Source organism: Homo sapiens, chromosome X (assembly GCF_000001405.40).
Source record: "Homo sapiens chromosome X, GRCh38.p14 Primary Assembly".
Taxonomy (NCBI): domain Eukaryota; kingdom Metazoa; phylum Chordata; class Mammalia; order Primates; family Hominidae; genus Homo; species Homo sapiens.
In genome coordinates this window covers 13,375,762-13,447,850 of record NC_000023.11, presented here as the reverse complement: position 1 = coordinate 13,447,850, position 72,089 = coordinate 13,375,762, and the positions used below count along the sequence as shown (strand labels likewise).

The window sequence follows — 72,089 nt, the reverse complement described above, 5'->3', positions numbered from 1 at the left end:
TCCCATCTGTATCAAAAACTAAAAAAAAATTAGCCAGGCATGGTGGTGTGTGCCTGTGTTCCCAGCTACTCTGGAGGCTGAGGCAGGAGAATCACTTGAGCCCGGGAGGTCAAGGATGCAGTGAACCTTGATCGTGCCACTGCACTCCAGCCTAGGTGAAAGAGTGAGACCCTGTCTCTAAATAAATAAATAAGTACTGGAACCATTATCATGACTCTAGCTTTAAAAATAAAAAAAATTCTAAAGGAGACAGAAAATGAAGGATAAACATGAGGCTGAATTTCATGGTCGGAATGCAGAAAAGGTGACTACCACTGTGGATGTGGGTGATTTTACATTACAGGCCAGGCTTTCTAGAGGCTGACTACACTCCTAATGAAAGATGAGGGACTGAGAGTCTTCCTCCTTATTTTTGAAGAAGGAGAAAATAAATTGGCTGAACCACTGCTATTAAATTCTGTTTCAATTAATTACAGTAATTGTTGATCAATATAGAACTTTGTAATGCATTCGATCCCCTTATTTTTATTTTTATTTTTTGAGGCCGAGTCTCACTGTGTCGCCCAGGCTAAAGTGCAGTGGCGCGATCTCGGCTCACTGCAACCTCTGCCTCCCAGGTTTAAGTGATTCTCCTGCCTCAGCCTCCCGAGTAGCTGGGATTACAGGTACCCACCACCATGCCCGGCTAATTTTTGTATTTTTAGCAGAGACAAGGTTTTGCCATGTTGGCCAGGCTCGTCTCGAACTCCTTACCTCAGGTGATCCACCTACCTCAGCATCCCAAAGTGCTGGGATTACAGGCGTGAGCCACTGCGCCCAGCCAGATCCCTTTGTTTTTAACAAGAGAAGCCATGCACTGCATTGCTAAGGCTATCACAATGGCATTGTCAAATATACGAACACATGATGAAATCTGTGAGTGGCTCTAGACTAATTTGGTTGGTGAAAGAGATGGTCTAAATATACACTTAACAGGCCCCCAATCAATACCTGTTCAAAGAATAATAGTAGGCTGGGCACGGTGGCTCACCCCTGTAATCCTAGCACATTGGGAGGCTGAGGTGGGCAGATCACCTGAGGTCAGGGGTTCAAGACCAGCCTGGCTAATGTGGAGAAATGCTGTCTCTACTAAAAATACTAAAATTAGCCAGGCGTGGTGGCACATGCCTGTAATCCCAGCTACTCGGGAGGCTGAGGCAGAAGAATTGCTTGAACCCGGGAGGTGGAGGTTGCAGTGAGCCAAGATTGTGCCACTGTACTTCAGCCTAGGTGACAGAATGAGACTCCATTTCAAAAATAAATAAATAAATAAATAAATAAATAAATAAATAAATAAGAATAGTAGTGGCTACAATGTACGAAGCACTTACTGTGTCTAGATACTATTCTAAGCACTGTCCATGTTGCAACTCATTTCATTCCATCAACTCTTCAAAGTAGACATTACTAAGATCCTATTTTACAGCCAGGAAGCATTCACAGAGAGTATGAATAATTTACCTGAGAAGGGGTAGTACAGGGATCAGAGCCAAGCAGTGGGTAGCAGAGTCCATGTAAGTAATTACCATGCTAAACTACCTCATGGATGAGCGATACCATCAGATCTTAGAAGTGAGATACAATCTAGCAAGGAAAATGAATTGGGTCTTGTAATCAGTAAGGTCAGAGATGGGGGCAGGATGCTTATACTTTTAGAGAGGAGATGAGTCTGTTTTTCCCTACTGTTTTCTTATTCATTTTTCCAACCAATTCTGGACACCTCCTATAGCTTCTGTCCTTCCCTCATTTTTGTATTTCCAAGGGCTTTATTTTCCAGTGCTTTTATTTTTGAAATAAAAAGAATTTAGGCCCACAATCCCAGTGTTTTGGGAGGCCAAGGTGAGAGGATCACTTGAACCCAGGAGTTTGAGGCTGCAGTGAGCTATATGGTCTTACTACTGCACTCCAGCCTGGGTGATGAAGCAAGACCCTGTCTCAGAGAAAAAAAAAAAAAAGAGAATTCAGACACACACAATTATTATTTGAGCTGGCATAGTGTTAACTTCCCCTGTGAATAGATTGTCTCCTGATCCATACCAGGGAATGGTCTTTAGTTCTGCTGTTTCTTGATTGGTAAGTTATTACAGCTGAGATGTTAATGGCCAGTAATGGCTTAAGACTTTGCTTCTCAAACTTTACTACCTATGGCAGACAGATTCTAGGGTGGCCCTCATGATTTCTACCTCCTGGGATTCACACCCTTGTACATTCCCCTCCCCTTGAGCATTGGCAGGACATGTCTTGTTTCTAAGCAATAGAATACAGCAAGCGTGACAGATGTATGTGATTTCACATATGTGATTATGTTACATAAGCAAGATTTTAATGTGTTTTGCTAGAAGACTCTCTCTCCCTTGCTGGCTTTGAAGAAGCAAGCTGCCATTTTGTATGCTGTCATGTGGAGAGGACCACACAGTGAGGAGCTGAGAGTCTGCAAGAAACTGAGGCCCTCAGTCCAGCAATCCACCAGGAACTGAATGCTGCTGACAATGATGTGAGCTTGGAAACAGATCCATCTCCAGTTGAACCTTCAGATGAGAACCCAGGCCCAGCTGACACCTTGATTGCATTCTTGTAGAGGATCCAGCTAAGCCATGCCTGGACTCCTTACCCACAGAAACTACAAGATAACAAATGTACGTTGTTGTAAATTGCCCAGTTTGTGGTCATTTGTTATATAGCAATAGAAAACTAATACAGATTCCAAGCAGATCTAACAGCTGAGGGGCATGAGGTATATGTCTGGAAGGCTAGAGACTACCAGAAATGGTTTCTCACAGCAATAAATTGCTTTTATTTTGAAAATATGTGCAACATTTGCATTTTACCAATAACTTATGTTTTTGATTGCTTATCACTTAAATACCTTTAATTTTTCACCAATGGTTCAAATAAAATTGCTCTAGTAAGTTCCTTTTTGTTTATTCTGGGGATTCAAATTTCCTACCTTGTTTCTTGGGGAATGAAAATTCCAATTGGTTATACCTCTCTGAGTTGCATTTTCATGAGTCCCATGACCATATTTCAGAAGGTTTGGCTGAATACGATGTTCAGAGAGAAGTATCACAGGCCCAGGGGAAGAGAAAGAAACTGGAAGGGCTTAAGGCTAGAATTACATGAATCGATAGGGCTGAAGAGCTGGTCCTCAAAGTGGATAGTCAGTAGTCCAAAATATACTTCGCCAGGGTGAATCAAACCCGGACTTTTTTCAGACTTTTGGTAAAATTATTGGCTATCCTGTTCAGGGTGTAGGGCAGAGCAAGACAAATATCTCCATTCAAATGGGAGTGTAGACAGGGCAGGGTCATGGTTGTTCAGGAGACTCCATCACTGTCAGTGTTAAGTGGTGTAGGACAGGAATAAAGACCCTGGCTTACTGGGGTTTAGAGATGAACTTTATTTCCGGTAGAGAAAACTGGAGGGTCAATTAGGAAAACAAAACCCAGAACATTGCAGCCGGACTGATCTGACACAACTGGTGTTGGAGAATGGCTATAGCTTAATGAACATAAAAACCATAGCAGAGTTTACCCTGGGCACACCCACAGGACCAAACTCAGGCTTTAACAGCCTTGATTACTATGGCTCAAGAATCATGCAAGATTAAACTTGCAGGCGATAGGGCCCAGGGGCAAGTGAGACTGCAAAGGATAAGTAACTGGAGGTTTAGGAACCAAGAAAGAGCCTGGGAGAAAGATATCTGGGCACTTGGAGGACTTTGTGAATTAACCTCAAATCACACTACGTGTTCATCTGTGAAGATGGCCCTGTGAGTAATTCCTAAATGACAACTCTTTTTTTTTTTTCTTTTTTTGAGACAGGGTCTTGCTCTGTCACCCAGGCTGGAGTGCAATAGCATGATCACGGCTCACTGTAGTCTCAACCTCCCAGGCTCAATCAATCCTTCCTCCTCAGCCTCCTGAGTAGCTGAGACTACAGTCATGTGCCAACATGCCTGGCTAATTTTTGTATTTTTTGTAGAAACGGGGTTTTACCATGTTACCAAGGCTGGTCTCGAATTCCTGGGCTCAAGCAATTCACCCACCTCGGCCTCCCAAAGTGCTGGAATTACAGGCGTGAGCCACTGTGCCTGGCCCCTAAGTAACAACCTTTATCACTCCTTGAAGCTTAAGCCCACTACTCTTGATTGCAGCCCCCTTAAATAGACCTTTATCTATTTAGAGAAGCTGGAGATGAGAAAAACACGGGAGAACATGAATACTGTCTTCAAACACTCTACAACTTTTCCCACATCAAAAAGAAAGAGAGTGTGTGCATGTGTGTGTGTGTCTATTTGTGTGGCTATATGTGTGTGTTTGTATATTGTGTGTCTGTGTATATGTGTATACATATATATATCTCTGTGTGTGTGTGTATAAAATCTCATGACTAGTGAATGGCAGAAAAGAAAGTAGGTGGATAAGATGTGTTGTCTAGAGTTACTGGAAATGCAAATATCTGCCTAGCTTCTAAAGGTCACCTTTTTCCAGTGAACTTAGAAAAAAGACAGGATTTATCCCTTGTTCACTCTGGGGCAGGCCAGGATCTCCATGGCAGCATGGACTTCTAGCCACACTTTAGGCTTCTGTTTGGTCTGCATTGACCACCAACTGGAACCCCGGTACTACCATTCTCTCTAGACACAATGCTTAATGCCACACTGGGTTCCAAGGACTGATGATACAGAGAAGCTTGTCATTCTTCTTATGTCTTGTATTATTGGCTGTTGAATGTTTTAGGATAATAAGATGGATTTACAACTTTGGAGGTAGAGGACTTGAAACCATGGTCACATTACGTAAAATTTATGGGAGGCCATTGTTTTGGATTGGGCTCCTGCACTAGGCTCCAAAAGACTAGACCAAACAAACATGGAGTCACTGTGCTAGGTGCTATATTATCAATCTGAACTTAGAAATGGTCCAGTTTTCCAAAAAAATTGGAGATTCATAGCAAGCAATCATAAGGGTCCCAGTCAATCTGAGCTGGCATGATAAGGAAGTCCCCTCTGCTTTAACCCTCTAAAGAAAGTAACTTTGAAATGGCCAGTCTGCTTTTTTTCACTGTGCTGTTTCCTTGTTCTAGCTCAAGCTACCTTACAAAAACAAACTGTTCTGCCATGCCTGGTGAAACACCCTTTTCTTTCATAGATGAGATACTGCCTGATTCATGAATCACTAATAAAAACCAATTAGACCATTAAACTCAATTTGTTGAAATTTTGTTTTTTGACAGTTAATACGACTCTTCTGAGAGTCCACTGAAAACCAAAATGTTAAACTCTTTATGGCAGATTTGTGCATCCCATTTGGGCATCCCAGTCCCCAGCCCAGTATCTCAATCTTTTCCTTCCATCTTCAGAGAGTTTCCTTTCCTTACTGTATGAATCTCAAACACCCCTATTCCAAGGTAACTCCTCTCTTACTTACTGTATGAATCTCGACCACCCGTATTCCAAGGTAACTCCTTTCTTAATTCATAAGGTTTGGTTTAATTTTACAATCCGTTGTTATTTCCCACCTGGGTAGCCCATAGATAAAATATGCTAAACCAAAATAGTTCCCCCAAGTCTGACCTTCTCAGTTTAAATAACACTAGAGGAGGGTACAGGGCTTTAGTAGAACAGTCCAGAATGGATGGACTTTAGCACTCATTTGACACTCTTCCCTAGGATGAGGTAAAAATACATTTCCACAGACTTACTTATGGCCCCCTGTGTATTGCTCTTGAACAAAACATGTTTCCCAAGGATAAACAAAGTATATCATAGACATTATACTTCAGATACATTTTAAGAAAGAAAAACATTTTCTCAGAGTCAATACAGTCCACAGGATTTTCCTTGCCCTCAATGGTGACAGACTGATATGGTTTGACTGTGTCCCCACCCAAATCTCATCTTGAATTGTAGTTCCCATAATCCCCACATGTGGTGGGAGGGACCCAGTGGGAGGTAACTGAATCATCGGGGCAGTCTCCCTTACGCTATTCTCATGATAGTAAGTTCTCATGGGATCTGATGGTTTTATAAGGGACTTCCCCCTTCGCTCGGCTCTCATTTTTCTTCTTCTTGCCGCTATGATTATAAGTTTCCTGAGGCCTCCCCAGCCATGCTGAACTGTGAGTCAATTAAGCCTCTTTCTTTTATAAATTACCCAGTCTTGGGTAAGTCTTTATTAGCAGCATGAGAACAGACTAGTACACAGACTTTTACTTTATTAATCAGAACAATTTTGTTTCTCACATGTAGGTTCTAGGGTTACACTTTGCATAGCCAGGTGTTGCTATAAATAAAATAGCCTCCAACACCAAGTGTTGACTCCCCAGCAGCAGAAAAAATCAGTAGAAGCTGTGAAATTAAAAAAATTTTAAACATGATCAAGAATTTTTAGCTAAGATTTCCTTCCTGACACATCTTTATAGGTAAAAGGGTGACATTACAAAGATTGATCCTCCCTAGTCCAGACCAAGTCACCAGGGAATGTGGATTTGTTCCTCTCCCACTTAGAGTTTTCACTAAACCATACCAAAGTCATGCTATGTATATAAAATGTTCATATTTCATCTTGTTATAATTACCTTTCAATCAGCAAAAGAAACTGCTATTGTCTGAATGTTAATGTTCCCCCCACCCCCTGCAAATTCAAATGTTGGAATCTAATACCCGATGTGATAGTATTAGGAGGTGGGGCCTTTGGGAGGTGATCAGGTCATCAGGGCTCTGCCCTTATGGATGGGATTAGTGCCCTTATAAGAGAGGCTAGAGGGAGCCCATTTGCCTCTGTAAGGTGCCCTTTAGGAGGAACAGGCCTCCACCAGATACTGAATCTGCTGGCACCTTGATCTTGAACTTCTCAGCCTCCAGAACTGTGAACAATAAATTTCTGTTGTTTATAAATTACCCAGTCTAAGGTATATTGTTATAACAACCTGAATGGACGAAAACAGAAACTATCTTAGTAAAGATGTTAATAATTTGTTTAATTTTCTTTCCCTTCCTTCATCAATAGGAAATCAGTATGGAGTCTCTATTTTGCTAGGGCCCATAATCTTACAGTATGCTAGGCCAATTTGAATCTTAAAAAGTGGTAAGTGGGTTTTAAGCTTTCTTCCTACTGAGCATTTCAAACATACCAGAATAAAACAGAGTACTTTCAGAGCAAGTTAGCCAATAATTGTCTAGAATCTTTTTTCACACAAGGAAGAAAGCAAATCTGTCATAATTACATAGAAAAAAATGCAGAGATGAATTTCTACTCTCTAGTAACTCTTCCTTCTGAAGCAAGCAGTGCCATTCAGTAATTGTATGAGTGTTGCAGTTGTACTACTTTTGTAGTGCATTTGAGCTTTCTCATTTATATTAATCCTTAGCATGATGGTAAGACTCAGCGACATCTGGCCCATATTTCCTTGTTGTTTTGCTCTATAGGTTCACACCACATTAACCGTTCAGTTCCTTAGTCATTCCTTTCTCCTGCCTGCTGCAGGGCCTAAGTACAGTCTTCCCACTGCTGGGAATTCCCTGGTCTAGGTCAGCTCCACAAAATAATTTTGCTTTCTTCTTGTTCAGTTTGCAATTATACACAGATTTGTGTATTTAATTAGTTAATGTTTAGATCCCTCATGATATTGTAAATTCCATGAGAGCAGGGACCAGGTTTATATTTTTATTCTTTTTATCAACACATTCATAGTAGGTGCTGAAGAAATACAGCATAAATGACTGATTGAATGAATGAATGACTGTTGATTTGGGGGATGGATTTTTGCATCGGACTACAAATTATGTACGATAAAACTAAATAACAGCAGAGAGGATATAATGAGGACAAAAGGAACAGAATAATGAGGACAAAAGGAACAGAAAAGTGTTAAAAATTCTTGCAAAGGAAAAGGAATAAAGGCACGGTAACAGCAAGAGATGGGCTAAAATGAATCAGAGAAAGAATGAAGGAGCATTGATAAGCAAGAGACCCTTGACTTTTTGAGCTATTTTATAAGTTGTTACCAGGTGAGATTAAACCAAGTCCAGAGAATTAGGGAGCTTCCAGCAAGGCAGTTTCAGCCTGGATTATGTGGTGTTGTCTATGACCCGCTAGAAAGAGACTAGAGTTTCTCGTCCTTAGGGATGAGGTGGAGTGAAATGAAGATGAGCCAGGTCAAGGCTGGCTTTGTAAGTCATTCAACGAACATTTATTGAGTGTCTTCAGGGCATTGTATGACATTCTCTAGTGAAAGATAAATGAATGAAGAAGTGGTCTCTGCCTTGGGAAATTTATATCCTAGTCCAGGAAAGGAAAAAACTATGGAACACACACACACACACACACACACACACATTAGTACACATATACACATATAAGCACATATAAAACACAAATATTTATAATGCACCTTAGTGTTGGAGTTAAATATGCTAAAAGTGCTTTTAAGCTCTAAGGAGAGAGGGTTCAGTCCTTTGGTGCAGTGGGGTGGAACTCTTAAAGTTTTCCCACACATTTGGTTCTGAAACAATGCTATTTGCATGAACAACCCTAGTGTCAACATGAGGAAGTCTGCTAATCTTTCAGCTTGCATCGTATGGTTGAAGTGAAAATGCCCACATAATTTTGGAAGCCCAGCATCCCTCCTTTCTGGTGCTTAGGCCTCTGCTGAATCCTTGACCTCCCTCTGTTATTCATCCCTGTTCATGACTACTCATTTCTGAATTCAGTGGTCCTGTTCCCTTCCCCATCCAAGTGCTCCCAAGTCAAGGATCTGTTTATAATAGATTTTACTGAATGCTATAGGCAATGGCTGTGTGTGTGTGTGTGTGTGTGTGTGTGTGTGTGTGTGTGTGTGTTGGTTACATCACAGACCAGTAGAGCAAACAACTTAAAATGTAATATTAGAACACCTCATCCTTAAAACTCCTATCCTCTACTTGGCACCAAGGAGCCATCACCAACCAGCACTTTACCCCACTTCTAGCCTCCTGCTATGTTTCTGGGCCCTCTCTCAAGAATTTCTAGATGACTTTCTTTTTCCTCTCAGCTTGTAGGCACCCCGAAGCTTTAAACATCCTGAGTAATTTATCTTATCATCTTATCCCAAACCATTTTGACTTTTATTCCCAGAGACTTTTGCTTAATAGCCAATTATGCCTACTTAGGGGTTAGCTTAAATTGCGCTGTCTCTGGAGTGAAATCTTACGGTCAGGCTTTAAAGTAACACTTGTTTTTTTAGTTCACACTTCGAATTGCTTGCCAAATGCTATACAACGTCAAGTACAGTTTTCAAAAAAGTTAAAAACATGGTCTCATATAAATATTTAACAAATATGTGTCAGAGATGTATTTAATTCCCTAGTGAGGGAACCAACAGGTTCAAGGACAAAAGGAAATGGTAAATGAATAAATGAATGACTACATATCTTCATCTAAAAGAGAACACTGGAATAAGATTGCAAATTAAAATACAAAATTGATTAACCACTTCCTACAGGGGAATAAAACTGTAGCCTTTGGGGTTATCATTTATACCCAATAGAAATCATATTTGCATTTTGTCTGTCTTCTAAAAATTAATATCTAACTTTACACAATCTTTGGGCCTGTTAAAGGATAATTTTTTAAGGGTAAAACCATGACTTTTGAACAAATACAAAATAAACTAATTAACTAGTGAGGGAATAAATTAGATGTCGTAAGAAGTTCAAAGGAGAATTTAAAGAACACAAAGATATACTGGTAACCAGGAATACTGAGATGAATATATAAACTGATGCAAAACATATCAATATCCATAAGGCAATGATCAATTAAATTGCCTGGACAGTTTTATTTGCATTTCCATGAACAAGCGTAATTTGGATTATTATCAGTTTTCTACAATGCGCAGAGTTGTAAAGTAGTTCAAAGACAATGAAAGGCACATATAGCCTGGAAGAATAAGCTAGACAGTACATCCAGAAATCTTTCTTTGTCCATTTCAAAGTCTTTCCCATTTTTCCTGACAGATTCTAATCAATAGTAAGTAGTATGTCAACCAAAAAGCTACCTCTCCCTAGAGCATCAGCTGATCCTGAGGGGGAACTTATCAGGCAATGCTCTAGTATGACTTTGTTAAGGCATGCAATAGCCAATCTGCTTTTTTTCCATTTGGGATAATTCTTCTTAACAACAGTTTGTACCATAAATCCTTTCCTTTTAATACAGCTGGTCATTACACCTTGCAAGGCTGGCAAAGAATATCCATAGTGTAGGAGGAAGGCTGCTGATAAGAAATTGGAGAGTGTAGTTGCTCTGCCAATGCCACTGCCAGAAAGGGGTGCCTATTTCCCAGGGCACTGACTGTAGAGGGGACCAGCCAGAGGGGACAGATTGCCCTCCCCGTGGGGGCAACCTGTTACTCTATTACACTTTTCACAGGACTACAGATACCCATTTGTTTTTTTCTTTTTAAAGAAAGCATGCTTAGATTTGCCTTTTATTTTATTTTTTATTTGTATAAATTTATGGGACACAAGGGCAACTTTGTTACATGCACAGATTGCATAGTGGCTATGTCAGATGGATGTTAGGGTATCCATCACTGGAATAATGTAGATTGTACCAATTAAGTAATTTCTCATCATCCACCAACTCCCATCCCCTCACCCTTCTGAGTCTCCAATGTCTACCATTCCACTCTCTATGTTCATGTGTACACATTTTTAAACTCCCACTTATGAGTGAGAATATGCAATATTTGTCTTTCTGTATCTGACTTGTTTCACTTAAGATAATGGCCTCCAATTCCATTTACGTTGCTTCAAAAGATATCATTTTACTCCTTTTTAAATGGCTGAATAGTATACCATTGTGTATATATATCACACTTTTTTTATCCAATCATCTGTTAATGGACACAGGTTGGTTCTGTATCTTTTGTAATGTGAATGACACTTGTTTTTTCTGACATGGGAATTTGGTTATGCACCTTAGAATATGCACATTTTCCCTGGCACCTGAAGCACCACCTAGGAGGAAGTAGAGAGAGCCAGAGGAGGCTCTGTAACTCTTTCCTCTTCATTAGGTCACTATTTCATACATGGTAGAACCGTCAAAGATGCCACTGGTGATCAGAAAGAGTTAATGTTTATAAATGCCTGATTTATCCCCTGGGAGAAGGTTAGTTAGACCCAGGCCCCACAAGGTAGCATCTGCTTTACAGGAGGCCTCAAGAGGTTATTTGGTTTCTTGAATGTCTAATTCTCTGCTATGGTAACCTGTGTAGTAAAAATGGTGTGTGTATTTGTATGTGTATGATAGAGATGCAACACACAAAGACAGAACTAAGGAAATCTAGGAAGACAAATAATGAGTCTTTGCTTTGTTTAAGAATAATTGTGCGCTTACACACTGTCCTTCAGAGTTTTGGCTGATGAAGACTAACATAACTGCATATTATTGCCTCCAAGACATTTTCTCTCTTTGACCTACTAGTCCCCCTGCCCTATTTTAACCACAAAGCAGCCCTAACAACCTGGGGACAGACCAAGGGCAGCTTTGGGCCTTCCAGTTTGGTGTTTGTGGGGGTAGACATTGGGTTTTGGGGAGTTTTGATTTTTGAAGGTTCACAGATTGCCGCAAGGCACCTCCCTCCAGCACAGCACAAAGAAAGAAGGGAGGACACCCAAGTTGAGAGCACACACAGTGTCCCACAGAGGACAGCTTGCCTTCAGAAATTCCTTCTGAACAAATCGTGGTACACTTTCCCTGTGGTGGGAGACAAATGGAGCCTCAGCTTTCAACACCATAGTCAGGGGCTGCTGCTGCCTCTCTTCTGTACCTCTATTTACAAACTTGGGAAGAAGCTGGACTTTCTTTTCCGGATTCCAAGCATCTCTTCTGAACATCTACTCTAGAGTCCTGAGGTGAGTTAGCTGTACCATGCTCTCTGCCTCCTTTGTTCCTGCTGCCATAGTCCACAATATTGTCATTTTTTTTTTTTTACATTTCTTCCTCATGTTCTCCATTCATGAACGTTTTAAGGATTGGAAACAGTGTTATTAGCAAATAGCTTTAATAGCAAACGCTCATTTAGTATTTCCTAAGTGAAAGCACTGTTTGGTTATGCACCTTAGAATATGCACGTTTTCCCTGGCATGGGGAGCAAGTATGTATATTTATATATACGATTGCCAAGGCCTCTGTTAGAAACCTTCAGGGCTGCATGTGCTCAGACAGCAGGATTTAGGGGATTTTTGAAAGATAATATGGTGCCTATGCCTATTACCAAACACCACTGGCAGGATCAGGTGCAACACCATAGAGTCAAACACATTAATATTTCTCTAGCTTCATGCATGAATTTTCACACTAAGTAAGAAAAATAAAAACAGTAAATATCCTCCCATCAGTTCACATCAGGTGTTGCCACCAAAGGAGTGATGAGAAAGCTTTTGGCTTGCATAACCTTTTGATTCCAGAAGGGCAGATAGAAGCAGTGAACCCATAACAGTAATTCCGTATCATGGCTGCATTAGAGTGCTCCCTAAGTCCTGAGAAACTTCATTGGGAACAACAGCCGGTAAATAGAGAAAGTCTTGAGAATAAAAAAAACCACATGATGTGACTTATTCCTTTACCTTTTCTCAGTTTAGAGTGTTAAGATGCATTTTTGTTGTTGTTCTATTGTAGGGTGCAAATTCAAATGTGTCCATGGCAAGAAAGTAGCATAAATGAGTGAAGCTCTACCTATTGTTGCTTTGATGGAGCATCTGCCCATTGTGACAGCTTCTGATTACTCAAAAGAATCCAGAAATCTGTATTTTTATTGAAAGACTTCTAATTTTTCAATGTTAGCTCTTTTTAAAATAATGACATTGTAATAAAGCACAACATTTAGCCATACTTTAATGGTCTACAGTTTGAGACCTAATGGACTGAGATCTGCTAGACTTGGGGACTGATGTCCTACAGTTTGGGACTTCTGGTTCTTGGTTCCTTTTTCAGCACCATCTGATTTTCAGGCTCTCTAATATGTGAATTTGAGGAAAATTAACCAAAGTTTAGAGATAGAGCCATCTGGTAAACATTTTACTGAGTTCATTGATGTGTGGTGAGGGAAGGGATGAGTTAAAAGAAAGCGACCTCCCCCCCATGCCAAACCACTCATTTAGAATAGTTTGTCTTAGAGCAGCTCTTTTCAAGTGACTGCTATTGGCAAACGTCAGTTAGCAAGCACAATCTGAAATTCATATGTGATTATCTAATCTAGCTCTCTTGTTGGAGAATAATAAAGTAATTGGAAAAAAATGGCTTGATTTGATATGAGACAATCAGAGATGATTGAAGTGATTTTATCTGAGGTATATATAGATGTTTTTCACATCCAGTATCCCCTTTCCTCTCCAGTTTCAATGATTTCCCCTTCATCAGTAAATTTAGTGCTTGATTGTTGTTCCATAAAAGAAAATGAAGTATATTATTCCACCTTTCCTTGAATGAAGGCGTTACTTGGTTTCTTGAATTTCTAGCTGTCTGCTATAGTAACTTAGGTAGTAAAAATCATGTGTGGTGTGTGTATTTGTGTATGTATGATGCACACACACAAAGACAGAAAAAGGGATAGAGAGAGACACCGAAACAACTGAAAGACAGGAGCATACAATTGTGTTGGAGCAGTGAAGGTGATTTCCATTTCTTCTGTAGGAGGGCTGGCTGCTGGCTTAGGTTTAAGTGGCTTGGGCCTTGCCTTGTCAGGTTAAAGAAGTAGCATCCTCATTTTCTTGCAATATGCAAACTGAAGATACCATGGATCTTTTCATTTAAAAAAAAAATCTGTTGGCCGGGCACGGTGGCTCTTGCCTGTAATCCCAGAGCTTTGGGAGGCCGAGGCGGGCGGATCACGAGGTCAGCAGTTCCAGACCAGCCTGGTCAACATGGTGAAACCCCATCTCTACTAAAAAAAAAATACAAAAATTAGCTGGGCATGGTGGCGGGCACCTGTAATCCCAACAACTCAGGAGGCTGAGGCGGGAGAATCGCTTGAAATCAGAAGGCAGAGGTTGCAGTGAGCCGAGATCGCACCACTGCACTCCAGCCTAGGTAACAAGAGAGAAACTCCATCTCAAAAAAAAAACCAAAAAATCTATCTACAGAATTCAGTTCTTGAACTCAGAGAACTTGTGTTTCTGCTCCTGTTTTGTAACATGCATCTGCTATGTTTTGAATGTGTCCCTCAAAGTTTGTGTATTGGAAACTTAATCCTCAGTGCAAGTGTTGTGAGGTGGGGCCTAATAAGAGATGATTAGGTCATGAGGGCTCTGCCCTTGTGAATGAATTAATGTCATTATCATGGGAGTGGTTTAGTTATCTTGAGAGTTGGTTTGTTATTAAAGTGAGTTTGGCCCCCTCTTGCTCTGTGGCTCTTGTTCTCCTTTGCTCTTCCACCTTCTCCCATGGGATGATGCAGCACGAAGTCCCTTGCCAAATGCTGATGCCATGCTCTTGGACTTCCCAGCTTCCTGAACCAAACCACGAGCCAAATAAATTTCTATTCATTATAAATTACCCTGTCTATGGTATTCTGTTATAGCAACACAAAACAGACTAAGCAAATGTCTTTTAATCCCCAAGTTTTCTCATTCTTGGAGGTATCTAGCAGTGTGCCATTAAATGTTTAGTAACTGGTACTCAAGAAATAAACAACGGAAACAACAAAACAAATAAACGGACTATGTAGCCTTTGCCAATTCTCATGGTATAAACGCTCACACTGTGGATGATTTCAAGCTACTAACATAATGTGACTGCTGAGCTGTGCAGAGATGCACAATTGGCTCTCATGAGTGGGTAGGATCTGGCTCCATCACACTGGGTGTAGCCAAAAGAACACTAAACAGAATTAAGAAGACTTGGGACAGTGTCTCATCTGTAAAATGTGCATAAAATAACAGCTCAGATTACCTCATGGGGATATGTAGTCACTTTCAAGTGGAAATACTAAAGAAAAACTGTAAAGAACTTTGAAAATATTTATACAAATATAAATATAATCATTACAATCCTTGGAGAGCCCCAAATTGCTCAATACCCAAAAGTTTTTTTAAAAAAATGACTTGGACTGCATTAGTTACTGCTTTTAAAAATGTGTTTTGCATCTTCTGGTCATAAAAGATTCAAACTATGTGAAAAGAGCCAACAGCCCATTTGACTTTAAGTTCAGAACAATGAACTCATCAGAGTTATTTTTACATGTACTGTAGTTTGGCCTAGAGCCACTGGTCACAAGAAAGCATGAGTGTGTTCTGGGCAGCATTTCTGCTTAAGCAGCTTCAAGACAACACCTCCAAGACAAGGAGATTCCCTTTGCAAATCTCCTTGAGGCCTTTTCACGGTTTACAGAATTTTAACTAATTAATGTTTAACTTGGTTTTGTAAACAATATTACACAAAGAGAAACCCTCTTAATAGAGACATACTCTCTAGAAGTGTCTTTTTAGAAGAGTGCTGTCCAATGAAATATACTGTGAGCCATACATGTAATTTTTTTTTTTTTAAGACAGTCTGGCTCTGTTGCCCAGGCTGGAGTGCGGTGGCACAATCTGGGCTCACTGCAACCTCTGCCCCCTGGGTTCAAGTGCTTCTCCTGCATCAGCCTCCCAAGTAGCTGGGATTACAGGTGTGTGCCAACACATTTTTGTATTTTTGGTAGAGACAGGGTTTCACCGTGTTGGCCAGGCTGGCCTCAAACTCCTGACCTCAGGTGATCCACCCGCCTTGGCCTCCCGAAGTGCGGGGATTACAGGCGTGAGCCAGTGTGCCCGGCCATGCATGTAATTTTATTTGTTTAATAGCCACATTAAAAGATGTAAAACAAATGGGTAAAATTAATTTTAATAATATCTTTCATTTAACCCAATATATCTAGAATATTTCATTTAACCCAATATATCTGGAATATTATTTCAACATGTAATCAGCAGCAGGCATCCCTTACCTGGCCACCCCCACCCTTTCCCTCAAACTGCCTTTGAAAAATCTCTACTAAAAATACAAAAAATTAGCCGGGCGTGGTGGCAGGCGCCTGTAGTCCCAGCTACTCGGGAGGCCGAGGCAGGAGAATGGCATGAACCCAGGAGGCGGAGCTTGCAGTGAGCTGAGATCGCGCCACGGCACTCCAGCCTGGGCGACAGAGCAAGACTCTGTCTCGAAAAAAAAAAAAAGAAGAAAAAAAGAAAAATCCCTAACCTACAAGCTTTGGAAAAGAATGATTTGAGTACTAACTCTGCATCCCACGTGGCGTGCCCAGCTTTGTGTCTATTAAACTCTCTACTACACGCCATGGTCTTTCTTATTGCAGTGGGTAAGAAGAACCCCTTGGGTAGTTCTTCTTCTACCCCTTGGGTAGAATAATCTCTTGATTCCAAGAAAACCCAATGTTTAAGGAAACTCTTTTATTCTGACTACAGGAGCTTTTGTTATGGGAATTGACTATGCAGGGAAAACTCTCTCTAACTTTTCCTTTTCCATTATCCATTAATTGGGTTGTCAGGGCAATCTAGATTGAGTGTGCCTATAATTTGTAGGATGACCAACCATTCTTATTTGCCCAGGACTGAGGGTTGTCCCAGTACATGGACTTCGGTGCTAAAACTGGGAGAGTCCCAAGCAACCTGGGACGAATTCATCACCGTAAATTTAGAGAAAATGTTTTAAGCACTCCTGGGAGCGCCTATGTGGTGTGTCCTTACAGCAAATATTTGGGTAACAATCTCAAGATTGCTTAAACTCTCCATGCCTCAGTTTCCTTCCTGGCCTCAGTTCCCATATTGGTAAATAAGGATCATAAATATAACCTATCTCATAGGGTTACTGTGAAGATTTGACGTATATTTAAGGTGTCTAGAGATATGTAAGTTGCTTTAAACAGACTTGGCAGATAGTGCTCAGTTGATGTTTATTATTAGATTTTTTATTTGTTTCTCGAGGTCAGGATGCACATCTGATATCTCGGCATCACCCCTTCCCCAAAATGCTTAATACGCTGCCATAAGTAGAATAAACACTCATCAAATATGGCTGAGCCCAGCAATCCCAGTTGTCCTGGCTCTGGTCTGGATGTGGAAGCCATTCTCTGAGGCCTCCCAAATATGGTCAATGTAGTGCCTCTCTGTTCAGAATAGGCACTGACTGCTTCAGGTCCTGGTTTCTGGCCTGTCTGGTATCCTGCTGTGAAATATGACATCATCGGATGGTGTCATCTCTGGCCAGAACCTGAGTATCATCTCGAATTATTTTCCCATGATTATCTTTGCAAAGCTGTTGGGTTCTGGCTTTTCCAAACAGCACAGCCAAGAAGAAGGCTTCAACGTGGGATTTAAGCTATATGGCATCAAGATTGGTTGCCTTCCCACTGCCAGTATCCTTCCGCTTTTTTGTTTCTAGCAGAACCTGCCTCCCATGCTGGAGACAGAGAATGCCAAAGACTCACTTTCCCAGCTTCCCCTGTGTCTAGAGCAGGTGACCCATTCGTGGCCAATGGGACCAAAGAGAATACCTGCTAAGGGATTCTGGGACAAAGTTCCTCCCTCCTTTTCTGATATTTGCTACTTGGAGCTGAGGGGGGCCATTGCAAGACCATGACAGAGGATCAAGAGAACTACAAAGAAGATGGAATTGGATGGAAAATAAAGAATGAATATGTGAGTCACTGCTGCTTTGAAGTCATTTAACTGCTGAATTAACCAAGTCTGGAACCTCCTGCCTCCAGACCTCTTATTATGTGAGATTTTTCAGTAGACCCCTGTTGTTTAAGTCATTTTTAGTTGGATATTTAGTTTCTGCCCTGGAAAATATTCTAACTGACACAAATGAGTTCTTTGATGGCCCTAGGAAGAATTAGTCCTTAATTAGTCATAATCCCATGTTCTTTCTTCAAGACCCCTGCTGCCAAAAGCCAAGGGTAATCTGTCACTTCTAGAACTTCTCTGGCCGGCCCCTGCAGACAGTATAGTTTGATGGTTATGAGCACAAATCCAGGAGTCAGATCTTGGCAAGTGTGAGCTTTGGCAAGTTACTTAAACTCTCAGTATCTTAATTTTCTTCATCTGTGATCTGGGAATGATGATAATAATGCATCTAACTTGTAGAGTTTTGTGTTAAATGAAGAAACACACAAAAAGTACTTGCCTGGCTCATAATATGCACCATAGGTGAGAGCTGTTTCGCTTATTTACTATTCATTTTATGTAACCTTGTGCTGTTATTGATTTACACACACACACACACACTTCTTCCATTGCTCTTTCATGTCTCAGTGGTTGTACTTATCATCCATAAAGAGAAATTCCATTTTCTAAAACAGCACATTTCTAGGAGCCAGGGAATATGCTTCTTCACTCACTAGCTGTGCCATGAGCACTTCACTTATTTTCTCAGTATTTAGGTTTCTTCATTTGATAAAGAAAGCTGGCCAGGTACAGCGGCTCATGCCTGTAATCCCACCACTTTGGGAGGCCGAGGTGGGTGGATTGCTGGAGTCCAAGGTGGAAGGATTGCTTGAGGTCAGGAGTTCAAAATCAGCCTGGGCAATGTAGTGATACCTCATCTCTACTAAAAATCAAAAAAATTAGCCAGGCATGGTGGCATGCACCTGTAGTCCCAGACACTCGGGAGGCTGAGGCTAGAGAATCACTAGATTTAGGGAGGCGAAGTGAGCTGTGCAGTGAGCTGTGATTGTACCACTGCACTCCAGCCTGGGTGACACAGTGAGACCCTATTAAAAAAAAAGAAGAAGAAGAAAGAAAAGGGAAGGTATTGTCTTTATTTCAGTTCCCCCCAAAAAAGACCCTGATAAAGTGCTAGTCATTTACTTGGGAGGTGATTGAAGGAAACTCCAATAATGGAGTGAGAAGGTGAGCCTGGAAAGGAAGGAAAGGCAGGGAAGCCCTTAAAAGATACACTATCAAGCTACTTCCTGCTATGGACAAAGGGACCACAGGGCTTCATCCCACGAAGAGCTCTCAGCATAGACCACCCCATGCCTCAGAGGTACACCCCCAAAGGAAGAGCTTGCTGGCTATTTAAACACCATCTCCCTTCAGGCATTGGTTGAGAGCTGCTGGGACGGTGGTGCATTCAATCTCAGGCTCTCCTCCCTCTGTGGGTGGGCTGAGCAGGCCCAGCCTCGAGAGGAAATTGGCAGTCAGCTGAAAGTGGGGCAGCACATACCACAATGGGAAGGTCTGAGGGGGGCCTCTCTAGGCTAAAGTGGTGATTGATTCAACTCAGTAAATATGTTTTTGCGGGGGAGAGAGGGAAGTGGCAGAAGCTATTCTGTCCAAAGAACTTTGCTAGCTAAGCAACAGGCTATGAAGATGAGTAAGAAATGGTTCCAGACTTTAAGGGTGTCACAATTCAGTGGCAGAGATAGGCATGTTAACAAATATTATATTAACAATCTTTACTGTGTAAGGAGTCCAAGACTAGAAGTTTGTTTATTTTTACCTAACAGACTGGTAAATAGTGAGGCTATGGGAAAACAGACAATCTCATGCATGGTTGCTAAAAGGAATGATTTGCCAATGTTTTTCAAAAATACAAATGTGTTTGTTTACTCTTTGACCCAGCAATCCATCTTCCGGGAATTTATCCTATAGATCTGCCTGTACATGAACAAAATGATGAATGTGCAAGGTGATTCATTGCAGCATCATTGTAATAACAAAAGACTAGAAATAATCCAAGCGAACATCAGGAGGGACTGGTTAAATGCAGTGGAGTAATTTGCAGCTGTATAAAAGAGTGAAGGAGTCTTCCCCAGAATATATTGTTAAGTTAAAAAAAATCAAAATGAAAAGGCAGAGTATATGTGGTGAGATAGAGGATTCAGAGCTGATCAAGGAAAGGACATGACCACGAAATGACAGTAGCACAAATGAACTTTGTTTGGGTGGTGCTTGGTTAGCATACGTGAGTGAAGTTCTTCACAGCAGGAGACCTTCCAGAAAGAGCAGCATGGAGCCACCACCCAGAAGAGGAAGAGAACAAGGGCATTCCCAGGGGAGAGGGAAATCGGAGAAGTGCCTCCTGCAGGTAGATGATGTTACCCAGTAACAAGATGGGGAGTCTTTGGGGTCAGAGAGCTTGAATCGGCAGCAGTGGCTTGGTGTCTTTCGTATCCCCAAGGTTCATCTTATCTATGGCTAGCAGATGTTGGGTACAGCTTCATAGGATGTGCAAGACAGGCAGGCTTTAAATAGCTAAAAATATGGTTATTTGGGCTACATTTAAGGCAATCAGATGTATATGAATTTGAGTTTAGTGCCAGAGGGCTTTGAGCTAATTGTCCTAGCCTGCTGTGAAGATGTAAACAACATGGGGACCAATATCCAGGGCCCCCCACCTTTAGCCCATTTATATAACAGCATGTAACATGTTAACTCTATGTAAGAATGAGGGAGAAATCAGAACATATATGTGTTTGTACATAGTTCCATAAAGAAACATTGGAAGTATATGCAAGAAACTAATAAAAGGAATGAGGCAATAGGGTGGAGGACAGACCAGCTTATGGATGCTAGTAAGACTTCTCAATATATATTTTTTATACCATTTTTATTTTTGAACCACGTGAAGGTATCACTTGAAAAAACAAGTAAAATTAAAGCAAACGAAGAAGAGGGTTGTCCAAAGTTCACAAGCATCATGGAGGCAGGTGGTTAACACTGTTGGAGGGATGGGAGATTATGGTTTTAGTGCAATCACATCATTCAGGTATTTATTTACTGTCCACCTTGTCCTAAAACTTTAGTTCTGGCACATAGTAGGCACATGATAAATATCTTTTTGAATTAACAAGTAAGCAATGCAGAATTTGAGAAGCTAGTTTTCTTTTTCTTTCTTTCTTTTCTTTTTTTATGGAGAGACAAGGTTGCAATCTTGTCTAGGCTGGAGTGCAATGGTGTGGTTATAGCTCACTGCAACCTCGAACTCCTGGGCTCAAGTGATCCTCCCACTTCAGCCTTCCAAGTAGCTGAGACTGCAGGCATGCCACCATGCCCAACTAATGTTTTTAACTTTTTATAGAGAAAGGGTCTCACTATGTTGCCCAGGCTGGTTTTGAACTCCTGGCCTCAAGCAATCCTCCTGCCTTGGCCTCCCAAAGTGCTGGGATTATAGGTGTGAGCCACCACACCTGGCCAAGAAGCTAGTTTTCAAGTTCAAATACAATTTCTAGGGGCATTTTATAAATTGTAAGTTGCTATTCAAAGAAAATAATTGTTTTTATGTTTCTTACATCCCCTACAGAGCTTAACAAAAGTATCCTGCGCTTCTTAGACCCTCAGATATTTATTGAACAAATGATTTCATTAAAAAATAATTTCCAGATTTCTGCTGTGATGGTACTTTTCCACTTAGGAGGCTTAGTTTTAAGTAAATTTCAGTTTTAAAAAGCACTTTTTTCAATTATTAGTTTATTCAACAAATATGTGTTCAACACTTACTATGACCATGACTGAATAGCCACCAAACACGTGATTAAATCTCAGTCTCTTATCACGCATCAGATTTTCATATCATTTATGGCATATGTAGGTATGTTGGGCAGTCAGTAAAGAAAACCTGCAGAATTTATTCTGGTTTTTTTTTTTTTTTTTTTTTTTTTTTTTTGAGACAGAGTCTCGCCCTGTCGCCCAGGCTGGAGTGCAGTGGTGCGATCTCAGCTCACTGCAAGCTCCGCCTCCCGGGTTCACGCCATTCTCCTGCCTCAGCCTCCGGAGTAGCTGGGACTACAGGCGCCCGCCACCGCGCCCTGCTAATCTTTTGTATTTTTAGTAGAGACTGGGTTTCACTGTGTTAGCCAGGATGGTCTCGATCTCCTAACCTTGTGATCCACCCGCCTCAGCCTCCCAAAGTGCTGGGATTACAGGCATGAGCCACCACGCCTGGCCAGAATTTATTCTATCCTTATGAACAGTGCTTGCTCAAAAAAACCCTGAAGTTTTTTTGTTTTGTTTTTGTTTTTTTTTCTTTACTGAGTACAAAAGAATATTCATTTCTGGAAGAAGATATTTGCGATACATACATCCAAAAAGGATTTATAACCAGAATATATAAAGAATTTCTCTAAATCAATAAAAGAGGACAAAAACCAATTTAAAAATGGGCAAAAGATTTAAACAGGCACTTTATAAAATAGGATATCCAAATGGCCAACGAGCATGTAAATATGGTATTCAACATAGCTGGTAATAGAAAAATGTAAAGTAAAACCACAAGATATCACTACATACATGAGAATGGGTAAAATTTTAAAGTCTGACAATGTCAAGTGTTGGTGAGGATGTGGAGCAACTGGAATTCATATACTGTGGTGGGAATTTAACATGGTACAGCCCCATGGAAAATTGTTTGGCAGTTTCTAATAAAATTACCACTTGACCCAGCTATTTTAAATGAAAACACGTCTGCAAAAAGATTCATATATGAAGGCAACAAAGGCCTGGTCCCAATGTCCCTCCCTCCTCTGGGCTCTTTGTGGGCATTTGTTTCATACCACTTTCACCAATACACTTGCATGGGTGTCTATTTCTTTTTTTTTGAGACAGTCTCGCTCTGTCACCCAGGCTGGAGCACAGTGGCGTGATCTGGGCTCACTGCAAGCTCCGCCTCCGGGGTTCACATCATTCTCCTGCCTCAGCCTCCGGAGTAGCTGGGACTACAGGTGCCCGCCACCATGCCTGGCTAATTTTTTGTATTTTTAGTAGAGACGGGGTTTCACCGTGTTAGTCAGGCTGGTCTCGATCTCCTGACCTCGTGATCTGCCTGCCTCGGCCTCCCAAAGTGCTGGGATTACAGGGGTGAGCCACCACGCCCGGCCGTGTGTCTATTTCTTAGCTGGATTATGAATTTGCATAAAGCATAAATGTGATGTATGTTAGCTACTGCAGCTACCAGGCATTCCTTTTTAAAAATCCCCAGAGTTTAACTTATGGCCTGCTGCCTAGTAGGCACTCAATAAATGTTGAATTAATGAATTGCCTCCATTTCAAACTAGTCATTTAAAAAAAGAGCCAGTGCCATGTTTTTACCCTCTGGTATCATTGCATGTAGTGCCCCTTTAGGCTAGTCTGTACAGGATGGGAGCATTTTCATTGAACTATATAGGTTTAAATAACCATATGCACGATGCAGAAATTAGAACTTGAAAGTGATAAATAGTGTCTGATTCAATACAGAGTAGCCTAAATGTAAGCCAGTCATGGTGAGTTATGCCCTGTCATATGTGGTGTGTAAAACGAAGCAGAATCAGTAGTTCTTATAGGCAACTAACTGTGCTTAGTAGCTGCCAAAAATTCACTGGAAACCCCTGAGCGGTCAGACTTGTGGTGCCTGGAAAGCAATCCGAAGTAAATTAACGAGTGATCATACAATATTCTTATTCTCCCGGATCATCTGTTTGCTGGCATGAAGAGTGGGTGGGAGGAATTGTAAAAGAGAGAAAAATAAAGCAGCAGAAAAAGCTGTAGAACACAGCAAGAATATCTTTCCCGGAAGGTCTCTGGGCCCCATATCCTAATTATTTTGTTCCATCCTCCCCACTGAATACAGAATTTCTGAAATAATGCGAGAGTTCAGTTGGTGCAGCTTAGTCCAGCCTGAATTGAGAATAACTCTTTGTTCTTAAAAGACTCTACAGTGCACCAAGAACAAGGAAACATTTTGGAAATAACAATTCTGCGATGCCTCCCAGGAATAGATGATAATCCTAAAAGCATATTTCCATTTCTAACTCCAAGGGCACTTTAATAATGGAGGGCATGTAAGTAGCTAACGGTGGAACATTTAAAATCTGAGTACAATGTCTATGACATATTCATATTTTAACGATCATTTTTAAATACTCAAGATTCTACCAAGATCTATTTTTCTTTCTCCACGATAGATAACATTGGATTGTCACATCATGCTTCATTTATTTCACATACGTGTGAGATAAAATTAAACTCAGAATGATTTTCTGCTATTTATTGCTTTGACATACTATTTTTACATTTAATACTGAATGTGGAAAAAAAAACCTCTAATGCCATTTTCTTTAAGAAATATCACACGATCTTGCTGAAATGTTCATTAATATTGGTTTAATGGAGCTTTGGATTAGCATCCTAAAAATTTCGCTGTTTTAAATTTTCAAAATGCAAACACAGACCTTTCCCCTTTGAGTGTTTTCAAGTGACAGCTATGAATTAATTAGTCATTTTTATAAACACCAATGTTCTTCTGTAATTTGTAAGTCAAAGAAAAGTTACTTTTTTTTTTTTTAACAAGTTCCAATCAACCATATGACTTCATGCAGTTTTAAATTTGGGGCCCTCAATCTGATTCTCAAATCCTTGTTCCAGGGTATGTGACAGAGCTCCCTCCTGGTGGTTTTTAAAGATGCTGGAAAGAGTGGTGGAGACATGGAGGCCTTAGAAGATGCCCTTGTAGTGTTGTCTTCAGCTTTCCTGGGGACTGTTGGAATCCGCTGCAGAGATGAGTGAGTAGTTAGACCGTGTCTCTTCTGAGCTGTTAGGCTGGGCTGCCATACATTTTGCCTCTGTTTCCAAGTCCTCCTCTGTGTGGTGCATGATGTGTGCTTCCTGCTGCTTGGCCTGCCTGCCTGAAAACCACCATACCATCACAAACTACCAGTTTTAATAAAATTACAGAATTCAAGTGACAAGTACAACTGGCCTACACAGCTGTGAGAACAAATTCTACAACTGATTTGAAGTAAGCATACAGCCCAACTGGTGAGAGAGAAATTCTCAAGGGTGACAGAGAGAGTGGCCTATTAGCTATCGGTGTTCAGTGTGCCCTGCCAGTGTGTAGAAGAGGGAATGGAGGCTGGTGAATCCCTGGTGTTGGTTTGGCAAAGTGTCATATCAGAGCTTCTGACTTAAGGCAGGGCTGGTTTTGGAGAAAATTGTAAAGAAATGTGCTCACTTGATGTTTTGGGGAGCTTTATTGAGGTATAGTTCATAAATAGGGATTATATATATTTAAGATACACAACTTGATGTTTTGATACATGTAGACATTGTGAAATGATCATTGCAATCAACCGAATTCACTTATCTATCACCTCACATATTTTCTTTTTTTCCTTCTTTCCCTCTCTCCTTCCCTGCCTCCCTCCCTCCCTCCCTCCCTCTCTCTCTCTTTCTTTCTTCTTTCTTTTTCTTTCTCTCTCTCTCTCTCCCTTCCTCCCTCCCTCCCTTCCTTCCTTCCTCTCTTTCTCTTTCTTTTCATTTCCTTCCTTCCTTCCTTCCTCCCTCCCTCCCTCTCTCTCTCTTTTCTCTTTCTTTCTTTCTTTCGCTGAGTACACTTGATATCTACCCTCTTAGCAAATTTCAAGTATATAACACAGTATTGTGACAGCACAGTAGTCACTCTACTGTATATTAGACTCTGAGCACTTATTCAACTTGTATAACTGAATTTTTATCGCCTTTGACCAACATCTCCCCACTTTCCCCCCACCTTAGCAACCATCATTCTACATTCTACTTCTAAGAGTTTGACTATTTTAGATTCTACAAGAAACATGCTCAGTTGGTTTTGATGCTCTGATCTTGCAGCATTCTCTGCCCACTGGCAGACACTCACAGTCCTTGAGTTTCCCTAGCTTCTCAGGGCCTCCCACCAAGTCTTTGCACCCAGTACGGGACACTGCCTCAATGCTTCTAGATCCCATTTCAGTGGATGGGATTTTAGGGCCTGAGAGTACAGAATTTTAAAAAATAAAGTAAGTGCAGAAGTATGAGTCTCTAGAATGCATTTCCTTGCAGTGTACTGTCTTTTGCTTGATAACCCTTATTATTTGCTAGATACGGAGATAAGTCCTCATACAAGGAAGAGTTACAGAAAGAGAAAATGAAAGCATCCTTGCCCTTTGGCAGCTTACATTCTAAGCAAATTTGAAATGCACATGTAATTTCTAATTAACCTTTAGAAATAAAAATAAATCTGGAAACAAATTAGGAAACATACCAGAGAGAATGTGGCCATTTTGAAATGCCCTTTTCTCTCAACAGTCCTTGTGATTTCTAGGATTATTGGGTTTTCTTCTTAGGCTATCCCATTAAACCTTGCAAGGTAAAGTAATGGAGAACCAAAAATGTCCCAGTTTCTTCTTCAATAAGTGGGTCTTTGTAGGTTGAGTCCCAAGGACCTTGCCAACAGTAAATGATCATATACTTGTTGATGTGTATTATGACTGTGTGTGCTTATTTCTTTTAATCTTGCCCTCTTGGCTAGACTATTATTTTTCTTTTCTTTTCTTTTCTTTTTTTTGAGATGGAGTCTCTGTCACCCAGGCCACCCAGGCTGCAGTGCAGTGGCACAATCTTGGCTCACTGCAACCTCCGCCTCCTGGGTTCAAGCAACTCTCATGCCTCAGCCTCCCGAGTAGCTGGGATTACAGGCGCCCACCACCATGCCCAGCTAATTTTTTATATTTTTTAGTAGAGGCGGGGTTTCGCTATGTTGGCCAGGCTGGTCTCAAACTCCTGACCTCAGGTGATCCACCCGCCTGGGTCTCCCAAAGTGCTGGGATTACAGGCGTGAGGCACCGTGCCAAGCCCTAGACTATTATTTTTCAATCATAGTACCTTTTCCATTTAGAGTCCACACAACTTCAGATCTTTGTCCCTAATGGGTGTGTATTAAGTGCTAATTTACATATGTTATGTATGTTATGGCAAACTGAGCAAGTATGGTCATTACAGGCAAATGCTTCGCCTGTGGCTGTGATTTCCACATTGCTGTATACACAGCACATCTACTCCCAGGCTTGTTCCGTTTTCAGACCTTGCGTGATGGCCCTCAGCACAACAGAAAGTTCTCCAACTGGTAAACTTTTACCTACCTGACTCCTGAACCGTGGTACCTGCCAAAACAGGCCCAAAGACTATCCCCAGCCCTTTCTTTCTTTTAAGCCCTCCTAACAATGACTGTGTTGTCCCTCCTAGTATTCTGTGTGCTTCTAACATTCTGCTTTAGGAATACAGTACTGTCTTTCAAGAGGCTGATTAGAAGGAAACAGAAATTGGGCAGTTGAAGACAATTCCTAGTCATGTTCTAAAAATAACAGATTGTTGAGGCAGTGTTGGAAGTAGGCTTCTTGAAATGCACACACTGTCCTTGTCTGATCATTGTCTATTGTGTTGAGTAAGGTGCCTTATGCACAAGAACATACAGGCCCAGAGAGATCCATTGCCACCATTTTTAGTTAGAGGTCATAATAGCCCCAGGGGTTTCACAGTCTGTCTCAGTGGAACTGATCTTGGAAATCGCCTCCTCCCACAGTCTTGTCATTATCCCATTTTCAATTCGCCCTGCTCACTGGCAGATAGCATCTCTTTGGGAGATGGATGGGGACTGCAAGTGAGTAGGGACTGCGGGCTGGGGGTGAGCCCCTTCTCTGAGCTCCTCTTGTCTTTACCAGGCTTTTAAAGTGCACAATCATTTTTTCTTTTATTATATAAAGGTGGCAGGTTTATGTACAGTTAAGGAAGAATCCTTTGCAGGTGGCCAGATTTTTATTTCTGCTCGCTGCATGTGGAAGGGGGTGAACTAAAAGGATATAACATAAATTAAAACCCAAGCAGGTGGTTTCATGCTCAGGGACCGAGTTGGAAACATTGCAACGTGGAGGCGATATTCAAATTAAAATGAGGAAACACGGACATGCTTCGATTACTGTGACAGATAATGTCAAGAACTTCTTTCCTGGCAGGGTAGATTCTGATGTGGACTAAAATTGATTTGTGTAGTTATCGCCCTGTGGTCTGTGGAAAAGTAAACATCGAGACCAAAATAATCTCTCTACCTATGGACGCAGGAGTAGTGAAAGGAGATGCACCACCCCTGGCCTTTGGCACTGTGTGTCAGGTTGGGGCCATAGCCTTACTCTTGGGAGTGGGCAAACCCTATCATCAGGCCCCGTGCGGAGGGAGTCATCTCCTCCACCGCCCAGGACTCTTTACACACGGAAGAATACCACCTTTTGGCAGAGGCAAGAGCACTTCATGTTAGTGACGCTTCATGTGATGGAGGATAAAGGGACAACACTCTTCTCTCCTGGCGTCCGGTAATTTTCATCATTTTAGAATAAAAGGAAGGTGCCGTCAAGACAAACGAGGAGTTATTCTTAGTTTTGGCAAGTCCTAAAACAGTGATACGGGGGCTGAAGAGTTCACGTGGAGTAGAAAGTTATTGCCAAGGTAAGTGATCGCACAGGCCCATGATCCCACAGTGCATACATTGACTCTGTAATTCGGTCTCCATAGAAGTTGATTCAGCACCACTTTTGCACCGAGTGGGTGTGGCTGTCACGAAGAGAAAGCCAGTGGGAGCAGAGATAGTTGATTTATGTAACAACTTTCATGCCTCATAGATTGTTCCATTCTCTAGAAGAAATAATTACCTGCTTATGAGCAGTTCTTTGGAGCAGAGCTCTGCTTCTTTTCTGCATAGTACAGACGTTATTTATTTCTAACTTTTGCCTCTGGGCCCTCAATATGTAGTCCAAATATACCACAGAAACACGAGACCTCTAAGGCAGCCAGGCACAAAATGTCGAATTGAAGGGAAAAAAGCAAGGTTAAAAAACAGAAATCATAAATTATCTTCTTGAAAAAATTACATGCATAGCACCAATCATTCTTCAATTCCTCCATAGCAATTTGACCTGATACTCATTTTTAAAACACAGCTCTCATTCTGGGTATCCTCTCAGCTTTCTGGGATAGGTTCCTGAAACAAAAGCCAAACAAAAGCCGAACATTCTAATGAAACATGGCCACAAACACTGGTGCAAGAAGTCTCCAAATCACTCAAAAGAATGTATATAGCATGAGTCGTAGGGAGTACTTTCTAGATGAATGAGCCTTGGGCTTGTTTTCGTCACTGGAAGGAAACGATTGTCTGACATCTTTGGAGTTGGAACATGGCTCTGAGCAGTTAAATTATTTCTGACAGAACTGCTTAAGGCAACTTCATATGGTTAGGGGGAAGCCCTATGAATTATTGAATTGCCCATTTTCCTGCACACAGAATTTCTCACATGAACCAATTTACCATGGGGACAGATAAAGTACAAAGCAGGAAAAAAAAAAAAGCAGAGGCAGTTTTTAAGAAGGAATATTCTAGGAACCTGGGTGCTGGGGTTTGGAGTTAATCAAGTTTACGAACTTCTCATCTCTGCTCCATGAGGGACTGGAAGCTGGCATTCATGAGATTACTGGAAATGATCTACACACAAAGGAATTTGATAAATGCTAGCTTGATACCCACTATAATATGTGTTTTGGGTAAGAGAGGAGAAAATGGAGAGACAATGGCAAAATGTACAGAGTCAGCAGTTCTGACTAGGAAGAGGAAGCAATAGTCATTCAGCTCATTTGCTGCTCAAACCAAACAGATCCACTTCACACCAACAGAGTTGCCTGGGGGCCTCCTTATCCCTGTGTCTCAGGAGTTGGGGTCTGGGGCCTCGGGTCTTTTTCTGCTCCAGCACGAGAGGATCTGCTTTGGTTTGCAGCAACAGCAGACGGATGGAGAACCTGGTACTGTTTGGGGCTCTGCCTGTTTGGTGGTAACTTCTCAGATGGACAAGTGGGCTCCTCTCTGCCTGCAGAGAGCTATTATCATATATATGACTCTCCAAGAGAGCAGCCAGGATAGGCCTTAGGCATCGTTAAAAAAAGAAGTTGAGGCTGGAGATGGCTCATGCCTGCCTTCCCAGCATTTTGGGAAGCCAAAGTGGGAAGATCTCTTGAGGCCAGGAGTTTGAGACCAGTCTGGGCAAAGTAGCGAGACCCCATCTCTACAAAAAGAAGAAGAAGAACAAAAAAAAATTAGCCAGGCATGGTGGCCTGCCCCTGTAGTCCCAGCTACTCAGGAGGCTAGGTTGGGAGGATCACTTGAGCCCAGGAGGTTGAGGCTGCAGTGAGCTATGATGGTGCCACTTCACTCCAGCCTGGGTGATGGAGTGAAACCCTTTCTCCAAAAAAAAAAAAAAAAAAAGAAAAAGAAAAAGAAAAGAAAAGAAAGGAAGGAGGAAAGAGACAGAAAGAAAAGAAAAAAGAAAAGAAAAGACGTCAACTAAATTGACTCTCACCCAGAGGCTTTCCCTTCCCTGAGGCCATTAGCTCTTTCTCCTAGCAGAGTCTATTAACCTCATAGAGTCTGTATTAGTCTGTTTTGCATTGCTATAAAGGAATACCTGAGACTGGGTAATGTATATAAAAAAAAGAAGTTTAATTGGCTTATGGTTCCGCAGGGTGTACACGAAGCATGATACCAACATCTGCTTCTGGTGAGGGCCTCAGGGAGCTTACAATCATGGCGGAACATGAAGAGGGAACAAGCTATCACATGGCGAGAGGGAGCAAGGGAAGAGAGGAAGGTTGTAGTCTCTTTTTAACAACCAGATCCTGCTGAACTCATTACGGGGGGAAGGGCACCAAGCCATTCATTAGAGATCCACCCCCACGAGCCCCACCTCCCACTAGACCCCACCTCCAACATTGAGGATCACATTTCAACATGAGATTTGGAGAGAACAATATCCAAACAATATCAGAGTTTATTCTCATTAAATGGTTGATGACTACTGACACTTTGGGCAGAATCATTCTTTGTTGTGAGGAACTTCCCTGTTCACTGTAGGATGTTTAGCAGCATACCTGGTCTCTGCTCACTAGATGCCGGTAACAACTAATAATTTATAAATCTATGTATGTCTCATGCAATATTTGGAACATAGATACACTAAGTAATTAGTTACTGTTTATTTGAAATCTAAATTGAACTGAGTGTCTTTATTTTATCCAGAAACCTTCTTGGGATATAAAAATTGCCTAGCTTGAGAACCACTGGGCTTAGGTATTTTCACTTTGAGAGACCAAAGGAATCAATTTCTAACTGTAAAACTTCCACTTCCGCAAGATGGAGGGTGAAGATATAAAATGGCCAGAAAGTACACGAAAAGATGCTTAGCATCATTAATCATTAGGGAAATGCAAATAAAAACCACAGTGAGATAACACATCACACCCGCTTGGATGGCTGTATTAAAATAGACAACAGTAGCAAGTATTGATGGGGAGGGGTAGCTGTTTGGAAAGCTGTCTCCAAACAAATTTTGCCCTTGGCCTCACAACACATACCTCTCTGGACTAATGACATGATGAGGGTTAACCTTCCCAAAATGGAAGAAAACATACCATGAGAACAAAACATGAACTAATACCTTCAGAAAAAATCTCTGCTACAAATCTGGCAGGTTCCCTTGCTTTCTCCGCTTCAAGTTTTCCTTGCTTCCACCCACCCTCCATATCGCTAAGACAGTGGTTTTTCTAAAACAGGAACCTGATTGTGTGACCCTACTCCTTGAAAATATAATGGCTACCAATGACAATGGTAGCATCCAAACATCCAAATGCCTTCCGATGGCAGTCAAGGTCTTCTGCAGTGTAACTCCAACTCATGCTCCCAGTCTGTTTGTTTGTTAATAACAGTCTCATTGGCATATAATTCACGTAGCCTACAGTTCACCCACTTACAAGGTACAATTCAATATACTTTTATTGTGGTCACAGAGTTATGCAACTGTCATCCCAATCAATTTTAGGACACTTTCATCAACTCCAGAAGAAACCCAGTATCTACTAGCAGTCACTTCCCATTTCCCCCCAAAATCTTCCGCCCATCCCTTGGCAATCAATACGCTACCTTTTGTGTCTGGCTTCTTTTCATATATTTTTAATTCAGGTAAATGGAAGTAGACTTTAACACTTTTTGAGAGTTTTTCTGTACCTTTTTTCAGCTCAGCGGATCCCCTGGGAAGTCTGAGGGTAGGTTGGGAGGGACTGAAATAAACAAGATATTGTTTATATTAACGGTCAAACCTGTGTCGGCCACATGTCTGAAACGTTTCACCCCCTTATCTACTGTTATCTCAAATATATGTCCTTAATGTGTTTCCCACAGTTCTTATCAGTCCTGTACTAACTAGTTACGACTTGTAGGATTAATTAACTTGTCATAAAAGGCGTTAGCTGAAGTAGAAATGTGCATAATCAAAACTCTTTACTTTACAGCCAATATGTAAAAATGCTAGCTCTAAGGCTAGCGTGAATTGACGTCATTTAAAAAGCTTTATTCCACTGTCTAATTGTGAAATAATATCAGCAAGGCTTGTTAAAAGCCACAAAAAACAATTTGTAATCAAAAAAACCATTTGTAATCAAGATCTCATTTTTGTGTTTTTTTCCCAACATAGTGCAGCAAATAATAGTAGAGACCCTCTCTGGAGGCTTTCATAAACTTTTCAGCCTAGATTGTGGGAGACTGAGGCCTGTAGACCCGTCTTCAATCACAAAACCATTCTATTGATTCTGGCTTAAGTGGCTCTACAGCTGAACACAGAAGGAAACAAAGGGAAGGCAAGGAAAAAGGTTAGTAGTGATATCAAATGTGGAGTCACATGATTTTAAAGTTACTTATTCATTCAGTGTGAAATAATTACTTCATTAAAAGCAATCCTCCAAACATAATAGTATTAAATTACAGTGCTCAAGGCTCTACATGCTCCTGGGTAAATTGAAGAGCCTCTAGATTGAATTCATTTTTCATCCTCTACTTGGTTTGTATTGGCTTTTTCTAGCCAGGGGACTAAGAAGAACAGAAGATAACGAAGGAGGCTGGGAAGTTTCCATCTATATACATTCTAATGACTTGCAAAACTAGCTCTTTCAAAATTAAGACATGAAAGGTTTTGAACGAGTTTACTCTTCTGTTTGGATATTCCCCAAACAGAAATTATATAAGAAGCAGCAGTACTTGCAGTGATCGCATCAGTGGTCAGCAATTTAATTTTTGTTAATAATAGTCATGTCTACCACTGACAGAAGAAAAGCATTAAGAGATCATCTTGTCCTGCCTTGAGGCAGGTAAATGTCTGAAGCATTCAGAACAGATGGCCTTTCTCTCCTAAAGGATCTAGGGGGTTAAGCGGGGGAGGGAAACTGCAGCTTAACTTGATGAGCAAGAGATTTTAAACAGCAATTCAACTCAATTTTTACCTATCCTTCACTTTTGTCTGATTTCTCTAAATGACCTCAATTCCCTAAATGATCTTGTCCACCCAGCTGAGAGAGAGAAAACAGGAACATGGAGAGTTATAGTGCACACTTTCTTGTGTTAAAAATGAAATTTCATTTGATTTAGGGTAGTTTTGCCTCAGGCTATCTATTGCCAGTGTTTGTAATTACATTTCCTAGATGATATGATCATGGTAATGTCAGAGGTGTTTAAACCAGAGCAACTCCATCTTGGATAGGGGCTGGGTAAAATAAAGCTAATAAGGCATTTTAAGTTACAGGATGAGACTGGAGGTCAGCACAACATACAGGTCATAGGACCTTGCTGATAAAACAGGTTGCAGGAAAGAAGCCGGCCAAAACGCACAAAAACCAAGATGGTGATGAGAGTGATCCCTGGTTGTCCTACACTCCCACCAGCGCCATGACAGTTTACAAATGCCATGGCAACATCAGGACGTTACCCTATATGATCTTAAAAGGGGAGGCATGAATAATCCACCCCTTGTTTAGCATGTAATCAAAAAATAACCATAACAATGGGCAAACAGCAGCCCTCGAGGCTGCTCTGCCTATGGAGTAGCCATTCTTTTTATTCCTTTACTTTCTTAATAAACTTGCTTTTACTTTGCACCATGGACTCGCCCTGAATTCTTTCTCGTGCGAGATCCAAGAACCCTCTCTTGGGGTCTGGATTCAGACCCCCTTTCCGGTAACAGTAATATGGCTGATCACCTGTATAAGAATATCTGATGTATTAACTATGACAATAAATGTTATTTAATAATAATACTTTAAAACACGAATATTTCATTTTTAAAGTGCTTTCTAGAATACACAGAACTCCTCCATATTATATTCATTTAATGTTCAGCAACCTTCTAAGGTATATCTGGCAATTCCAGTTGCATAGATAAAGAAACTGAAATCTCAGAAAAGTTAAATGACTTAGTAAAAATAACTCTGCTAGAAAATATCAGTGCTCTAATCCAGGGATTAGCAAACTACTCAACTCTTTGGCCAAATCCAGCCTGTCACTTCGTTATGTATTGCCCTCAAGCTAAGAATCGTTTTAACATTATTAAATGATTTTTAAAAATTCGATGACATTAGATTATATGAAATTTAATTTCAGTGTCCATAAACAAAGTTTTACTGGAGCACACTGCCCATTTGTTTACATATTTTCTATGGTGCTTTTTCATGCCACAATGGCAGAGTTGAATAGTTGTGACAGGGACCATATGGCCCACAAATCCTAAAATATTAACTGTCTGACCCTTACAGAAAAAGTTTACCAACTCCTGCTATAATTCAACCTTAAATTGTACCCTTGGATAACTTTTACTAGATGGACATATGGAAAACAATAATAAAAGAAAGATGGTTCATTGGAATTGGCATTGACCTTGCCACTTTGTCAAACACGCAATCAAACCCATGAAATGATTTCAATAGGATTCAATGATCTTTTGCAAGATCACAAGACCATAAGCCAAACAATTGTTATTTTCACTTTGTGTTCCCAGCTGCTCTAAAAACATTTTAATTATTTGGAGTCTTTTAAAAAAGAATATATCAATATAAAATCATCAATATTTCAGGAATCATTATGGGATTTTGAATATGCAAATCTGTCCATAGCAACTGTTAAGACTTCTTTGAGAGTGGTTTATTATTATTATTATTATTATTATTATAATTTTGAGACGGAGTCTAGCTCTGTCGCCCAGGCTGGAGAGCAGTGGCGTGATCTCGGCTCACTGCAACCTCCGCCTCCTGGGTTCAAGCAATTCTCTGCCTCAGCCTCCCAAGTAGCTGGGATTACAGGTGCCCATCACCATGCCTGGCTAATTTTTTTGTATTTTTAGTAGAGATGCGGTTTCACCATCTTGGCCAGGCTGGTCTCGAACTCCTGACCTCATGATCCACCCACCTGGACCTCCCAAACTGCTGGGATTACAGGCGTGAGCCACCGTGCCTGGCCGAGAGTGTTATTTTTAAGACGGAAATTAAGTATGCACAGTTTAGCAATTTAGCTTAACCCTCACTCTGCCTCTTGAAGTATTCAATTGGCTACTTCTAAACAGACCACAGGCCTTTCATTTTGTTCTTAGAAATACTTTATTCACCCCGTTTGCCAAACCAACGGCACACATAGCTGGTTTAGAAAATGTGACATGAAAATGATGTTGTAAAATTGAAGGAAAATAATGCTTGCTTTTCATTACCACACGAGGGAAACCCCCTTCCCCCCTCCAACTCCCCCGACCCGCTGCTGCCCCAGTTGAATCGTCCTCCACTTCATCAACACCTCAAAAGGAAAACCTCCAGGCCATTAGCATCATTCATCTCTGGGAGATAACTGTCATTCATCCTTACCGAGATAACTCAGTTTTACTTGAATAGAGTACCTGAGTTGCTAAAGAGATCATTTTACTGAGACGTAATTTACTTACAATGAAATATACTGATTTTAATGTTTACTTTCATAAGTTTCACAAATGCACACATGCATGTAACCTGCCTCATCAAGATATAGAACATTTCTAATCACTCCAGAAAGCATCTCCCCTGCCACTTCAGGTTAGTAACAGCCACACCTCCCTACCCCCAACCCCAAGCAACCACTTATCTGATTCTATTACCACAGATTAGCTTTATCTGCTTTAGAGCTTCATAAAAATCCAATTGTAACCGCCCAACGGGTTCATTTTGCCCACTGCCCAGATAGAGCCGATTTATCAAGACAAGGGAATTACAATAGAGTTTAATTCACGCAGAGCCGGCTGAACGGGAGACCAGAGTTTTATTATTACTCAAATCAGTCTTCCTGAAAATTTGGAGACTGGGTTTTTTTGAGGATAATTTGGTGGGTAGGGGGCCAGGGAGTAGGGAGTGCTGATTGGTCAGGTTGGAGATTAAATCATACGGGGTCGAAGCTGTCTTCTTGCACTGAGTTGGTACTTGGATGGAGGCCACAAGACCAGATGAGCCAGTTTATTGATCTGGGTGGTGCCAGCTGATCCATCGAGTGCAGGGCCTGAAAAATATCTCAAGTATTAATCTTAGGTTTTAGAGTAGTGATGTTATCCCTAGGAGCAACTGGGGAGGTTTCGAATCTTGTGGCCTCTGGCTGCATGACTCCTAAACCATATTTTCTAATCTTGTGGCTAATTTGTTAGTCCTGCAAAGGCAGTCTGGTTCCCAGGCAAGAATAGGGTTGTTAACATCTTTATTTCAAAGTTAAACTATAAACTAAGTTCCTCCCAAGTTAGTTCGGCCTATGTCCAGGAACGAACAAGAACAGCTTGGAGGTTAGAAGCAAGATGGAGTTGGTTAGGTCGGATCTTTTTCAGTCCTGATTTTCTCACTGTTACAATTTTTGCAAAGGTGGTTTCAGAATCACAGAATATAAATTCTTTTGTGTTTGTCTTTTTTTTTTTTGCTGAGCATGTTTTTAAATTTGTCCATGTTGTTACATGTATCAATAATTTGTTCTTTTTTTATTGCTTAATAGTAAGCCATTGTAAGAATATACCACAGTTTGTTTATCCATTCTCTTGATGGACATTTGAGCTATTTCTCATTTTTAGCTATTATAAATAAAGCTGCTACGGATATTTTTCTACAAGACTTATGTGCACATATGCTCTCATTTATCTTGCATAAATACCTATAGATGGAATTACTGGGTCATAGGGTAGGTATATGTTTAACCATTTAAGAAACTGCCAAAGGGTTCCACAAAATGGTTGTATCATTTTAAACTCCTTCCAGCAATATGAGAGTTCCATTTGTTCCACATCCTTGCTAACAGTTGATAATGTCTGAGTCTTTAATTTTAGTCATCTTAGTGGGTGTGTAGTGCCATCTCATTGTGGTTTTAATTTGCATTTTCCCTGATGCTTAAAGCTTTTGAGCATCTTTTTAAAAGATACGTTTATTAGTCATGGTACTTTCATGAATGTCTGTCCAAGTCTCCCCCATTTTTTATTAAGCTACCTTTAATTATTAAATTATATGAATTCTTTATATGTACATATTTTTTTGAGGCGGAATTTTGCTCTTGTTGCCCAGGCTGGAGTGCAATGGCATGATCTCGGCTCACTGCAACCTCTGCCTCCCAGGTTTAAGCGATTCTCCTGTCTCAGCCTCCCGAGTAGCTGGGATTACAGGCACCCACCACCAAGCTCAGCTAATTTTTGTAGTTTTAGTAGAGATGGGGTTTCACCATGTTGGCCAGGCTGGTCTCGAACTCCTGACCTTGTGATCTGCCCGCCTGCCTCGGCATCCCAAAGTGCTGGGATTACAGGCGTGAGCCACCTCGCCCGGCTGAATTCTTTATATTTTTAAAATGTAAGTCTTTTCCAGTTTTATATGTTGCAAATATTTCACCCACTATGTGGCTTGTCTTTTTATTCTCTTAATAGGGTCTGTTGAAAAGCAGTTTTTAACTTTGATAAAGTCTGATTTATCAATTTTTCGTCTCATGGCTAAAGCTTTCTGTGCCCTCTCTAAGAGATCTTTACTTCCTGCATGGTTACAAAGATATTCTCCTGCCTTTATTTTAGAAGCTTTATAATTTTAGCATTTATATTTAGGTCTATGATTCATCTTGAATTAACTTTTTGCATGTGACGTGAGGTAGGAGTCAAAGTTCTTATTTTTAAAAATATGTACATCCACTTTGTGTAGTGCCATTTGCTGAAGATGTATTAGTATTTTTATTTGCATTATTTAGATGAAGAAATTGAGACTTGAAAAAGCCAAGTATTTTGCCAAGTCACATGGCTGTCCATGTGACCCCAAAATCTATATTCTTTCTCCCATCACAGCACTTTCTATGTCAGTTATCAATATGACAGGACGTCATCAATCCCTCTCACTCTGTCCTTTTCCTCCTGAGCAGATGAGAACAATATACCCCTCACTGTTTCACTAGTCCTTCTTTTGTGGCATTCCCAACCCCTATGACCAATTCTTTAAACCTGGCCATGATGATCTTTCAAAATTTATTACATACTAAATGTAGTAAAGTGAATGAAAGGAAAAACCCACTGAAGACACTGTGTCTGTCAGTCAACAAAATGAACATCTTTATATGAGAGATTAGGTTGATAGGCATTAATTAGACATTCAAACTTTTCTGCAGAGATCCCATAAACTAGTACAAAACACTCAAGGGCTGAGAGGACGAATGAGGAAAAGTGGAATTTTGAGGACTTGTAGATTCCAACGTTATGTCTGCAGATGTTTGTGCTAACCCAAGTTTGAGAAATCCTGTATTAAAAGTCAAACATGTCACACAGGCAGATCACTTGGCACCAATGCAATGATTAAGAGAAATGCAAATGTGCACCTTGAATTTGAATAGCAGTATGTGGTTGTATGATCGTTGACCAGGTAATCTAGAAAATGCTCTGTTGTTATATATTTTTTTAACATTTTAGAAAGAATTTTTAGTTAAGCATTACAAATAAATAGAAAATAGGAAAAAAATAGTGTACTATCCTAGATGCATTTTTTTTTTGCAATTCTTTTTTTTTTTTTTTTTTTTTTTTTACTTTAAGTTCTGGGATACATGTGCAGAACATGCAGGTTTGTTACATAGGTATACATGTGCCATGGTGGTTTGCTGCACCTATCAACCTGTCATCTAGGTTTTAAGCCCCAAATGCATTAGGTATTTGTGCTAATGCTCTTCCCCCCCTTTCTCCCCACCCCCCAAAAGGTCCCAGTGTGTGATATTCCCCTCCCTGTGTCCAATATTCCCCTCCCTGTGTCCATGTGTTCTCATTGTTCAACTCCTACTTATGAGTGAGAACATGCGGTGTTTGGTTTTCTGTTCTTGTGTTAGTTTGCTGAGAATGATGGCTTTCAGCTTCATCCATGTCCCTGCAAAGGACATGAACTCATCCTTTTTTATGGCTGCATAGTATTCCATGGTGTATATGTGCCACATTTTCTTTGTCCAGTCTATCATTGATGGGCATTTGGGTTGGTTCCAAGTCTTTGCTATTCTAAATAGTGCTGCAATAAACTTACATGTGCATGTGTCTTTATAGTAGAATGACTTATAATCCTTTGGGTATATACCCAGTAATGGGATTGCTGGGTCAAATGGTATTTCTGGTTCTAGATCCTTAAGGTATCGCCACACTGTCTTCCACAATGGTTGAACTAATTTACACTCCCACCGACAGTGTAAAAGCGTTCCTATTTCTCCACAGCCTCTCCAGCATCTGTTGTTTCCTGACTTTTTAATAATGGTCATTTTAACTGGCATAAGATGGTATCTAATTGTGGTTTTGATTTACATTTCTCTAGTAATCAGTGATGATGAGCTTTTTTTCATATGTTTATTGGCCACATAAATGTCTTCTTTTGAGAAGTGCCTGTTCATATCCTTCACCCACTTTTTGATGGGGTTGTTTGTTTTTTTCCTATAAATTTAAGTTCCTTGTATCAGCTGAAGGAGTTTTGGGGCTGAGACGATGGGGTTTTCTAAATATACAATCATGTCGTCTGCAAACAGAGATAATTTGACTTCCTTTCTTCCAATTTGAACACTTTTATTTCTTTCTCTTGCCTGATTGCCCTGGCCAGAACTTCCAATACTATGTTGAATAGGAGTGGTGAGAGAGGGCATCCTCGTCTTGCGCTGGTTTTCAAAGAAAATGCTTCCAGCTTTTGCCCATTCAGTATGATATTGGCTATGGGTTTGTCATAAATAGCTCTTATTATTTTGAGATATGTTCCATCAATACCTAGTTTATTGAGAGTTTTTAGTATAAAGGGATGTTGAATTTTATTGAAGGCCTTTTCTGCATCTATTGAGATAATCGTGGTTTTTGTCATTGGTTCTGTTTATGTGATGGATTGCATTTATTGATTTGCGTATGTTGAACCAGCCTTGCATCCCTGGGATGAAGCCGACTTGATCATGGTAGATAAGCTCTTTGATGTGCTGCTGGATTCGGTTTGCCAGTATTTTATTGAGGATTTTCACATCAATGTTCATCAGGGATACTGGCCTGAAATTTTCTTTTTTTGTTGTGTCTCTTCCAGGTTTTGTATCAGGATGATGCTGACCTCATAAAATGAGTTAGGGAGAAGTCCCTCTTTTTCTATTGCTTGGAATAGTTTCAGAAGGAATGGTACCAGCTCCTCTTTGTACCTCTGGTAGAATTCGGCCATGAATCCTTCTGGTCCTGGGCTTTTTTTGGTTGGTAGGCTATTAATTACTGCCTCAATCTCAGAACTTGTTATTGGTCTATTCAGGGATTCGACTTCTTCCTGGTTTAGTCTTGGGAGGGTGTGTGTGTCCAGGAATTTGTCCATTTCTTCTAGATTTTCTAGTTTACTTGCGTAGAGGTGTTTGTAGTATTCTCTGATGGTGGTTTGTATTTCTGTGGTATCAGTGGTGATATTCCCTTTATCATTTTTTATTGTGTCTATTTGATTCTTCTCTTTTCTTCTTTACTGGTCTAGCTAGTGGTCCATCTATTTTGTTAATCTTTCCAAAAAACCAGCTCCTCGATTCATTGATTTTTTTGAACAGTTTTTTGTGTCTCTACCTCCTTCAGTTCTGCTCTGATCTTAGTTATTTCTTGTCTTCTGCTACCTTTTGAATTTGTTTGCAGTTGCTTCTCTAGTTCTTTTAATTGTGATGTTAGGGTGTCTATTTTAGATCTTTCTAGCTTTCTCTTGTGGGCATTTAGTGCTATAAATTTCCCTCTTAACACTGCTTTAGATGTGTTCCAGAGATTCTGGTACGTTGTCTCTTTGTTCTCATTGGTTTCAAAGAACTTGTTTATTTCTGCCTGAATTTCATTATTTACCCAGTAGTCATTCAGGAACAGGTTGTTCAGTTTCCATGTAGTTCTGTGGTTTTGAGCGAGTTTCTTAATCCTGAGTTCTAATTTGATTATACTGTGGTCTGAGAGACTGTTTGTAATGATTTCCATTCTTTTGCATTTGCTGAGGAGTGTATTACTTCCAATTATATGGCCAATTTTAGAATACGTGCTATGTGGCACTGAGAAGAATGTATATTCTATTGATTTGGGGTGGAGAATTCTGTAGATGTCTATTAGGTCCGCTTGGTCCAGAGCTGAGTTCAAGTCCTGTATATCCTTGTTAATTTTCTGCCTTGTTGATCTATCTAATATTGATAGTGGGGTGTTAAAATCTCCTACTATTATTGTGTGGAAGTCTAAGTCTTTTTGTAGGTCTCTACAAAGTTGCTTTATGAATCTGGGTGCTCCTGTGTTGGGTGCATATATATTTAGGATACTTAGCTCTTCTTGTTGCATTGATCCCTTTACCATTATGTAATGGCCTTCTTTGTGTCTTTTGACCTTTCTTGGTTTAAAGTCTGTTTTATCAGAGACTAGGATTGCAACCCCTGCTCTTTTTTTGCCTTCCATTTGCTTGGTAAATATTTCTCCATCCCTTTATTTTGAGCCTATGTGTGTCTTTGCATGTTAGATGGGTCTCCTGAATACAGCACACCAGTGGGTCTTGACTCTATCCAGTTTGCCATCTGTGTCTTTTAATTGGGACATTTAGCACATTTGCATTTAAGGTTAATATTGTTATGTGTGAATTTGATCCTGTCATCATGATGCCAGCTGGTTATTTTACATATTAGTTGTTGTAGTTTCTTCATAGTGTCATTGGTCTTTATATTTTGGTGTGTTTTTGCAGTGGCTGGTACCAGTTTTTCCTTTCCATATTTAGTGCTTTCTTCAGGAGCTCTTGTAAGGCAGGCCTGGTGGTGACAAAATCCCCCAGCATTTGCTTGTCTGGAAAGGATTTTATTTCTCCTTCACCTATGAAGTTTAGTTTGGCTGGATATGAAATTCTGGGTTGAAAATTCTTTTCTTTAAGAATGTTGAATATTGGCCCCCACTCTCTTCTGGCTTGCAGGGTTTCTTGGAGGCTTTGTTCATTCCTTTTCTTTATTTTTTCTCTAATCTCGTCTTCACACCTTATTTCAGTAAGTTGATCTTCAGTCTCTGATATCCTTTCTTTGGCTTGATTGATTCAGCTATTGATACTTGTGTATGCTTCATGAAGTTCTCGTGCTGTGTTTTTTAGCTCTATCAGGTCATTTATGTTCCTGTCTAAATTGGTTATTCTAGTTAGCAGTTCCTGTAGCCTTTTTTGAAGGTTCATAGCTTCCTTGCATTGGGTTAGAACATGCTCCTTTAGCTCAGAGGAGTTTGTTATTACCCAGCTTCTGAAGCCTACTTCTGTCAATTCTTCGGTCTCATTCTCTGTCCAGTTTTGTGCCCTTGCTAGAGAGGAGTTGCGATCATTTGCAGGAGAAGAGGCCTTCTGGTGTTTGGAATTTTCAGCATTTTTGCACTTGTTTTTCCTCATCTTTGTAGATTTATCTACCTTTGATCTTTGAGGCTGATGAACTTTGGATGGGGTTTTTGTGTGGGGGGTCCTTTATATTGATGTTGTTGCTTTCTGTTTGTTAGTTTTTCTCCTAACAGGCCCCTCTTCTGCAGGTCTGCTGCAGTTTGCTGGAGGTCCACTCCAGACCTTGTTCGCCTGGGTATCACCAGTGGAGGCTGCAGAACAGCAAAGATTGCTGCCTGCTCCTTCCTCTGGAAGCTCCCTCCCAGAGCGGCACTGGCCTGATGCCAGCCGGAGCTCTCCTGTAGATGTCTGTTGACTCCTGTTGGGAGGTTTCTCCCAGTCAGGAGGCCCGGGGGCCAGGGGCCCACTTAAGGAGGAAGTCTGTCCCTTAGCAGAGCTGGTGCACTGTGCTGGCAGAATGCCTCTTGTCAGGATCAGCTGCTCTCTTCAGAGCCAGCAGGCAGGAACGATTAAATCTGCTGAAGCTGCACCCACAGCCGCCCCTTCCCCCAGGTGCTCTGTCCGAGGGAGATGGGGGTTTTGTCTGTAAGCCCCTGACTGGGGCTGTTACTTTCCCTTCAGAGATGCCCTGCTCAGTGAGGAGGAATCTAGAGAAGCAGTCTGGCCACAGCCACTTTGCTGCGCCCATCCCAGACCTCACAGCCTCCTTAGCACTGTCAGGGGAAAACCTCCTACTAAAGCCTCAGTAATGGAGGACGCCCCTCCCCCTACCAAGCTCAATTGTCCCAGGCCAACTTCAGACTGCTGTGCTGGCAGCAAGAATTTCAAGCCGGTGGTTCTTAGCTTGCTGGCTTCCATGGGAGTGGGACCTGCTGCGCTAGACCACTTGGCTCCCTGGCTTCAGCCCACTTTCCAGGAGAGTGAACGGTTCTGTCTCTCTGGGGTTCTGGGCGCCACTAGGGTATGAAAAAATACTTCTGCAGCTAGCTCCGTGTCTGCCCAAACAGCTGCCCAGTTTTGTGCTTGAAACCCAGGGCCCTGGTAGTGTAGGAACGCAAGGGAATCTCCTGATCTGCAGACTGCAAAAACCGTGGGTATCAGCTGGGTAGCACAGTCCCTCATGGCTTTCCTTGGCTTGGGTAGGGAGGTCCCTGGCTCCTTGCACTTCCTGGGTAAAGAGATGCCCCACCCTGCTTCTGCTTGCCCTCTGTGGATTGGATCCACTGCCTAACCAGTCTCAATGAGATGAACTGGGTATCTCAGTTGGAAATTCAGAAATCACCTGCCTTCTGTGTTAGTCTTGCTGGGAGCTGCAGACCGGAACTGTTCCTATTTGACCATCTTGGCTCCTCCCTCCTGTTATTATATTTTTATGATGAATTTAGAATGAACCAAATTTAATAATTCCCATAGGGAACTTTGGGACACCTGAGCATATGTCCTTGGATTTCATCTGAGAGAAACAGATTTAGGGGGAGCAGGGGACAGAGTAATCCAAGAAGGGGAAACAAAAGACGAGAAGGCCCTGGGAGTGGTGATAAATCAATGTCTGATTGGCTCATTCTGTTGCAGGAAAATCTGGGTTCTTGTCACAGACCAGGAAAGATTAGGCTCGCAGACGCATAGAAGGGAGGAAAAAATGGAATTTATTCGGCAGAAAGGTAAAAAACGGGAAACAGGGACTCTCAGCAAAGTGAGGGTCCTGCTAGCAGGTTTCCTGCTTCACTGATTGAATCCCAGCTTACCACCCAGGAACAGGAGAGGCCAGGCTCCTCCCCGCTGCAAATGGCTTGAACTTTCCAAGGCTCTACCCTAGTGCGCACTTCTCCCAGTGCAAAGGCTGGCTGGAGGTTCTCTGGGGAGCCCCTTTTACTTGGCTGTCTCAATTCCTTTAATGTGAGTGGCGTGAGCCTGGGTTTTTGTGGCTCTCTAGTGAAAGAAGGTGACACCCAAAGACACAAGGATCTAAAGGAGAGAAGCAAGATGTGTGGAAAGGCAGTTCCATTGAGTTGGCCTGTAGCCATTTCCCCTTGCCAGTCCATCCCTCATCCTACATGCCTCAAGAGGCAGAGAGATTTTTCTTTGATTCTACGGAGTTGATTCCTGTGTGTTTGGGTCAAACCTGAAGGCATTCATCTCATATATCAGAGGGCCTCCCTGCCTCTCACAGTGGACTCACTTAGTTCTGCCTTCCTTTTGAGTTCTTGCAAAAACCTAACTCCTGCCTCAACTTTGTCCACTAAAGGTAGATGTGCAAATGTGAGCCATGTGTGCCATTTTAAATTTCCTAGGACCCATATTAAAAAGGTAAAAAGAAACAGGTGAAATTGATTTTATTTTTTATTTGATTTTAATAATTTATTTTATTTAATCCAATATATCCATAATGTTATCAGTTCAACATATAATCAATGTAACAATTATTAAGGAGATATTTGGTATTCTTTTTTCTCATACAAAGTGCTCAAAAAGCCGATGTGGACTTTATACTAACAACATATCTCAATTCAGACTGGCCACATTTTGAGTGCTCAGCGGCCACATGGAGCTAGTGGCTTTGTCATAGACGAACTTCTCCTATGGATGAAAGGCTGTTCCCTTCTTCTCTCACACGGTCCTTTCTTCCTCTCTGAGCTGAGGAAGAGAAAAGAAGAAAGGGAATATTTAATATTTACTGGGCATCAGCTACTCTTTGTTAGGTATCATAATAGGGGACTTCTCATGTTATCTCTTAGAAACCTCTTATCTTCTTGTTAATTAATTAATTTGTTTATTTATTTGAGATGAAGTCTCACTCTATCACCCAGGCTGGAGTGCAGTGGTGCAATCTCAGCTCACTGCAACCTCTGCCTCCCAGGTTCAAGTGATTCTCCTGCCTCAGCCTCCCAAGTAGCTGGGATTACAGGCATGCACCAGCACACCTGGCTAATTTTTGTATTTTTAGTAGAGACGGGGTTTCGTCATGTTGGCCAGCCTGGTCTCAAACTCCTGACCTCAAGTGATCCACCCTTCTCAGCCTCTCAAAGTGCTGGGATTACAGGCATGAGCCACAGCATCCGGCTTATCTTCCCATCTAGACCAATAGGCAAGCCATGATTCCAAATTCCATATGTTTGGCTACATCAGTGGTAAATCCCAGTAAACATTGGATCCTAGAGATCAAGGTCTTTGGGGCCTCAGTGAGGTAGAAGCAATGGAGGGCAGCCTGTTTTAGCCTTTAATCAGCAAAACTATGGTTTGGTTCCAGTAGTGTCTTGCCAGTCTCTTATGTCTGTATAAAATCACAAAGACCCAAGGAAGGCCAAAACCATGGCCTTTGACAGTTCAATGTAATTATCCTGGCAAGGATTGTGTGGCTATGAATTGTTTCCCACAGGTGGTTCTTGCATCCTGTCATACATCCGGCTATGTTTGGTTAAAATGTAAGACACTATGCATTTTATGTATAATATTAACTTTGCTTGGTGGTCACTTTCTGTAGTTTATTATGTTCTTAGCTGTTCATTATTGTTACGACCAAGTGATTCATTTATTTTTTCATGCTAGTGAGTCTTCAACAAGCCTTCCACATTTTACCTGTGTTCCATAATGGACTTCTCATTTTTCATGCAGTGATAGCCACCCTAGTTCAGAATCCTAGGGCTCTGGTGAAAACGCTCCAGGGATGGAGACATAGATAGTCAGGTGTCATTTCAGGAAGGCAAAAGCCATTTCATTGTTTAAGAGCTTTCCATTTTCCCCTTGGTTTCGCTCACTATTTTGGGTTAATGGATGCTTCTGCTAATATGCTGACCTTTTCAATCAATACATTTAGCTTCAGGCATTCTTGAAGTCAGTTCTGTATGCCGACTCTTCAGCAGCCTCTGCATTAGATTAGAACCTTCCTTCCCTCATCAATATACCAATTTTAGATGCCAATTTGCAAAGGCATTGTTTTATAAAACAATTACTTTAACCTTAGTGGCTTGAAATTTCACCAGACATTCCAAAATCTTCTAAAATTTAAAATGTCTCTATTCTTATAAAGCTACCTACAGGAAGATAATTTTTTAGGAAAACCTGGTCTGGGCTACATACCTATTCTTAAGACAAGCAAGATTCTTCATTATAGTCAAGATTGATTGACCTGTCTGTCGAACAGACTACTGTAGGATAAAGCTTTATAAATAAATGACTAGCATGGATTTTTATCTCACCACCACCTTTTATTTTAGTGTTTGAAATCATGAGTGCTAATAGTATAGTTTATCATGATAGAAGCATATTTTAGACTTCTAAGTTTTAAACCTTAAATTTTCTCAATGCACCATAAAATAGAGCAGTGTGGTTTGCATTGACTTAAGTAGAAATTGGGCATTTTTATTCTGGTGAAAAAGTGCCTGAGCTTGGAAACGGATGGTGGATATAGATCTTAGCACTACTGCTTATAGCGTGGAAGGTCTTGGATGAGCTACTTAAATTCAGAAACAATTCACTTAATCACTGAAACTAAAATTTTCACATCTGTAAAATGTTAACTTATTCTTAGCACTACATGAGAGACCTGAAGAGTGTATCTTACAGAGTATTAAAGAATTTAAATGCGAAATGTCTTTTAAAATATGCAGATTGAAACTTATTAGAACACCAGGTGGGTGGCCAGGCTTGGTGGCTCACACCTGTAATCCCAGCACTTTGGGAGGCTGAGGCAGGAGGGCTGCTTGAGGCCAGGAGTTCAAGACCAACCTGGCCAACATAGTGAGACCTCGTCTCTAAACTAAATAAATAAATAAACACCAGGTGGAAATAATGGTGGTGAATAAAGCACACTAGTTGTCATTACCACATTTCTAAGTAGGGACCAATGCAATTGCCCCTACATAGTAATACACATTACATTGCACATGTCTATTAAGTTCTTGTGTCCAGTTTCCCAGGAAATGCAAAAGATACAGGTGAGATGAGAAAGTAATGATCCTATGAAGACTTGTGAGTTTTTAAAAAACACTGAAAGGATTTGTATAAAAAACGAGAGATCCTCAAGTTTTAAAGGTTGATGGCAATATAGAGTGGGAAGAGCAAGTCTGGGCCCAGTCATGGAGACACTAGAGAACTAGGAAGACAGAATGAAGAAAGAGAGCTATTTCTTCAAGTTATTTGTAAGAAAGGAAAAGAGAAGATGTCCAGGTAGTAGGACTAGGATGAGGTAGTGAAGCAAAACTGAGTCTCTGAACTCTTATCTGACTAGGGACTTGATTTTTCCAGAAAGTGGGGTAATACTGAATGTACACTTGGATACCTATTATTCTAAGCTAGGTTTTGGGGGCTGTTATCAGCTAATATTTGTATAGTGTTTTTCACCTCACCAATCATGTCAAGTAGGCATTGCCTATCCATTTTATAAATTTTACATCCATTTTATAAATGAACAGACAATGGACTCAAAGATGGTGGTGACTTTAATGTCACTCTGGCTGAGACTGCTTGTTGCCTACCTAATATTCACTTTTCCTTACATCTTTAGTCAATGAGTCCTGATATTTTTCAGGGTGGCAGCCTAACTAAAAGAGTATATTTCCCAGCTAAGCATGGCATTATAACTGAATTCTGTCCAATATGAAAGCTATTGGGTGTCACTTCCGGAAAGACTCCTTAGAAAGGAATAGGACGTGCCTCTTCTTGCCTTACCCCTTTTACCTTCCTGTTCCCTGGAATGTAGATGTGATGGCTGCAGCCAGAGTAGCCATATTGTGACACTGAGGATGCAAACCATGTATGTATGAGAATGGTGAAGCAGATAGAAGGACTCTGACTGCCCAGTGACTTTGTTAAGGTACTACATCGGCCTGGACTGACCACCTCTGGCCCTTTTTTTTTTTTTTTTTGGAGACTGAGTCTCACTCTGTCACCCAGGAGGCTACAGTGCAGTGGCATGATCTTGGCTCACTGCAACCTCTGCCTCCAAGGTTCAAGCAATTCTCCTGCCTCAGCCTCCCGAGTAGCTGGGATTACAGGTGTGTGCCACCATGCCAGGATAATTTTTTTTTGTATTTTTAGTAGAGGCGGGGTTTCACCATGTTGGCCAGGCTGGTCTCGAACTCTTGACCTCAAGTGATCCGCCTGCCTCAGCCTTCCAAAGTCCTGGGATTACAGGTGTGAGCCACCATGCCTGGCCTCACCTCTGGACTTTTTAATAATCCCTGGAGGCTATCAGAGTTTATTAAAACACCCAGAGGTTAGGATTAGACCAAATGCAGTTGGTCTAATCATAACCAACATGGTCACATAGCTAGGACTTGTAGAGCTTGGACTGTAAGACATCTAACTTTTGCTATTTCCATTCTGGACATGCACCCAGGCAGGTCATTTAAAGACAATATTTAAGTGGAAGAATAATCAAGATGTAAAACCACTCAAATAGTTTCATAAATACTTTTTGGGGAGCATAGAAGTTACTGGTCTTATAGAAGCCCTGTTGTAGAAAACTGTTTATTGTTCAGTTCTCGCTTTAGAAGTTTAAAACACATTTAGGTTTTCTCTTCTCTCGTTTATTTCAATGACTTTCCCTCCTTATCTGACTGTTAGTCTTGTTGGAATCTGGTCATGTGGTTGCTTTGTCTGGATTGTGAGAAATATAAGAATGCGCAAAGCCAGTGTAGTCTTCTCACCCAGCCGACTAACACATGACTCATGCATTCCAGTAAAGGTGGAGCAGGCCTGGCCACCAAAACCTGACCCCTGAGTCATTTCAATCAACTGCGAATGCCCAGGCAGCTGCATGCATTTGCTGAAACATTCTTTGGAAGGCATATGCTAATCCTTTCTTCCTAGATATAAATATTAACTCATCCATGCCTGTAGCACTTGTGGTCTCTGAACCCTACTTTTGGAATGCAGTTGGGGATATCAAGTTTGCAGGCTTGAGACACTGCCAGGTGACAGTTTGCTTCATTTTTCCATGGCCTTATTTAATCCTTTATTACTTTTTTTTTTGGTAGCACATGGCATTCATTTATGCACCCCTGGATGAGCAAAGTTCTTTGGCAGTTAACCTGAGTGACAAGGCACAAATCAATGGTCACTTCTTCCTTTCACAATAGGAAATTCTTGACTTAACCCTACTAGTTTCTTTCCAGCAGGGATGCAAGAGGTTACTGAGAACAGTGTCGATAACCTTGCATGATGTGCTATTTCTTTTTTCTTTTGATTAGGCTGTTTGCCCCCTTCATCATACCCTTACAAAATCATCCTCATATTTGTGTCATTAACCCTTTAACTGATTTCAACACACTTCCAGGAAGATTCAGTGGGTGTTTCAATCTACCATTTTGCAAGAGTGTCTCTTCTTACCTATCCATAAGCATAACTAATCTTTCTTTCATATCAATCTGTACTAATAGTACATTTGTAGCTCGTGGAATCTAATAAGGATTATGTAAATTTCTGCCTATTGATTTTTTTAGGTCCTCCAAACTAGATAAAAGGAAAGACTTTTATTTTCTGATGTCCCATTTAATAATTCAGTCTTCTTTTTCTGCAACTTAAACTCCATATCTATTATAATCTCTGCTTCATATAATAGCTGTTCTCATAGATACTTCAAGATTTTTTTCAGAAGGTCAAACAAGAGCTTCCTGCAAGATATAAAGGTGAGAGAACATTTAAACAGGCATCTCCAGTCATTGATAAGTTACTTGCTTCTTTGAAAATTCCAATTATCTTTGTGTACATGTTTTAAATTGCAGACGTTGTATTGGATAGAGATATCAGATTCACTGGGAAAGAGAGTGAGGGGCTAAATTTATTTTAGCTGAGATTTCTGCCACAGGCTCTTCAAGTTGAGCACCTTCTCTCAGTGGGTAGAGAGGCTAATTTAGCTTCAAAAATGATGATTTTCACAACACAAATGCAATGTACCATGAATTTCACTAGTTTAGAAAGCTAGATATTATATACTTGTGTTTTAAGAGTTCCAAGAAAAGGAGCCATTAACCATCTTACTTTTATCAATCAAAATAATTAAATTGAAAATAAAATGAAATTTTCTGAGTAAATCAGTTGTAATAATTGCTCTGTGATTTATGAAATATGAGTGGGCTGTTGAGAAATACACTCTCTAGTTGATGGACCATATATTATGCTAGCTGTTCCTTAAGGCTGCTCTTCTGAAAGCAAATCTATTTGCTGAAAGAAGTGGACTGAAATGGGAAACAAATTGTGCACTAGAAGGCACTAGAATTATGAATGTCAGCCTGGAATGGAAAACATATATTTCAGAAACATGCTTATTGGGAGAATAGACAAAGCATGAGGTCATAGGAAGGAAGGGCAGAGATGGGGAATAAATGATTAATAAAAAGCTTCTGAATGCTCTGTGGAACAACTCCAAATCCTTTCATAGATCAGTTTTACATTGCCTTAACTTTCCAGTGGGGGCATGGGGAGGCCCATGGGCATTTTAGAAAATTATAAAGTTTGCATTCATTTTTTCACGATTAGTATTTTCCCTTATTCTTCATTGCCTCTTCCTGAACATTCTCTATGGTATTATTAGAACTCTTATTAAAAACAAAAAACCTCTTTCCAGCTCATGCCATTTCATCCCTGTCCCACCTTCTGTCTCTCCTACTGACCTCCTGGTAACTCCCCAACATTGATGGAAGACTTTTGCACCTTACTCACAGTCTTCCTTCCCACCTCAAAACATGTTGTTATCCTGGGTAGCTTCAGCATAGTAATTAGCTATATTATTTTGGGGACTACCACTGAGGCAGGAGAATAGGGCCTGAAGGCAGAGAACCTAAGGACTTCCTAGAACTAAATCAAATGGAAACACTTCAGCTGTGACAGGAAATAGCCTCTTCATTTACATAGGGCATACAATGAGTAAATGACTGATATGGTTTGGCTGGGTCCCCACCCAAATCTCAACTTGAGTTGTATCTTCCAGAATTCCCATGTGTTGTGAGAGGGACCCAGGGAAAGGTAATTGAATCATGGGGGCTCGTCTTTTCCATGCTATTCTTGGGATAGTGAATAAGTTTCAGGAGATTCATGGGTTTATCAGGGGTTTCTGCTTTTGCTTCTTCCCCATTTTTCTCTTGCCGCCGCTATGTAAGAAGTGCCTTTTGCCTCCCGTCATGATTCTGAGGCCTTCCCAGCCATGTGGAACTGTAAGTCCATTTAAACCTCTTTTTCTTCCCAGTTTTGGGTATGCCTTTATCAGCAGTGTGAAAATGAACTAATACAATGACTTCGTAACTTTACTTTATCCTCTTCATTTACATATGATGTACACCGAGTAAATAACTTTGTAACTTCACTTTAGTTTCTTCATTTACATAGGGCGTATACTAAACAACCAATGGAAACCTCTAGAGGGTATTTAAACCCCAGAAAATTCTGTAACTGGGCTCTTGAGCTGCTTGCTCAAGCTGCTCCCACCCTGTGGAGTGTGCTCTGCTTTTCAAGAAATCTCTGCTTTTGTTGCTTCATTCTTTCCTTGCTTTGTGTGTTTTGTCCAATTCTTTGTTCAAAACGCCAAGAACCTGGACACCCTCCACCAGTAACAGTCTGATATTTACCCTCCTTCTAACTTCCTTCTGAAAAACTACCTCTTCCCTGACTCGTTTCCTTACTGTAACTTGCAGCATTTATCACTGTTGTAGTCTCACATCTATTTCATGTTACTTGATTTTCTGGCTTCCCTGTTAGAGTGTCAAGTAAGCTTTATAGAGGAGGACACCATATTTGTTTTTTCACCATTTTTTCCCCAACCCTGATTACAGTGCCTGGCACATGGTGAGTGCTCAATAAATACTGATTGAATGAGTGCATCCTTCATCACAAAGCATGATGCTTATATAGAGAAGTCTTGACAATCCAGACTGATTGGGGAAAAAGCCTGTCTAATGATATAGAAAGATTAGAGTTTTAATTTTAAAATAAGCAATTTATGATTATAAACATTCAAGTACCTTCAGTGTATGACAGGTCAAGTCTTGGGCAAAATGGTGAAGCAGACATAAATCTCCCTTTTTTGTTTTCTTCACACTTTTCCTCCTCTTCAAGGACTTGGAGTCTTGTCATTTTTCTAGTCTATCAAAACCTGCAGGGTGTGACAAGAGTTGCTGAAACCTCAGTATGCACTTCACTCAGGGTCTTCCATCTTGCTTGGCCATTTCCATTTATGTCTTTCTTGTTCAGAAAGGGAAAATTTTAAGACCTGTGGAGAAGTTCATGTGGAGAAGAACTGAGGCCTCAGGCCACCAGACATGTGTAAGTCATTTTGGAAGAGCAACGGTAGCTATCTACTCTGGGTTTGTGTATTAGTCTTGTGTTTCTGATGCTTTCACGTTTTTGAGCCTTGCCGACCCTGGAGGGACAGCCCCTCACAGGGCTAGTCAATTCCTAGAGATAGTGAAGGGCTCACCTGCAAGTGTGTCTTTCTAGATACAAACCAACCAATCCAAAGCCCATACCCTCAACCACTTCTTTTATTGAACTCTTACACTCCACGTGGTCCTGACTGGCATGGCGTCTCCATCTTCTTTGGAAGTGTAACCAACCATCTTTTCAATGGCAATCGGATCTGTTGGCCTCACCATATTTGAATAATAATAAACTTACATTTGAAAACAGCATGCCAACTAGAATGTTTAGGTAAGCATGACTTAATTGAGGGTGAACTAATCAAGTTCCATAGGAACACAAAGAAGAGCCATGCACATTTGTCTTTGAGTGGGGAGGCTTATGGCCATACTACAGGATAACTGAGGAGTCTGTGGAAATCACCACGTCATCCCCACAATCATCTTGAATCCCTTTGCTTTGAGATGAAGATGTAAGATTTCATGGAGAAGAAGTGAAGTATCTGAGGGATTCCCAGAGAACAACCAGGGGCAAGGCCAAGGGTGGATTTGTGAGAGAAAGATCCTCAGACACTCCTTCAATTTCTACTAGCACCTCTCAAGCCACCCACTTATCTAACACTCTTCAATATGCACAATTGGCATTATCTTTTAAAAAAATAAATTATTTCATTTTGAAACAAACACAAACTTACAGAAGGGTTGAAAGAAGAATACAGAATTGTTTTTCCCTGAACCAGTTCCCAATCTGATGCTCCAACCCTCCTGAATCCTATAAAAAAGAACATTTTCCTACACAACCACAATACAGCCATCCAAGTCAGGAAATTAGCATTGATACATTAAGACCCTGCAATCTACAGATGCCAACTAAGTTTTGACGACTATCCCAGTAACGCCATTTATCACAAAAGGATCAGTGCAGAGTCACATGCGGAACTTGGCTGTCATATCTTTTCCATCTCCCTCAGCTGAAACAGTTCCTCAGTCATTCTCTGAATTCCATGGATTGGACACTTTTGAAGATTATAGGGCAGTTTTTTATTGAATGCCTCTTGATTCAGGTTTGTCTGAGTTTTCTCAGGATTAGATTCAGGTGGGCATTTTCTTAGTCATAGGGAATGTGAGCATAAAAACACTTCCAGCAGCCTTTGCTATTTTTAATGACCTGTAGCAAACAAGTGTGTGTTTGTTGGGCAAAATGAGTCCCTGGGGGGTGATTGTTTTCAGAATGAGGTGAAGTGTATACGTGTTTACATGTGTATACAGTGGATAAGTGTACATAAGTGAGCGTGCATGTATCCACTCCAGCAGTAGTCAATGAAGGGGCCTATTCAGGACTCAATACCGCTGGAGTTGATTATTTAGAGCTTGAAGAATCCTTACTAAGCCTATATCTAGTATTTTGCTAGTTGACACGAAGGGATGTGAAGAATATTTTATTGGCAAAATGAGTGGTGGTCATGAAAAGCAGTTGGTTGGGGATAATGTTCAAAATGCGCCACTCTTTATGTCTAAGAGTTTATTTTAATTTTTTTTTTGAGACGGAGTCTTGCTCTGTCGCCCAGGCTGGAGTGCAGTGGCGTGATCTTGGCTCACTGCAACCTCCGCCTCCCAGGTTCAAGTGATTCTCGTGCCTCAGCCTCCCGAGTAGCTGGGATTACAGGCACGCACCAGTACTGCCTGGCTAATTTTTGTATTTTTAGTAGAGATGGGGTTTTGCCATGTTGGCCAGGCTGATCTCAAACTCCTGATCTCAGGTGATCCACCCGCCTCGACCTCCCAAAGTGCTGGGATTACAGGCATGAGCCACCACAACCGAACCCAACATTTTACTTTTATTTTTTTAATTTTTATTATTTTTTTTTTGAGATGGAGTCTCTCCCTGTTGCCCAGGCTGGAGTGCAGTGGCGTGATATCCTCTTACTGCAACCTCTGCCTCCTGGTTCAAGCGATTCTCCCACCTCAGCCTCCCGAGTAGCTGGGACTAAAGGCGCCTGCCACCACACTTGGTTAATTTTTTTTTTTTTTTTTTTGGTATTTTTAGTAGAAATGGGGTTTCACCATGTTGGCCAGGCTCGTCTCCAACTCCTGACCTGAAGTGATCTGCCTGTCTCAGCCTTCCAAAGTGCTGGGATTGCAGGCATGAGCCACTGCACTCAGCCAAACAGTTTAAAACAATATGTGTAGTTCTTGAGGTCTTGAGATACAACGTCCCATGGCTCTCCTCTTCTCAACAGCCCCTGACTATCACTTGAGTCTATCCAGTCCTGCTGCCCAAATATCTTTGTATTCACTTCAGAGTAAGCCTCTCACATAAGGTGCTAGTCGGTGTGTTCTGGGGGAGAGTGGGCAAACCCTGTACTATGGAACAATGTGATGGTTTTGTGTGCCTTCTTGCTAATAAGTATTTATAGGTTTGGCAGACCTTGGTCTGCCATGGTAAGAAGACCTTTCAGTAGTGACATTGGAGTAAGAAAACTGATAGCTCACACTACCAGGCATAAGTTAAATGACACCACAAGGAAACATGCAGATAAATCCATTATGTAGAACAAAGCAGTTGAAATGGACTCTTTAGATAGTTGATGTCATGAAAGGAAAAGTGAGGAGGAGTGCTATGGATTGAAACTGAAGGAACATAATGTCCAAATGTTTCTATGAACCATGATTAGATTCTAGTTGAAAAAATAGCTATGAAATCCAAAATATTAGGTAATTAAAAAAAATAAGGCCGGGTGCGGCGGCTCACGCCTGTAATCCCGGCACTTTGGGAGGCTGAGGCAGGTGGATCATTTGAGGTCAGGAGTTGGAGACCAGCCTAGCCAACATGGTGAAACCCCGTCTCTACTAAAAATACAAAAATTAGCTGGGTAGTAGGGGTGTGGACCTGTAATCCCAGCTACTCGGGAGGCTGAGGCAGGAGAATCGCTTGAGCCTAGGAGGCAGAGGTTGCTGTGAGCCGTGTTCATACCACTTCACTCCAGTCTGGGCAACAGAGTGAGACCCTGTCTCAAAAACGAAAAACAAAAAAAAAACCAAAAAGCTTTTATTCTGATATAATTTTACTTACAGAAAAGTTGCAAGAATAATACAAAGAATGAACATATAAACTCCACTCATAATTTCCAAGTGTTAACATTTTACTACATTTACTTTTTCCTTCTCTCTCTCACACACATATGTACATGCACACACACACACACAAAATATGTACATTTATATATTTAATTTTTTCCTGAACCATTTTGAAGTCCACTGCAGGCATGATGCTTCTTTCCTTCAGTGATAATTTCTAAGAAATAAGGACATTCTCTTACATAACCACACTAATAATCATTAAAATCTGGCAATTTCCATGGACACTATACTGTTATCTAATCTATAGACCTTTTTCAAATTTTGCTAATTGTCCCAATAATGTCCTTTACAGCAAAAGAAAATTTCAGATCTTATAAAGCATTTAGTTGTCTTATGTCTATAATCTCATTTAATCCTAAATACTTTCTTAGTCCTTCTTAGCCTTTCACAACATTGACATTTGTAATACAGATTAGTTACTCTGTATAATGTTCTTTAGTTTGAGTTTGTCTATTTTCCCATGATTAGACTCAGGTTATGCATGTTTTTGGCAGGAATAGCACAGAAATCATGTGTACTCAGTACATCATATTGTGGATCACATTTATGTCAGTTTGTCCCATTTCTGGTGATGCTGAATTCGATCACTTGATTAAGGCCTTGTATGACAAATTTCTCTACTATAAAGCTACTTACTATTTTCCCCTTTGTAATTAATGAACATCTTGTGAGGAAAAACTTTGAGACTCTGTAAATATCCTTTTACTCCTGGTGCTAGGCAGAATGGCCTCCCAAAGATGGCCATGTCTAATCCTGTAAACTGTGAATATGTTACATGGCAAAAGGTTGAATAAAAGTTACAGACAGAATTAAGGTTGCTAATCAGCTGAGAGGAAGATTATGCTGGTGGGCCCAAGGTAATCACAAGGGTCCTTAAAAGTTCCAGAGGCAGGCAAATGAATCAGAATCAGAGAAGGAGTTATAATGACAGAAGCAAAAATTAGAATTATGCAAAGTGAGAAGGACTTGACCCATCATTTGCTGGCTGTGAAGACAGAAGAAGGGGATCATGAGCTAAGAAACATGGGTGGCCTTTGTTTTAAAATGTGGATCTTATTATTATTCAGATACAGTGAGGCCGACAGACCAGGCGTTTATTTCCATTGAAAAAATACTTTGTTATACTCGCAGATCCCAAGAGTAGGGACATGCCAAATTATGGGGGCTACATGAGGAAGCACTGGGCTTGGTGTTTTAGTTCGTCCTCACACTGCTATAAAGAAATACCTCAGGGGCTGGGCGTGGTGGCTCACGCCCTGTAATCCCAGCACTTTGGGAGGCTGAGGCAGTTGGATCACAAGGTCAGGAGTTCAAGATGAGCCTGGCCAACATGGTGAAACCCCGTCTCTACTAAAAATACAAAAATTAGCCAGGTGGTAGTGGCGTGGACCTGTAATCCCAGCTACTCGGGAGGCTGAGGCTGGAGAATCGCTTGAAACCAGAAGATGGAGGTTGCAATCAGCCGAGATCATGCCACTGCACTCCAGCCTGGGTGAAAGAGCAAAACTCCATCTCAAAAAAAAAAAAAAGAAAAAAGAAGAAGAAGAAAAAAAGAAATACCTCAGGCCGGGTAATTTGTAAAGAAAAGAGGTTTAATTAGTTCATGGTTTTGCAGGCTGTTATAGGAAGCATGATGCTGTATCTGCTGAGCTTCTGGGGAGGCCTCAGGAAACTTACAATCATGATGGAAAGGGGGAGCAGGCATGTCACATGGCCAGAGCAGGAGCAAGAGAGTGAGGGAGGAGGTGCTACACACTTTTAAACACCCACACCTAACAAGAACTCACTATCATGAGGACAATACCAAGGGGGATGGTGCCAAGCCATTAATGAGAAAACTGCCCCCATGATCCAATCACCTCCCACCAGGCCCCAACTCCAACACTGAGTATTACATTTCAATATGAGACTTGGGCAGGGACACACATCCAAACTATTATCAGTTGGTCAGGAGGCAGAGAGTGCAAGGTGAAAATGTGGGCAAGAGCCTTTATTGTGGTTTCCATTGGAAGAAATGGGTGAGGCAGGGTAAGCAGGTTTAGATCAGCTAGTTTGAATAATTTCAGTGGACTCTGAGGTGTAAGGGCTGTCTCTAGTGTCTGGCACCTAGCCTGGGTGATTAAGGCAGGGTAGTGGTGGCCCAGGGTGTCAGAGCTCAATAGAGGAGGCAGTTGTGGGTGTGGGCTTTGGATTAGTTGGTTTGCATTAGAAAGGCACACTTGCAGTCAAATCCTCTACTATCTCTAGGGATTAGCTAGCCCTTGGAAGAGCTCCAGGGTCACCAAGCCCCCAAGATGTCAAAGCATTAAAAATAGAGAAAATAAAAATACGCTATATATATACCTCTAGATGTTGGAAATGGCAAGGAAAGGGCTTCTTCCCTAGAGCTTCAGAAAGGAATGCAGCCCTGCTAACATGGTGGCGTTAGCCTTGGGAGACTTGCATTGGACTTCTAACCTACAGAATTGTGAGATAATAAATCTGCATTGTTTTAGCCACAAAATTTGTGGTAAGTTGTCACAGCAGTAGTAGGAAACTAATACAATATACTCCTCAAGCTTCCACCCACTAATTTTAGTATCCATTGATGATTCTTGCCTAAATCGATTTTTATTATGACCGTAATTTTTCTTATCCCATTGTTCCTTCTATTTAATAGGTGGTTTTCTACTACAAGGACAATGTTTTTTCCCCTTGCCTCCCCACCATTTATTTATATAAATATGGACACACAGATCCTTCTTTCATTTAATGGGCTATACTCCTTTATTGTCATTCATTCTGATGCTCAAATTTTTCCTAATTTCATCAGTAGGAACACCCTTAAGCTGGCTTCTGCGTCTTTTTGACTTGTCAGCTGGAAAATTTGCATGCGAAGGCCATGTAATGGGATTATTATTAATCTTCTTAAATATGACAACGGTATTAAGGTTATATAGGAGAATGTCCCCTTTCCTTGGGAGATATATTTACGGGTGAAGAGTGATGGTATTATTTGCAACTTACTTTCAAATGGGTCAGCACCTCCAAAAAGGCGATGCTTTTATAGGCTTTGTGCATCTATGTCTCTCTCTGTGTGTGTGTGTGTGTGTGTGTGTGTGTGTGTGTGTGTGTGTGCAGAGAGAGAGAATTAGCAAATTTGGCAAAATGTCAAAATGATCAAATCTAGGTGGAGGATAACCAAGTGTTTATTGTGTTATTCTTTCAATTTTTCTGCATGCTTAAAATTTTTTACAATAGAATTTAGGGGAAAATGCAAACAAAGAAAAATAGCCTTAAAAAACAGCTGATTCATTGTTCTCAGGACATAGTTGTGCATATAGCACATACTTCATGATCTTTCCCTTGGGTCCAGGGTACAAAAAGGATAATTTTTTTAATGAACATTTTAAAGTGTCAGCTTAAATCTGGCCTCTGTGATTTAATTAAATGGAAAGTTTGCCCATAAAGTGCCTGAAAGCAATGACCTCATTAAAGTATGTAAACACTGTTCCTCAGATCTCATTTACACTTTTTTATTTGTGCTTATGGACAAAGTTATTTTATAATCCAATCCCTGTCTAAATCACCATAAGTTTTAGATTAGCAATGACCCATAAAGGGAGTTTTAATATGTAGTTTATAGAAATCCACATTCCAATGAAAATCCAACCAAAGGGGAATGAAAATGCAATGCAAAGCTTATTAAACTATTTGAAGTTTCTTCTACCTAATTTTTCAGAGCTTTTTATACATGACTAGACTCATACATTTATAATCATTGAAGTTTGGCAGGTACAGAGAGCTGATATGAAGTGTTGCAAGAAAACTGATGAAGGAGCCACCCAGACAGCTGCCCTGTGGTAGCTTTAAAATAGGTCAACACATTTGAAACTTTTCCCTTTCAAGGGTGGAGACTCATTCTCTTCCACTTGAGCATGGGCTAGACTTAGTGACTCACTTCTAACTAATAGAATATGGCAGCAGTGGTGGTGTGTGGCTTCTGAGACTAGATGGTGTCAGCATGGCAACTTCCTCTTTGCTGTCTCTCTTATATCATAGCTGCCATGCCATGAAGACACTCAAGCAGCCCTATGAAAAGGTCCACTTGGGGAGGAACTGAGACCTCTTGCCAACAACCATGTGAGTAACCCGTCTTGGAAGACGATCCACCAACCCCAGTCAAGGCTTCAGATGACTGTCACTCCAGCCAACATCTTGACTACGACCTCATGAGAGACTCTGTGCCAGAACCACCCAGCTAAGCTGCTCCTGAATTCCTGACCCCCAGAAACTGAGATAATAAATGTTTATTATTTTGAGCCACAATATTTTTGGGTAATTTGTTGGAAGGCAATAGATAACTAATACAGGCTCTCATAATGTCATTTATTTGGGTCCAGTCAGCATGCTTTAGGATCTGGGAGTTTTTTTCCTTCATCCATAATCTAACAGCAATATAAGGAATACAAGAAAAAGAAACTAAAGAGACTTCCCTGGATTCTCCTGGTATTGGTGGATGTAACATTTGACTCTTTACTTCTTCCCTGCTGAGTCTGAAGGGCTTTTGCTTGAAGTAATTTGCCATTTTGGAAGAGAAGCACTATTTGGCTAGTGTGTGTTTTAGTGTCAGAAAGTCCCTTAGGAAATGAATAAACCCAGAGTCTCCAACTCACTTAATAAAGCATTGCATTTAATCCTGCAACAATCCTGTGATGTAGGCACACTTGCCTGATTTTAAGGCTGAGGGAATTGAAGTATTATGTGTCAGGGATACACACAAATGTGGGGGAATATGAAAGGTCTTGGAGGCTGTCTTCATAAATATCCAGTTACTTCTGCGTCATGGAAGAGAGGAAAAAAGAAAGGCATTAAGAAGGGAACAGATATAATGTACTGAGTATGGGGAGAAAGGTACTCTCTTTGCTCCCAAATGAGAGAATTATTTCCTGAAAGGCTAGTTGAAGGTCTAATCAAGTTGACATGGTCCTCAATCCCTAATTCCCTGGAGGCCTTGGAAACTCAGCCAGCCTAGGCCTGAACAATGAGCCTCCACATGGCTACTTTCCTTTGATCTTCTGCTTCCTTTGAACAAAGTAGCAGAAGGTCTTGAAGGGCAAAAGTGGCCAATTTCTAGGTTTTCAAAGACTCTGGGAGCTGGTGAATGAAAAGGGATGTTTGTAGCTTTATGCTGTGTCAGGAATTTGATACCCCCTATCTGGGGATGTTATATGACATGGTTGAACCTGAACAGACACTGCAGACATGGTGGTCTGTTGTCAGTCCTACAGCAAAAGGGCATTCCCTATTCTGGCCAGGTTTTGAAAAGGAAAGTACCAGCGATTTGAAGTCAAACAGATTCTTGTCACTCCCTTAGTCCTGGTTCTGCTACTAACTGGCTGTGTCCCTTCACTATGAATCTTGGTCTTTTTATTCACAAATGTAGATAAAGTGTTTTCTCTGATTTTTTTTAGCTCTGACATTTTAGGATGACATGATTCCTCTAGGAAGCTCCAAAAGGCTCCAGTTCCGTCAAGTAAATTAATCCTACTTGTTTTATTTGTACCTTGTCAGAGGCGTTTGGACCAGAGTGACTCCATCTTGAATAGGGGCTGGGTAAAATAAGGCTAAGACCTGTTGAGCTGCATTCCCAGCAGGTTAGGCATTCTAAGTCACAGGATGAGATAGGAAGTCAGCACAAGATACAGGTCATAAAGACCCTGCTAATAAAACAGGATGTGGTAAAGAAGCTGGCCAAAACCCACCAAAACCAAGACGGCAATGAAAGTGACTTCTGGTCATCCTCACTGCTCATTATACGCTAATTATAATGTATTAGCATGCTAAAAGACACTCCCACCAGTGCCATGACAGTTTACAAATGCCATGGCAACGTCAGGAAGTTACCCTATATATAATATATAGTTACCCTATGTATGTAATAATTGTTATTATCAAAAATTCCCTTCTGATTAATGTGGTAGATTTCATAGTCTTTAAAAAATATGGTGAAGTCCACATTTAAGGGAAACTGAATAACTCTGAGTAGGGCATTTTGGAAATAATTTCTCTTTGAAAGCAGATTGGGCAGCCTGAGCACTAACAGAGTGTTGGAAAAAGGAGTATCTTTTCTGTGACTTAGTTATTAATTTAATGAGAAGTCAAAACAGATACAGGGAATATTTACTTTTAACTTCCCCAAAGTGACAAAAAATAAACAACCATTTAAGGTGAAAAAACGTTGGTGGCTTTTCCCCAGACAGTCCTAATGTTTGTCTTCATTTTAGTTTATGTGTTCCTAGTAAAAATGACAGAAACACTGAGCTAGGCTTCTGTGGTTATTTAAAATTCAGCATGCTATGAACTTTCTATGATGACAGACGTGTTCTATATCTGTGCATTCCAGTATAGTAGTCCTTAGCCACATTTGGTTATGTACTTGAAGTGTAGCTAGTGTGATCCAAAAACTGATTTTTAATTTTATTTAATATTAATTAATATATATTGAAATTCAAATAGCCACATGTGTTTAGTGGCTACTGTATTGGATAATACTAGCCTAAAGCCTTGATATGCTGAAAATGTCTTTGCAAAAATTATAACTGAGGAAATTATGACAGTGAAAGAGATCAGACCTACCTAACCAACTCCATCTTGCTTCTAACCTTTAAGCTGTCCTCGTTCATTCCTGGGCGTAGGCCAACTAACCTTGGAAAGGAATTTAATTTATGGTTTAACTCTGAAACAAAATTGATTATAGACTTTGCCCATCTGAAGCCAAGGCTGGCTCCTCAGTCCCTGCTCCCAGGGTCTCTGACCTTGTTCCTGCTGTGTGTGCTCAGCTTGGGTTAGGATAACAAGGCATTACAAAGATCAATAAGACCCACGCTATCGTGAGCTCCTCACATACAGTATCTCATTTAATCCTCGAAAGATCCCTGAGATGTAGCATCATTTTCACTCTCAGTTTGCTGCTAAGGAATATGAAGTTCAGTGAGGTTAAATTGCTAAGGCCACACTGTTACTAACAAGTAGAGCTGGAATCAAGCCAGGATCTTTCTAATTTTATTTTAGTTGTTTTGAGAAGGAGTCTCGCTCTGTCACCCAGGCTGAAGTGCAGTGGCACAATGTCGGCTCACTGCAACCTCCGCCTCCCGGGGTCAAATGATTCTCCCACCTCAGCCTCCCAAGTAGCTGGGATTACAGGCATGCACCACCAAGCCTGGCTAATTTTTGTATTTTTAGTAGATACAGGGTTTCACCATGTTGGCCAGGCTGGTCTTGAACTCCTGACCTCAAGTGATCTGCCTGCCTTGGCCTCCCAAAGTGCTGGCATTACAGGCAAGAGCCATCGTGCCTGGCTCTGACCCACCATATGACACACCCCAGATTCTGATTTGCACTTTTGGCCCGTACCTTGGGGGAATCCTGTATTTTTGATCTGATTTGCAAATCGTGCTTTGAGAAACATGACCCAAATTCTCCTCATTCTGAACAGAATTCCAAAGTAGAGTTGCCTTAAACCAGAGGTTCTCAACTAGGGGTGATTTTGCCCCCCAGGGGACATTTGGCAATGTCTAGAGACATTTCTGGTGTTAAAATTAAGTTTGGCCTAAATCTGCCTCCTTATGTATTTCAAGTTTGGCCTAAAGGTTTCTCCGTACATACTGAACTGTAACCTAACTTGGTATGTAAACAGACTAACTTACCCTTGTACCAATCACAGAGTTTCAGCCAGTCACGGGCAGTCAACTGTTCAAACCCTGTTCAAATAAGGCAAACACGGTGCTATAAAACCAATCCAGCAGTTTCTGTACCTCACTTCCGTTTTCTGTCACTTTCCTTTTTCTATCTGTAAATGTTATCCAACCATGTGGCAGACCTTCAGGTCTGAACCTATTGTGGTTCTGTGGGCTGCCTGATTTTAGAATTGTTCTTTACTCAGTTAAACTCTATTAAATTTAATTCGTATAAAGTTTCTTTTAACACTGGTTGTCACAACTTGTGGGGAGGTTGCTGCTCGAATCTAGTGGGTAGAGGCCACGGATATACCCCATGTTGGGGTGGGGGCTGGTACTGTCCTGTGCACTGTAGAGGGTTTAGCAATATGCACTGTGCATTTTCCCCAAATGTTAATTAGTTCTGAGGTTGAGAAGCCTTGTCTTTAAGCAAAGCCAGGACCTCTGGTGTCCCTGGGAAAGGCGACAACAACCTGAATGTAAAGTGAAAAAAATAACAAATTTCATTGTTGACTTTAAAGAAAACCAAAATATTTCACCCCTAAATATATTTCTTTGACATATTTTGAGATGGCTGTTCAGGGCGCCTGCAAACAGAAGCAGCCCTGCAAAGCTGTCTTTTGTGGGGAGAGATTTGCATCTGTAGAGAAAATCTGCACTGATGCAGCCAGGTTTTCTCTTAGCTCTGCCTTGTCCGGATCTAGGAAAGATGAACTGACAGTCCGACACCTTTAAAGGTCTGAAAGAAACATTTACCATCTATTCTCTCTGAGAGCTGCTACCTGTGAGGTCTTTTCTGTGTTAACAAGACCACCTTTGCCAGCCAGGCCTCCTCTCCTCCTTCTCCTATAACCTGTTTTGCCAACATAGCGTGCTTTGCAATCTCCCAAGTCCCCATTCATTCTGTAACCTCAAGATGGTATAAAAGCATCAATTAATTATCTGGCCATTTCTTTGAGATCTCCTATTTTGTAGGACTCTCATGCACGTTAATAAATTGTATGCCTTTTGTCCTATTAATCTGCCTTTTGTCAGTTGATTTTTCAGCAAACCTTCAGAGGGCAAAGGGGAAGTTTTCCCTTGGTCCCTACACATTGGTTTCAAGCAGCATAGATTTCAGTGATTTACAGAAATTCAAGGCAGTGATTTCCAACCTTATCAGAACAGTACTCCCCTTTAATAATAAATAGTTGTAGGAAAACTAAGAATGCAATAGTTACAAATGCCAGTAGATTCAGGTGTGTTATATTGAGAACTGGTGGTGTCAGGATTTTCCACAACAATGAATGATTTGTGCTAAAAGTTCCATACAGAGCAAAATACAAACTTTTGATTCATACAGTAGTTGATTTCCAGAAAAATTCAGGGTTTATTAAGATTGCTAAAAATACTTTTGTGTTTATTTGTAAAATGCTGTGAGCATCTATCCTCAGATAATCTTGAGCAGGTTTTCACACACAATGCAGGTCTAGCAGGGCATTCAGAAGTGCTGAAGGACCGGAGAGGATCCTTCTTTTCTCTGGACTTTATGACCAATGACGGTTGCTTAAAATCCCCAGCTGTGGCTCATGAATATCTAAGGTACCCCCTCCCTTGGCTATGCTAACCAAAAACACACAACAAAATATTCTAAATTGCCTCTAGCAGTGTACTATCTCTGTAGCACCACTGATTTAAGGAGTTTTAGAGAGTAGTGTTGATTATCAACTATTCTTGCCTTATATGCTGATTTCAATACTTAACCCCACCTCTGATCCCCTGCCTCACCGTCCCAGTGTGAAACCCCATGTATATGGGAAGTTGAATAGAATTTGCACCTTAAAAATGATCAAACTGTAGGACTGGGTGTGGTGGCTCACACCTGTAATCCCAGCACTTGAGGCCAGGAGTTCGAGCCTAGCCTGGCCAACATGGTGAAACCCCGTCTCTACTAATAATACAAAAACTAGCCAGGCTTGGTGGGCCTGCAGTCCCAGCTACTCGTGAGGCTGAAGCAGGAGAATCGCCTGAACCTGGGAGGCAGAGGTTTCAGTGAGCCAAGATCATGCCACTGCACTCCAGCCTGGACAACAGAGCGAGACTCTATCTGAAAAAAAAAAAAAAAAAAAAAAAAAAAAAAAAGATCAAACTGTACCCTCAATGCTGATCACCTCTACTATGAAAGATCTGGATGGTGAATCTTTTCAGCATCCCACTCTGTTGGGTGTGTGGTCCCCGGAAGTATTCCTTTTTTCTTCATATACTAAATTGAATGATTTTGGCACAGAATAATAACATGACTTTTAACAGACAGAAAACCATGATGGAAAATGTTATGCTTGTAGATGCTATGTAGAACTGATAGGCCCTGACTCCTGATGCCAAATTTTAAATATTTTGAATGTTTCTCAATATACTCATCATGGCTAAAATTATGAGAAGATTCCTGTTTGGCTTCCATAGTCTCTTCTCGCATCCCTCAAAGTTTTCAGAATCTGAAATGATAGGCTCCACACCCTGCCTTCCTAGGGGCCCGGAGCAGCATAGTGATCTCTGCTATATGCCTGTGACCTGGGTTGCCCAGTGACTCTGAAACACTCATAAGCAGATTTGCAGCCTTTACAGAGAAAGAGGGGAGCTTGTTTTCACAGTTGCTGTCTTCTCTTCTCCCTTGCACTTTTGGCAACCCATATGTATTGATACCTTTTCATATTCAGGCAGAGAAAGTCACATCTGGCTGCCTCAGTATGCTGATAAATGTTTATTGCACGTACCACTTGCCAGGGTGTAAATACTCCCACATTGTCTGATGTGAAACCACCAACTAGCCATCACTGAATGTGGAGTTGGGGAAAGAGGTATTAGCACACCATTAGATGATATTCCCATTATTCAGATAAAATAGACATAAATAACCTCGAGTATAGTTAATAGTAACATTTTGAAATTATTTTAGATTTATAGAAGAGTTGCAAAGGCAGTACAGAAGGTTCCCATATACCTTTTACCCAGCATCTCCTAATGTTAACATCTTATATAACCATGATCCTGTGAACCAAAAATAAAATTCTAAAGCCCCTCAACCATCTAAATGAACCCCTCCTTTTGGCCAAGGGCATTCCAGAGTTAACCTGAAAAACTAGTTCAGGCCATGATGGAGGAGGGGGTTGGACAAGCCTCATTATACCCCTCCAGCATTAATATCAACACAGACCTTAAGTCCAATAAAAACACATTTACAGTCTATTTCTCTGAAGCCTGCTACCTGGAGGCTTCATCTGCATGATAAAACCTTGGCCTCCACAACCACTTATCATAACCCAAACAATTCTTTCTACTGATAATAACTCTTTCAACCAATTGCCAATCAGAAAATGTTTAAATCTACCTATGACCTGGAAGCCCGACTCCTGCTTCGAGTTGCCCCACCCTTCCAGATCGAAACAATGTAAACCTTACATGTATTGACTGATGTATTATGTCTCCCTAAAATGTATAAAGGCAAGCTGTACCCTGACCACCTTGTGCACATGTAATCTGGACCTCCTGAGGCTGTGTCACGGGCATGTCCTTAACCTTCACAAAATAAACTTTCTAAATTGATTGAGAGCTGTCTCAGATACTTTTGAGTTCACAAAACATTGATCAAAACTAATGAGTTTACATTAGTAACAACATATATCCCTTTGTGAGAGAGAGGTGATGTGTCATACTTAGCAAAAAGGAAACTTGCACATTTCTTAGTCTATGAAATTTACACCATAGCTTGGAATGAGGCATCTTGACTCACTGTGATGAACTTTATTTCTCTGAAAAAAAAAATTAGAGTTTCATGAAAATCTGACTACGTATATAGAATTGTGTTGCTCTGATGAATTTCATCTATATTCTGTCAAGACAAAAATATGTCTAAAAACCTTTGAGAATGGGCAGCCATACAAGAGTGGTAAGCAGGAAAATAATATGAAAAGATTTCAGTTTTTTTTTTTTTTTTTTTTTTTTTGAGACGGAGTCTCGCTCTGTCGCCCAGGCTGGGCTGGAGAGCAGTGGCGCAAGAACAGATTTCAGTTTTAAGAAGGCTATTCTGGAGGCTATTGTGGGGACTCGGATAACAATACCCCCCAAAAAAAGCTCCAGAAGCAGGTTTAGAAGCAAATGTTGTTCTCTGACCTTCCCCTGCCCTCCTGTCTCAGTCCCATTCTCCCCAGAGGAGCAACAGAAGCTAGAATCCTTCCCCAAGGCAGGTTCTAGAAACCAGAAACCTTGTTCCCCAAAGCCAGCCATAAAACCTAAAAACATTACTCTAACTTTCCCTCCCAGCTTTCTGTGTAAATACTGGCCATAACGAAATTCCCTGACATACCTTGTTTGACTGTAGGTCATAACACCCCCACTCCAGAGAGGGTCTTGCCTTACACCCAGAAGGAAGGAACGCTGCTCAGAGAGGCCAAGAAGAATCTAGACAGACAGGCCTTGTTGGGTTTCCACACTCAGTCCATTAGCTTTAGATCACAACATTTTTGTCCAATCATATTTCTGCACAGCTGTCCACACTTTGTTGAACCTAAGCATAAAAATGGCCAGTTTGCTCTGTATCTTTGGGTCTTCATTCTAAAGGTTCCCTTGTCACGTAAAACTATGATCTCAAATAAATTTGTATGCGTTTTCTCCTATTAATCTAATCTGTCTCTTGTCAGTGATTTTCAGAGAACCTTCAGAGGGCAAAGAGGAAGTTTTCCCATGGCTCCGACCCTGTGAAAAGAATGCACTGGAGACAGTGCTTGTTCGGGGCGCTCCGCTGGCTTCTTGGACAATTGCGCCATGTGTGCTGCTCGGCCAGCGGCGGCGGCGGCCCAGTCGGTGTATGCCTTCTCGGCGCGCCCGCTGGCCGGCGGGGAGCCTGTGAGCCTGGGCTCCCTGCGGTGCAAGGTACTACTTATAGAGAATGTGGCGTCCCTCTGAGGCTCCACGGTCCGGGACTACACCCAGATGAACGAGCTGCAGCGGCGCCTCGGACCCCGGGGCCTGGTGGTGCTCGGCTTCCCGTGCAACCAGTTTGGGCATCAGGAGAACGCCAAGAACGAAGAGATTCTGAATTCCCTCAAGTACGTCCGACCTGGTGGTGGGTTCGAGCCCAACTTCATGCTCTTCGAGAAGGGCGAGGTGAACGGTGCGGGGGCGCACACTCTCTTTGCCTTCCTGCGGGAGGCCCTGCCAGCCCCCAGCGACGACGCCACTGCGCTTATGACCGACCCCAAGCTCATCACCTGGTCTCCGGTGTGTCGCAACGATGTTGCCTAGAACTTTGAGAAGTTCCTGGTGGGCCCTGACGGTGTGCCCCTACGCAGGTACAGCCGCCGCTTCCAGACCATTGACATCGAGCCTGACATCGAAGCCCTGCTGTCTCAAGGGCCCAGCTGTGCCTAGGGCGCCCCTCCTACCCCGGCTGCTTGGCAGTTGCAGTGCTGCTCTCTGGGGGGTTTTCATCTATGAGGGTGTTTCCTCTAAACCTACAAGGGAGGAACACCTGATCTTCCAGAAAATACCCCCTCGAGATGGGCGCCGGTCCTGTCCATCCCAGTCTCTGCCAGACCAAGGCGAGTTTCCCCACTAATAAAGTGCTGGGTGTCAGCAGAAAAAAAAAAAAGAAAAGAATGCACTGGAGCAAAGAAACCAGAAGATAGCTTAGAAGAAACTATTGTAACGGTCCAGGCAGGACTTACTGAAGGTCAGAATTAAGGCAATAGCAATGAGAATAGAGAAGTCAAGATCGTTTCAAGCAATGCTAAGGAGATGGAATCTACAAGACTCCATTGATTCCATAAGGCCCCAGTGACTGATTGACGGTAGAGTTGGGTACCCAAAGTTAGGTTTCTGACTTGAAGGGAACATTGGAGAGGGGACAGGTGTTGAGTTGAAATGTTGCTGAAATGCTTGTGGGATTACCTGTGCTTCTGAAATGTTGTTTAAAGTGTTTGTGGGATTACTAAGAAGCACGAGTAGATCAAGTTAATATTCAGAAACTGTTTATCACATGCTGGGCTATGGGATCAATTTACTGGACTGAACTTCATACATTAAAGTTCCTTATTATTCCCTCTATCATGTAATTTAGAGAGCAAGGAGAGAACAAAGACACAGGTCAAAAAGCTTCTTTAAAATCTCACTTACTCTCCTTCTCTACTTCCATTTACCCTGAGAATAAAGAAGAATAAAGGGGTGGGAAAGGCCTATCCTCATTCCTCTTGCTCTTTCCACAGAGGACAATGAGGCAGGACTGAGCAGTGTCTTCATCCCTCACGGAATTCCAAGGTGGATGCCATCTGTGAAGCGACTTCGTGTTGGCCTGAACTTGCTAGGAGCTTTTAGCCACTCATTTGGTTGTAATCCAACACATGACGTAATAGTCGGCCGTCTGGATTAATCAGTCCCAGCTGTTGGACGCTCTGCTCTGTGTGGGGGTTCAAGCCTCTCCATCTGTTCCTGGGGCCTCTCCACTTATCCCTTCTCTGCTTGAGCCTCCAGCCATGACAGATGGCTCTTTCTCAGTATTACAGATAATTTTTCTCTGATCAGTGTCTCAGCTCCAATTTGTGCTTAACATTTTTAACTGCCCCTCATCACTGCCATCACCTTAGGCATTTATGGAGATTTATACTACATATGCATATGTATGTGTCTGCATGCATATAATGACCCGCACACACATTCATAATTTCATTCTGTTTACCATTCGCACACAACAACTAGCATTGTGGTCATGCTGGTTGCCCCTCCCTTACTGGGTTATTTCTTTTGGAGAATCTATCTAGATGATCTTACTCACTGGAAAGGCGTGATACGAAGGCGACTCAGCTGGGTGAAAACGTGGTTGGAGCATAAGAGTCCCAGCATCAAACAGTAATAGAAACAGCAGTAGCAGCAGTGTATTTCCACAGCACTCTTAAACTCGGCTTGGATTCTCTACAATGGCTGTGGGTAGAAAAAATAGCAGGGCCTCTGACGAGTTGTGGATCAACTCCAAAACCCCTCTCCACCACATTTATGAGTACTTGAAACCACAAAAGTTATAATCTCCCAGTCCCAAGGGCCTATTCTATATCCTGCTGCTCCAGCCAGGCAGCTTCATTTTTGGCTCTGAGAACCACATCTCTGTAATTACAAAACTTGAGTTCAAACAATGTGGGGATTTTCGGGAGTGGTTGAGAAAGACTGTCAATAGAGAGACTGCACATGGCAGCTGTAGCCCAAGCCAGGGAATATTCTCATCAGCAAACCACAGAACAGGCTTTGGAACAATGTCTTTTACCACACCTGCTATCCCAGTCATCTTCACACGTGAAAGGATAAAATTTACACAGATGTTTCATTTCCTCCAGGGAATATTTCAAAGCAATGATAGTTTTCATTTATTATTTTATGTCTAATTATTAGCACTGTTCTTTTTTTTTTCTTTTTTTGGCCAATGATGATAGTAGTGGTTTCCTTTAAGACTGGATATCTAAAATAGTCTACTTTATTTCCCTTAGCAATCTTTATGTTTCATATATTTGATACAAATAATACTATTGCAGTGGTGGTCAACCAGGGTTGATTTTGCCCTCCAGGGGACATCTGGCAATATCTGGAGACATTTTGGTTGACACAACTTCTGTGGGAGTGGAGGTGCTCCTGGTATCTAGCAGGTGGAGGCCAGGGAAGCTGAAAACTGGATTATTTGTTAATTATGCCACTGCTATGCTGTCAGTAAATCTGACGAATGCTGTTCCGTGAAAAGGAGAGCTCAAGGGTGTGGAATTCCAGGTGCCAGGCAAGCCTTCTTCCAGAATATTTTGACCTGGATGAAGGCTCACCCCAGAAACCAAAAAATTTTACTTTGATCTTGACTAAATTCTGGGGACCAGCCAGAATATAGGGGCTGGCATGTGATTGTGATGGGATTGTTTGCCCTGCCAGACAATGTAAGTTGGATCTATTTTTGGTGGATGTCTTGGGGCCTGGTGTCTTTTTCTTCCTCTTCAGTGCTTTTCTCAAGACTAAGGATTTTCTTAACCTATAGTCTCTTGTACAGCTAATCATATACTCTTTAAGAAGCAAACAAAATTGATGTGCATAAATCAAGTGCAAAATTGATTTAAGATTGATTTCTTTGGTTTAAAAAAAATGAGAGTGGCCGAGCATGGTGGCTCATGCCTGTAATCCCAGCACTTCGGGAGGCTGAGGCGGGTGGATTGCCTGAGCTCAGGAGTTTGAGATCAGCCTAGGGAATGTGGCAAAACCCCATCTTTACCAAAAATACAAAAAATTAGCCGGGCATGATGGCACATGCCTGTGGTCACAGCTACTCAGGAAGCTGAGTTAGGAGGATCACTTGGGCCTGGGAGGTGGAGGTTACAGTGA

General features: G+C 41.2%; 1 long non-coding RNA gene and 1 pseudogene across 1 annotated transcript, besides 3 other annotated features; both read left to right on the top strand.

Moving 5' to 3' along the window:
* Window positions 18,928–19,445: an enhancer, noted in NCBI's record as "OCT4-NANOG hESC enhancer chrX:13446525-13447042 (GRCh37/hg19 assembly coordinates)". NCBI's record gives its function as "activates a minimal SCP1, AML or CMV promoter by ChIP-STARR-seq in naive H9 embryonic stem cells {active_cell/tissue: H9 hESC(naive)}" and the evidence as "EXISTENCE:reporter gene assay evidence [ECO:0000049][PMID:30033119]".
* LOC124905248 (uncharacterized) lies at window positions 27,746–60,300 on the top strand. The gene is made up of 2 exons (XR_007068395.1): window positions 27,746–28,282; window positions 60,034–60,300. It is a non-coding gene; the product is annotated as an uncharacterized LOC124905248 (long non-coding RNA).
* Window positions 33,380–33,961: an enhancer, noted in NCBI's record as "NANOG hESC enhancer chrX:13432009-13432590 (GRCh37/hg19 assembly coordinates)". NCBI's record gives its function as "activates a minimal SCP1, AML or CMV promoter by ChIP-STARR-seq in primed H9 embryonic stem cells {active_cell/tissue: H9 hESC(primed)}" and the evidence as "EXISTENCE:reporter gene assay evidence [ECO:0000049][PMID:30033119]".
* Window positions 59,815–59,914: a silencer, noted in NCBI's record as "silent region_20666". NCBI's record gives its function as "represses an Ori minimal core promoter by ATAC-STARR-seq in GM12878 lymphoblastoid cells {active_cell/tissue: GM12878}" and the evidence as "EXISTENCE:reporter gene assay evidence [ECO:0000049][PMID:35858748]".
* Window positions 68,464–69,326, top strand: GPX1P1 (glutathione peroxidase pseudogene 1; annotated as a pseudogene).